Below are 72089 nucleotides of genomic sequence, written 5' to 3'. Positions count from 1 at the left end.
GCAAAAATATGTAAAAATTGTGTTACTCCACAAAAGGTAGAGTTGAGAAAAGATAATCTAAAAACCTTAAATGATATTCAAAAATTGTTAGGAGATATTAATTGGGTTAGAAGCTATTTAAAGCTACCAAATTATGAGTTGAGACCCCTTTATGCTATGTTACAAGGAGACTCCGCTTTGGATTCTCCTAGACAGTTAACCAAAGAGGCAAGAGAGACTTTACATAAGGTAGAAGAGAGATTACAAAATGCCTGCTTACAGAGAATACAGGAAGACAAGAGTATTACCCTGTGTATACTCCCTACCTTTTCTCAACCTACTGGGTTGTTGTGGCAAGAAGGCCCATTGTTTTGGATTCACCCGAAAATATCACCGGCCAAGTCCACTGAATATTACCCTACTGCTGTGGCTGGTGTTGCACTATCTGGAATTCAACAATGCTTACAGTATTTTTGAAGTGCCCCGTCTACCATTATAGTTCCTTACACCAGCCACCAAGTTCAAACCTTGTGTGCTACTATAGATGATTGGGCTATTTTACAATGTAGCTTTACTGGACAAATAGACAACCACTTTCCAAAACATCCCCTTTTGGGGTTTTTTAAGGAACACCCAATTATCTTTCCTAAGGTAACGACTTCCCAACCCATTGTAAATGCCCCTAATGTATTTACTGATGGCTCAAAAACGGGATGTGGTGTATACATGGTTGAGGCACAATGATCGGTACAACACCAGTTTCAGCCCGGTGCTCCTCAAATGGTAGAGTTAAAAATTGTTATAAAAGTTTTTGAAGCATGCCCGTTTCCTTTTAATTTAATATCTGATTCTGCTTATGTTATTAATGCCCTCAAGGTTTTAGAGGTTGCCGGACCTATTAAGAGTTCCAGTCCAGTTGGTCCATTATTTCAACAATTACAACGGTTGATTTGGCAGAGAAAATCCTGCTTTTATCCCTTGCATATTCGGGCTCATACGGGCCTGCCAGGACCCCTGAGCAAAGGAAATGACGTAGTGGATCAATGGACCCAACAAGAATGGGTATTTATTAGCTCTGTCTTAGACAGAGCCAAAACCTTTCATAAAACATTTCATGTTAATGCAAAAGCACTACAACAAAAATTTCAAATTTCTCGAGCCGATGCACGACAGGTGATTTTAGACTGCCCTCGATGTGTAATTGATCAGCATCTACCCAGTGTTGGGGCTAATCCCCGGGGTTTGCTCCCGCTAAAAGTTTGGCAGGTGGATGTGACTCACATCTCTGAGTTTGGACACCAAAAATATGTACATGTGTCTGTGGACACCTGCGCAGGTGTTATACATGCCACGCCCTTGGCTGGAGAAAAGGCATGCAATGTTATTGCCCATTGTTTGGAGGCCTGGGCAGCCTGGGGAAAACCTCATCAACTTAAGACTGACAATGGACCTGCGTACACAGGTCAACAGTTTGCCTCCTTTTGTCATCAAATGGAGGTGCAACTTATACATGGTTTGCCCTACAATCCCCAAGGCCAAGGCATTGTGGAACGTGCTCACCGCACGATAAAAGAGTGCCTACAAAAACAAAAAGGGGGAATTGGCCATGGCCATACCCCAAAGGAAAGACTTTCTCTTGCTTTATTTACTATTAATTTTTTAAATTTGGATGCTCAGGGTCAATCCACAGCAGATAGACATAATGAACCTCATGGCCCAGCAAAAGGGATGGTAAAATGGAAGGATGTCTTGACAGGGCTCTGGCGCGGGCCCGATCCCGTGCTGACATGGGCACGAGGCTCTGTTTGTGTTTTTCCTCAGGACCAACAAGATCCGGTGTGGGTGCCTGAACGCCTCACTAGAAAAGCCCAGTGTGAAGAGGCACGAGATATGGGGGGTGATGATCCTCCTGCTCATCCTTGCGATGGTGCAACCGGGAAGACCAGTACCGAGATGGGGGATCCTGTCATGTTCCCGAGACCGATGCCCGTACGACATGATGCACAACTGTTTCCTCGATTATTTAGTAGCAATAAGAGCCTTGACATTCCCTACCTTCCCATGGATACAGCGGACCATGGATACAGCGGAAGCCCCACTGGGAGAAAACAGATCCTTTGCTTTGAGCGGGAGTCTTTGTTTTCAGGTTGTTTGAAATCGCTCCAACACTTCCCCATGCATCTTATTGTATAATCAGACTGCAGGATGGTTCGATTTACCTGATGAACTTGGAACCTATGGTGATGATTGCTGGAGGGTCGCATGGAAATGGGGATGCTCTTTGGAGCACTTCTCAGCCTTGGAGCTCCTGGGATAACCCTCACACTTCATTTACAACTATGTCAGCCTCTTCGGGTTCTGGTACCGTGACTGGTGTTGTGGCAACTGCTACGGGTTGCGTCAGCCAAAGTGTTAAACCTAAATCTTCTGTTACTTACAGGCCTACCCCTGTGTGCGTGTATCCCCCATTTTTGTTTATTGTGAGTATGGAAGAACTTACCTCGTGCAGTAATGAAACCTGCTTTTATACCCAATGCTGGAATGCCTCAAAGTTTAAATATGCTTTAGTTACCCGCATGCCTCGTTGGGTGCCTGTGCCTGTGGATGCTCCTAATGCTATGACCCAATTTAGACAAGGAGTGGGCGGGTCTGGGAGCCCTGACAGGCCTCCTGGTGTTGGCCTCCTTGGTATGTCTGAGGTGCATTTGCCAAATTAGAGGTTCTCAGCGTCGCAATGCAGCCATGATTATCCAAGCCTTTACAGCCATTGAAGCAGGACAGTCCCCCCATGCCTGGCTTGCCACTCTAAAAGATTAACCCTTTTTGAGCACAGGATGCGAGGCTTGAGCACTGCACTTGAGGTCCACCGAGGTTGTGGGCCCCAAGAAGAGCATGTCTGATTGCATGTGGGTTGATGCCCTAAGTCCCACGTCTGTGAAAAAGGGTTTCGGACGGGTCTGGTAATCATCGGGTGGATAACACCTGAGTGAGGATCAGTACAATGTCCCAAATTTCTTCTACAGAGATCAGACCTCTACTCTTGCCTGTTGCAAAATAAAAAAGGGGGAACAGTAGAGAGCTGCGTGCAGCCGCACCTTAAAGATGGCGCCGGCTTCCACCCTCCACCTTCCCAATGGCGAGCGCTCTCTGTGGTAAACAACTCCTTATTTGGCTAAGGCAAAGACTCTGGCTTGCTTCCGCGTACCTGGACCTATTGGTGTTTCCCACGTGGCGTATCAGGGTTGGCTACCCAGCGGGTACTTAAGGCTGTGTGGGATTCTCCCCGGGGTCAGAAGATTGCTCAAAGGTCCTGAATAAACTGCGGAGAGAAGAGCTCGGTGTTGCGTCTTCCTTGCTGGTCGAGGTGGTCGTGTCAATGGCTCATGCCTATAATCCCAGCTACTCAAGAGGCTGGGATCTAAGGATTGTAGGTCGAAGTCAATCTGGGTAATAAAGTACATAGGACTCTTAGCTCCAATAAGCTATCCCCCCCCTCAAAAAAAGTTAGAAGTGTTGTTCAAAGTGTAGAGCACTAGCCTTAAGCAAAAAGAAGCTCAGAGACAGTGCCCAGGCCCTGAGTTCAAGCCCCAAGACACCAAAAAAGAAAGAAAGAAAGGAAGGAAGGAAGGAAGGAAGGAAGGAAGGAAGGAAGGTAGGAAGGAAGGAAGGAAGGAAGGAAGGACAGACTTTCGTATACAATATTATTATTTGCACTTACAGTTGAATTATCAGTCTGAGAAAAAGCCACTGGTTATCCATTATTACATAATGTTGAGCTTATAGATAACTATCTTATCTGAACTACAAAAAAAGTGATATAAATGATACCAGAGAAATAGATCTACTGAAATCCAGAAGTAATGATGTATTTGAACACAAATAATGGAGTCACAAATACTGTGACTCTATTATCTCAAGGAGTTATGCTGTAGGTATAAATGGAATTTGTATATCATTACTAGTTTCCAATTGTCTTTAATATCTATTTGTGTTAAAATCCATCTTTACAGAATGGAATTTTTGCATTAACTATTTACTACTTGAATGACAAAATAATTTCATCCAACAATCCTTAAAATGTGAGTTTAATTTTCTTCAAATTGCACATCATCTTATTCTTCTCCTGTGCTCTAGTTTCTAAAAGCTCAAAATTTTATTTCTTATAGAATATTCTAATATTCATGGTGAATAAACTAGCAGTACTATGAAATTATTCAAAGGGAAAGGTAGATCCTACCAGATTTATCTTGTTACCGATTGGCTGGACCGAAACAACTATAAATATCTATTAAAAATTTATAGTAGCCCCCAAACATTTATGTTACATTCTACTGGCTACTTAGTGAGTTCTCTTTTTGATAAACAACTGGCAGATATCCTGTCTTGTCAATATACTGTCTCTTCACTCTGCTAATTATTTTCTTTGGTGTACACAAGCTTTCTAACTTAACACAATTCCATTTGACAATTCTTCCTTTTGTTTCCTGTGCTTTTAGAGACCTACCCAGGAAATAATTTTCTGTAACTATGTCTTGAAGTGTTTTCCTTTAATAATCTCAGAGTTTCGATTCTTACATTAAGTTCTTTAATACATTTAAGTCGATTTTTGTCCAAAGTGAGAGAGGTGGTCAGTCTTCTACATATACATAACCCAGCTTTCCCAACCCAGTTTGTTGAACAGTCCATCCTTTTCCCCAGTGTACATTCAGAAATGATTTTAAAAATCAAGAGGAGAAAATGAGAGTTGACTAAACTCAGAGGGAATTAAAAAATTATATTCATATAAAGAGTAAAATATCATGAGGAAAACTTTCAAACTAAAGTATACTAAACAGCATTAAAGCAAAGCAAATTACCATGTGAAGAAAGTTAATGCAAATAAGGGAAACCATGGGACCTATGTTTCTTTGGGCCTGGCTTACTTCACTTAATATAATTTTTTCCAAGTCTTTCCATTTCCTAACAAATGGGGCAATGTCATTCTTTCTGATGGAGGCATAGAATTCCATTGTGTATATACACCACATTTTCTTTACAGGTGGACCCATTGCAACAATGAGATGTACAAGTCATTTTGTCGAAAACGAACTTTACAACTTTGGTGGGGGGGAAGGATTGGGTGGAGGGACTGGGGAAGGATGGGAAGGGATGGGAAGGGGAAACAAAGGAGGAGGCTACAATGCTTGATAAGAAATGTACTCATTATCTTGCCCATGTAATTGTAACCCTCTGTACAGTATTTTCACAATAAAAAAAAAAAGAAAGTTAAATACAATTTAAAAGAAAATAGGATCAGAAAGTGGAAATGACCAAAATGAAAGATATCTAGTTTATAATTGACACCACTGAAAAGAGAATATCCAAATAATGAAATGGAACCCACATTTTAAGCTACAATACAATTTTTAAAGTATCTGAAGCTATACGGTGGAAGGATCCACTGTACCACAATCAACCGTGAGACAGTCTAGTAAAATTATCTTAAAATATATAAATAAATAAATATTTTATCCAGGCACCAGCAGCTCATACCTAATAATCCCAGCTATTCAGGAGGCTGAGATCTGAGGGTTGCAATTCAATGAAATGCCTATGTGCCTCTTCATATTTATATAAAATTTATATTTATATTCATATTTATATAAAATACATACTGAAATGAACTCCAAGATAAGGAACAAAGGACTTTTTTTGCTTTTGTTTTTGACACATATGTCCTGTTTACCTTATTTATATGTTGTATTTACAGGAATGTCTTTGGGGAGGGTGAGAGGAGGGCACAGAACGTGAAGGAAAAGTATGGAAAAAAGCAGCTCACTGGACACTGTCGTAAGGGAACAAACTATTCAACTGGTGGGTGGAGACGGGAGGGAGGGGCTGGGAGAGAGTGAGGGAAGAGAAGACCCTGGATGAAAGGACGTGTCTCATTACCTGACTCATGTAACGGTAATCCCTTCCTATATCACCGCTATACTAACAATAAATTTAAAAAGATCAGCACACAAAGGCTCAAGTGGTACAACACCTGCCTAGCAAGTGCAAAGCCGTGTTCAAATCCCATCCGAAAAAACAAGTATGAAGTGATTTTTTTAAGGAACGAACCAGATAATAACACAAATTCACGTGAAAAAATTATCATTAGAAGTGATTATATACAAAAATCATAAGAGTATGAGTAAATGTTTTTCCTCTTTTTTCTGTTAACTTGTTTAAAAGAGAAGCTAGTAACTGTTACTACTACTACTACTACTACTATTATTATTATTATTATTGCCAGTCCTGGTGCTAGAACTCAGCATCTGTGAGCTGTCTCTGAGCTTCTTTTTGCTCAAGGATAGCACTCTACCACTTGAGCCACAGCAACACTTCTGGCTTTTTCTGAGAAGTTTACTGGAGATCAGAATCTCACAGATTTTTCTGCCTGAGCTGGCTTCAAACCTTGATCCTGGGATCTCAGCCTCCTGAGAACTAGGATTACAGGTGTGAGCCACCAATGCACAGATACAATTTTGATTTACTTATTTTTGTTGTTAGTGGGGAAAGATGCACTCTTACTTGATGCACTCTCTCTTGGTTTGTTTTTTTGTTTTTTTTTTTGCTGGCCTCTACCACTGGAGCCATACTTCCAGCCAGATTTTTTTTTTTGATAGTTAATTGGAAATGAAGTCTTATAGACTTTTTATAGTCACTTCTAAGAGTGTCCTCTTTTGGTCTCCCTGTATATGAGTATCTAGAATCCTGTATAGTTTGTCACATGCCAGTGCATTTTAGATCTGACTTCCACATATCAGCTTGGCTTCCCTCACTACACATGATTTGTTCTAGTCCACGTGTTGACCATTTGGTGAACAGGGTATTGCTTTCTGCCTGGGTTGGTCTGTGCTGTGATCCTCCTATGTGTGCTTCCCGGGGTCATTGGGATGACAAGTGTGATTTCCCAGATCCTGGGACGGCAGAGGTGTTCAAACACACCATTTTTCACCATCAGCTTGGCACAAATACAAAGCCTTGATAATACCTCTTGCTGACATGGTAAGGGCCTTGGTACCTCAGATGTTTCTGTGGAGCAGAAACCCCTCTTCACCAAAACCTTTCTCCCTTCTCTAGGCACACAACAGGTCTGCTTTCCCGGCACTCATGCAGGCCGGAGAGCATTAAACACTTGGTCTCCAACAGAATGCAAGGGAGGTGAGCCCTTTTCAAGGCTGAGCCTAGAAACCTCCCATAAACTCATCTACGTCTTTCCACTCCCATGGTGGAGATGCCATCAGCACCCAAGCTTTAGCCCCTGCTCCTAAGTGATGGTGTAGGGCACACCCCAACCTAACACTGCCCAGAACCTGATGTTGGCTAAACCTTCAAGGTTTTCTGGACCCTCCACTAGCAGGGCCAAAACTAACTTACTGAACTTGCTAGTTGAGTTGGATAACAGGGCAATTCGGCCTCCTTCTACAAAATGAAATGTGTGCATACTAATAACACAGCAATTTTCCTTCTGGTTACCTATCCTAAAGCAATGTTGCAAGTGAGCAAAGGCTAGATGTGCACAGAGAAAAGCACCATATTATTGCTTATAATGTCAGACACAGGTTGAAATGTATCCAAAAACATGTCCACCTACACACCATGGAACCTTGCCGAACCAGAAGAGTGGGAGAAAAAAGAAGAATAAAGATGAAGGAAATAATAGAAGAGTCTTACGTGGATCATCATGAAAGAAGTTAAGAATTAGCTTAATCTTAAAATTGATACATATAGGGCTGGGAAGGTGGCTCAGTGGTAGAGTGCTTGCTTGCCTTGCATGCATGAGGCCCTAGGTTCGATTCCTCAGCACCACATAAGCAGAAAAAGCCAGAGGTGGTGCTGTGGCTCAAGTGGTAGAGCGTTAGCCTTGAGCTGAAGAGCTGGGACAGTGCCCAGGCCCCGAGTTCAAGCCCCACGACTGGCAAAAAATAAAAAATAAAAAATATATATATATACAAGATCACACTCAGGAGCACACAAATACACAATGTGTGGCATGGACAAAATAAAAGACTATGAAATAGTTAAAAGAAAGGATACAGCTATGCACTCCTGGCATTGAAAGTGCCCTAAAATATATTGTTAAAGTATATAGAATAGGGGAAGTACTGTTGATATAATCATTTGCTGCCACCAGCTCTCCACAACTCAGGTGCTGGTCTCTGAATTTGGCAGGATACGTTCTCTGCTGATACACTGATCATCAAGGGGAGACAAGGGACCAATTAGTTCTCCATTCTTTGAGTTCAGTGCTCACTCAGTGCTCACCTTCTGGACCCATGCCCAGACTTCATGGCACAGTGACAAGTTTGGGCCACTAATTGCACTCTAAGGAGTGGAGGCAAAGAGCAAAAAGTTTGCAAAGAAGCAAATTAACGTTATCCCTTGGAGGCTCTTCAGGGCTGGCTGAGAACTTTGCGAACCTCCTTGAGATTCCCAGGAGCTCCAGATACGTCATTAAGATGACAACTAGAGACCAGGAGAGCGCATGCTCAGGAAATGCACATGTCATGGAAGGGCCAGGACTTAACAGGCAAACCTCCTTCTCTAAACATAGTACCCGCCATCCTCACCACTGCTCCTGCGAGGTCCCTAATGGCCCCTTTAAGACAGGGTTGCCATGCCAACACAGGAAAACAGAGGCCATTTCCATCCCTTACACTACTCCAGATAGAATTATGGCATCTACCATATGCAGGAGACTGTACTAAGCACTTTATCCAATGGCCTGGCCAACATGGCAGAGAAAGCTAGCACCCTCCAATGTCCATTGTCTCTTCTGCTTCCAGGTTGGACCAGTCCTTTCCATTACAGGTAGAATGTTGACAAACGCAATCTATCACCTCCAAACCTAGCCTGTCAAACCTCCATAAACCATCTTCCACTTTTTCTTCATCAGCCAGCTACATGGCACTCTAGGTGATCTTGAGAGGTTGTAGTTAAAGGCTGTAGAGCTCTATCAGCCTGAGTTCTTGAATGGCTACCAGTGCCTGAAACTATCATAAAGCCATTGAGAGCTACAGTTTGTTTGTACGAAAAGCAGTTCATTTGCTCCAACTCTCAGCCTACTCATTATCTGTAAAATACAAATTAAAAATCCCATCTTGTATGTACCTAACTAACGTTGGGTAAAGACTTCAAGTTCTTGCCTGACTCGTTAGCAAGAGATCAATGATCTTACACTATGCCTGACCCCATCTCAGTCCCAAATTGTGGATCACAGTTCAAAGCCAGCCAGGCAGGAAAGTCTGTGAAATTCGTATTTCCAAAAAGCTGCCAGAAGTGGAGCTGTGGCTCTAGTGGTAGAATATTCGCCTTGAGTAAAAGAAGCTCAGAGAGAGCTCGCAGACCCTGAGATCAAGCCTCAGGACTGGCACATACAACTCCCACCCCACACACACGCACAATTCTGGAAGCAGAGGTATGGCTCAACTGGCAGAGGAGTAACCTTGAGCAAACAAAAGCTCCCAGGCCCTGAGTTCAAACACTAGGACTGGCACAAAAACAATTGAGCACAATTCTTCATACCACCCCTTCCCTGGGGCCATCCTTCCCTCTTTCAGAGCCTTTTCTACACATTCCAGCCTCAGTGCTCCATCTCCCTGTGCCACCAAACCACCTGCCCCCTGCTCATTGACCCTCGGCTGGCAGGAGTGACAGGCAGTAACAGGAAGTAGAATCTCTGGCTAGCCAGCATGGAGTCCCAGGCAGAGAGCCCCTAATGTGAGCCCAAGTCCCCAGATTTCCATAGACACATACTAACTAGAAGTGATCAGCTCCTAATCATTACTATTTGTTTGCTTGATTAGGGGATACTGTGAGGACTGAAAGAGATGGGCTCAGTCCTTTTGGGGAGCCCAATCAAACCAGTTTTCCCCTACCTCTGCTTTCCTCCAATCAATTCAATCAACTTTAATATTTCACGTGAAGCTCAGATTCTGTTTATAAAATGTCCTGGTTGGGCTTTGGCCAACCAGAGACTGCTGAAACTCTCCTTTGAAAAGGGCACTCATGGGCTGGGAAGGTGGCTCAGTGGTAGAGTGCTTGCCTTGCATGCCTGAGGCCCTGGGTTCGATTCCTCAGCACCACATAAGCAAAAAGAAAAAAGCCAGAAGTGGCGCTGTGGCTCAAGTGGTAGGGCGCTAGCCTTGAGCTGAAGAGCTGAGGGACAGTGCCCAGGCCCAGAGTTCAGGCCTCACAACTGGACCCCAAAAAAAAAAAAAAAAAGAAAGAAAGAAAAGAAAAGAAAAGGGCACTCACAAAGGCAAGTAATTAATGGGAGGTTACCTGGAGTCGCTAAGTTCCCAAACCGCTCTTTGCTGTGTGAGCCTTTTTTTGTTTTTTTAAATCATGGTGACAAAATACCAGCTGAAACGGGTGAAAGATAGATTTGGGTTCATGGCTTCAGAGTCTCAGTCCTTCCCCCTCAGCTTGTTCCACTGCTGTGGGTCTAGGAAGGGGAAGAGCATCCTGGTAGAAGGGAAGAATGGAGCAGGGTTGTTATGGAAGCCAGTGCAGGAAGGGAGGGGAGATACCATGTTTATTTGCAGAGTGGGTTCCCAGGAGCCAGCCTCCTCCAGCTAGGCCTACCCCTTACTTTAGAACCACCTCCCCAGGATGCCATCACACTGGGAATTCATGAAGGGATCAATTGATTTCTCAGAGCACGCCTGGTCCATTTCTTTCCCAAAAGCCCACAAGCTGGCAACCAAGCTCCTCCATTCATGAACCTGTGGGAGACATTTCCAATTCAAACCGTAACACTCATCCAAAATGAAACTCAGACTCCAGCCACACAACTTCACTATAACCAGGGAGTAGAGAACGCAGGTATGTCAAAGAGAGGAGGTGAAGAGGTCCTAAGGAGGGAAATGGAACAGAAAGAATTTTGGACAGGACAAGATTAGAGTGCTCCAGAGCCTTGCCAGGGCCTCATGAGAATCCCAGACTCCCAGCTTCTTGGAGAATCCAAAAGCAGGGGAGTTGAGGCTCCAGGGAATAAAAGTCAGGTAGAGGTGACATGGTGGCCTGTGTCTAAAATCCCAGCTATACAACAAGCTGAGGTAAAAAGATCTTGAGTTCAAGACCAGCCTACCTTGAAAAGAATTCAGATGGAAACCCCAGATAAAACTGAGTTTCTGGCTGGGCACCAATGGTTCACACCTGTAATCCTAGCTACTGAGGAAGCAAGTTCTGAGGACTGTGGTTCAAAGCCAGCCCAGGCAGGAGGATCTGGGAGACTTACCTCCAATTAACCAGACTCATGTTAGAGAACAAGATATGCCTCAGATGGCCCTCACAGACAATACCACTGAGTCAGGTTGTCCAGGACACATCCACGGCCCCTGGCCTCACACCAGGCCTGTGGCTAGAGATACAAAGAACTAAATGCCTTAGGTTTCAGATGTGTGGTGTAGCTAAGTGGAAGACTGGAATGGGGCTCCAAGGAAGTGGAGCTGTGGCTCAGTGGTAGAGCACTACCCCTGAGCAAAAGAGCTCAGGGACAGCGCCCAGGCCCTGAGTTCAAGCCCCATGACCAACAAGAAAGAAAAAAAGAAGAAAATGGGGCTCCCTCTCCATGTGAAGTTTTCCAAGATTTTCTTTCTTTTTCATCTATTAAAGTCACACACACAGAAATAATAATAATAATAATAATAGTGAGGGAGATTTATTATTGTAACACTCATAGCTTACTATCATAATTATCCCATGCAACTCTGATAAGAATGCTAGAAGAGAAATTCAGTAGGATTGCATTCCAGCCTTAATTTTTACTTACTAAATTTATGTGTAGAAGAATTTACTAAGAAGAGAGGAATGGTGGAAGATCACAGTCATACTATTCCATGTATATCATGAAAGTGGAACTTGAGGGGGGGGGAGATAGGAGGGGGAGGAGAGGAAGGGGCCACACTGATCAAGAGGCACTGCACACATAAACTGACTTAGTGAGCTGGAACTCCTTTATAGGACTCGGTGGCTACGCCCAGACTTTTTTAGAAAAGGAATTAATCACAGCTGCCTGGGCCATCCAGCTTCTGTCTTAGGCCCCACAGCCTTATTTGTCACCGAGTAAAATCCGAAATCTTCTGATACCAACCAACAGAAGAGGAAATGAGAGAGGGCATGTTTATATTGAGGAATATGCTGAAGTTGTTAAAATTGTGAAGAGGGAATCAAGTGCAAGAATTAATGTTTTAAAAACTTGAGCACAGGGAAGGGATAGTGGGGGAACTAGAAGGGAAGGGGTAACAATGCAAGAAATGTCCTCATTGCCTTACTCCTATAACCGTCACCCCCGCTGTACAGCATCTTTACAGTAATTTCTTTTTAATTGAGCACCAAAGTGCTTTAGGATGTTGACAGCCAGGGTAGTGAGTAGCTGTGCCATGCTGTTCCTGGAGGGGGCGTGCTGGGGCTGCTAGAGTGTTGCTGGTATCTGCTCTCAGTCTGAATGCTGGGTACATGAGGAAGCTCATTGTATGGAAACACTTCAGACTAACAATCTATGCATGGTACATGTTTTCTGTATGCATCATGCTTCAATAGAAACCTTACTCAAAGATACATGTTAAGCTAGGCACAAGTTGGCTTGTACCTGTAATCTGAGCTACACAGAAGGGTGAGGTATGAGGATCGTGGTTCAAAGCCAGCCTGCACAGAAAAGTCCATGAGACTCTTATTTCCAATTAACTACCAAAAGGCCAGAAGTAGAGCTGTAGCTCAAGGGGTTGAGCACTAACCTTGAGCAAAAAAGGCTCAGGTACAGTGCCCAAGCTCTGAGTTCAAGCCCCAGAACTGGCGCCAAAACAAAAACTTGTGGGAGGGGACTGGAAGGAAAAACTGGGAAGAAGTGAAGGAAGACATGACACTGTCCAAAAAGAAATGCACTCATCTCACTAGCTGACTTATGTAACTGTAACCCCTCTCTATATCATTATATATACTGTTACCATGTAACAATATATGTATACATACATATTGCTACATGCATAAATGCTAATGGTTATTAAATGCACATATAAATGCTATTTATATACTTGTACTTTTATATAAGTAATGTGTGCGTACATGGTATATATGGGTATGCATATGCAAAGAGAATGAGAATGAATATGAGCATTGGAAGCTTCTGGAATTATTTAAATCACACTATTTAAATCACAGTCAACATTGGTATTGTCTGTCTGTTGTAGTTATTACTTGCTGTAGGACAAATTATTCCAAAACACAGCCACAAGAAACAGCAAACATTTACCACATCAGGCAGACAGTCAGCGTCTGTAAATCAAGGATCTTGGCCGAGTACCTCTGACTAAGCTGTAGCCCCCTGAAGGCCTAAAAGGTAGGGCAGAAGGCCTGGAAGGTGGGGTTGAAAAGCTGCTCTCGCGCTCCCTCTTGTGGTTATATCTGAGCATTGCATCCCCCATCAGGCTTGCTCTAGGACCTGTCCTCAGGCTTCCCCAAGGAGAGAGAATCCCTGAGGGTGCATATTATTGGCTCCAAGTGGCGTTTTTTTTTCCCCTTTTTGAATTTTCTATCTTTTAGCGTGAACATACCAAGTAATTCACAAAGACAAATCTACCAGCTGCCAACAAGTACACTTTCTTGGCCTGCTGTTGACGTAGGGTCTTTTATTATCCACATCCTGATTCTTTTCTCTCTCCGCCTCTTGCTTCCCCCGCCATGCAGTCCTCCTGCGCTATCTAGTGGTAGCATCCGAAACTGCTGGCAGCTCAACTTTTCGAATTATTTTATCTTTGAGGAGTTGTACCCGAAAATGTTACCATTCAACAAATTGGTTCTTGAGTACAACGCATCTTGACCAACATCACCCGTGTGCAGCTCGACTTTCAAGTCACAGCTTTCTCACCCGCCTGCAGGATTTCCTGCAAAGCCCCAGAATTTCATGTGTTCCCACAAAGATCTCCCAACATTCGGCCCCAAAGTGAGTTGTGAAAGCCCAACCAGTTCCTCCTGGTTTTGTAAAAGCAACAGTTGAGAGAGCGCCTGAATGTGTTGTTCATTCTCCGGCCTCCACACCCCAGCAGGGCCTGGCATAGCAGAAGGACCTCCACACCACCTCCTCCACCAGCAAAGTGCTGTCACTAGCAGGCCAGAACGGCTGGTCATAATCAAGTCTTCACTACCGTCTTAGGGAATCGAGGTACAAGGGAAATTTCTTTTAATCTTACAGACAAAAAATGCTTCTGTCCACAATTGCCTGCATGAAGAAACAAAACCATTTTAGTTGGGCAGTGTGGTCCGTGCCTATAACCCTAGCACTTGGGAAGCTGAGGCCGGAGGATGTGGAGTCTGAGGCATAGTTTGCTGCAAGGCACAAAGATGAAATTTAAGGACTACCCAAATGAACCTATTCTGAGATTTCCTCCAAACCCCTCAGCCACAATGCTTCCAGTACCCCAGGTGTGCACACGCGCCTGTACCAAGTCAGATCCACACCCCACACAGCCAGTGAGGTCTTCCAAGTCTTCCCTTCCTCCGGGATGTATGATGGTTGTGTCCCCCAAAGATCCCCTGGAGTCCTCCCCTCAGTGTCTCAGAGTATGACTAGATTTAGAAATGAGGTCATGGAAGGCCCCTAATCTAGGGTAAGTGAAGTTCTTGCAAGACAAGATGCAATACACACACACACACACACACACACACACACGTGCGCATGCATGCACACGCATGTGCGCACATACCCTCACATGCATACCCACACGCTGCAGAGGGAAGACTGTGGGAGGCCACAAGGAGAAAACCAGCGAAGGGGAGAGGCCTGGCTACACCTTCACACCTCACCTCCACAGGCCAGGATTTTCAGGTGTGTGTGTGTGTGTGTGTGCACGTGTGTGAACTATCCAGTCTGTAGTATGTGGGATGATTGCTCGAGAACACCCAGGAAAACCCAAAGGAAACTGTTTTTACGAAGGCTGATTTCAGTTAAGGGAGGAAAGAAAGAAAACAAGGTGGCATGTGTTGACATTTTTTTAATATTTGGTATTTGTAAGTTTAAAAAATTTTTTTCAGGCCATTGTTTTCCTTAAAAAAAAAAAAAAAGCAACAACAGCAATGCTCTGTACAAGTATCACAAACATTAGAAATATGCATCATTCCAAAATAGTTACAAGAAAATTACAGTTTCGAGTCCATGTCAACACAGCCTATTCCTATGTGCCCCCGGGAGAGAAGAAAGCGCACAGCATGTCACACACAACACTGTTACACAGTAGTCTGAAAACTCGGGACTTGGGCAGCAAACCCACCTCTTGTGGAAGCTCAGCCAGTGACGCGATCCATCATTTCAAAAGAAGCTCAGCTCTGTCCATCTCCGGTGAGAACCCAAGCACAATCGGCTGCGGCGTCCACCCCCACCCCTCCCCCTCCCTCCCCACCCAGAGCCCCGGCTCGACAAAGCACCCCCCCCCCCGCGGGGGTGGGTTTGCCAGAGTCTAGCTGGAGGTGGCAATGTGGCTGGGGGAGAGCTGAGACCAAATGCCAGTTCCTCCACCGGGGAGGGAAGGGCGCTTTTGCTCTTGAGAAGAGAGCTGGATGGCCTACATCCCTAAGCTAGCGGGCCACGGTCTTTACCTCTTGCCCTGATAGAAAACTCTCCATGGGCTGCGTACAGCTTCTGACACTGCTAGCCAGGCTTTCTACCACACCCACCACTGCCCTGCACCCTTCCAGATCCAGTTCATTCTTCCCGAGGCTGGGACGTCCCCCAGGAACATCTGTCCTCTGTCTCCAGCCCGCTCCAGCCTTAGGAGTCCCCCCTACGTACACATTCTGCGTCCCTGGCCACATCCGTGTCCCCCTCATCGCAGCCCAGACCCCCCCACGAGCGCGCGTGGGGCCGGCCTGCCTGTCCACTGGGCATTCCAGGCCTCTCCACACCAGCCTTGCTCTTGGGTTTGGAAATGCCACGGAGCTCCATGTTTCTGGACAGCTGCCCAAGCCCCGATCAGGCGGGCGGTGAGGGGGGGGGGGGGGGGGGGCCTGTGCTTTGCATTTTTTTAATTACAGTATGTATATTTTTGCTTTAATCTTTTCAAGGACTCTTTTTAGGAGCAGGTTGTTTCCTCTGATTTCTGCCTGGCAGTGGGGCTGAGGAGACCCCCGTGGGACGGAACACAGGTAGTGGTCACCGTGCTTTCTGACACTCTGGAGTGGGGGAGAGGGGAGCCGGGGGCCTCTGCACCCCGCTGTGCCCTCCCCCTGAGGTCGGCCTGCATTCACCGCAGACCCATGTGGTGAAGGTGCAGAAGCCATCGCCCACAGCCAGGGTCCTGCGCGGCTTCCCTGAGTCCCACCTGCAAAGCCAGCGACTCCCTTCCCCCATACACTCACACTCACACACACAGAAAGAGAGAGAGCGGAGGCGGGGCGCCCAGCCTGGCCACCCATCCTCATTGAAGAGCCGGGAAAACTTCTTCCTACCCAAGCATGGAAAAAAAAAAAAAAAAAAAAATCAACAAAAAAGTGCAATTTCCATTTGAGACGTAAAATTCTCCCCAACACAGGACACCACGGGACCTTTCCTCTGTATCCCTTCAGTACCTCACAGGGAAGGGGGGCACGCAGCTCTGCCTCTCCAAACCACATCCAGGGCTGTGAAAGTCCACCGTGGCTGCCCCACCCCCCTCTCCCTAAGCTAGCCAGTAACACACCCAGTCATCAAAGTGCCAGCGAGCAGCCAGGCGTCCGGAGAACGCTCCCTCCCGACTACAGTGGCGGCTGCCCCAAGCTTCCACGTCTAAGGACCCGCGCTTCCATGTCTCACAGGACAGGCCGGCAGTCCTGACGTCTCCAGAAGGATGGGTGACTGCAAGAAACGGCCACATCTCTGTCATCCCCAGGGGATTCCTTCATAAGCCCTTGGATACACTTCATTGTCCATGGGAGAAGAAACTCAAACCTTCAAAAATATAACCTGAGCCACAATATAACGAGAAACAAATCCTTTCATGTTAATGCCTTGAGAAGTTTACAGGTTATGTACCAATAAAATAAAATCCACATAAATTCTAAATGCTTGGTGACTACACCACCCAAAGCAAAAAAAAAAAAAATTGGTTTAATCTACATATTTCTTTTGTAAAAAAAAATCATAGTAATTACAGCAGCAGTATAGTGAAAAGGTTTTAAAAATAATTAATTACATCTTTGATACAAATCGAACTTTGTACACCTCAACTTATCAGAACAACTGTGGTGAGAGTTTAGTATTTCTATGTACAGTAGATGGCGGGCGGTTAAGTGTCACTGCAGAAAGAAGAAAGCCAGTGGACTTCGGAGGGGTAGGGTTAGTGTGACACTGAGCTCACCACTGGAATGTTCACAGATTGCCACGCTTTTTTAAAACACACGCACACACACACATGCACGCACACACACAGTGTACACATGACACACACACACACACAGAAAACGCCAACCTGAGTAAAACATGACTAAAAACACAGAGCATCGTGAATCACTAAGTCACATATTGCACCTTTAAATAATCCTTCTTACCAAAAACAGCAATGAGAAAAAGGGGGGAGGGCAGCAAAAAAAAAATGAGAAAGAGAAAGAGAGAGGCATAAGACTCGATGTCAACCATGAACTCCTTCTGTTCCTGTTTCTCCCTTTCCCTCCAACCCCGACCCCCTACAGAAATTCTCACCCAACCAAAGGGCTGGGGGGAACATAAGTTACAAAACAGAAGTCTTTGGAGAAAAGTAGGAGAAGGGGAAGGGAAGAAAAGTGTTATGTGGAGGTGGGAGAAGGTGGCAGAGTGGGGAGAGAGAGAGAGAAAAAGAGAGAGAGAGAGAGAGAGAGAGAGAGGCCTCCTCTAATCAAATGGGAGGCTGGAATGTGACCAGCAGGCAGACCTCTGATGCTAAACTACTGTTTAAATATCCCATATATTCCAATTACGAGATTCAATACAAAAATAGAGATATCTACTGAGTTTTGCCTGTGGAAGCATTATTCAGAAAAAGGCACATGTTCAAATAGAAAACCCGTGCAGAAGGGGCTCCGCGCGTGCCCCTCCCTACACAACAACCACCCACCCACGATGCAGTATTTTCCAGCGGTGAGATTCCAAGATACAGTAGGTAAAAATAGGCCTCTGATACTTCAAATATATCCAAAACACAACACAATCCTGGCTTTAGCGTGTGAATCATAGAAAATAGTCTTAAAAAAAAAAAAAGAAGAAGAAGAAAGGAAAAACAATTTTGAAGAAAGGGGGGGGGAAAGAAAAAGAAGGAAAATCCTAGAGCTCACTTTTCCTGGTTTTCCACAATTTTCAAGGGGAGAGGGGGAGAAGTGAATTCATCCCACTGGTGGGCAGAGTTACAGCCGATCCATCCACGCCCACACACGAACCCTGGCAGCCCCGACTCCTCCACCTCCACGGCTTAACACACTCGCTGGAAGATGGTTCTAACAGAACAGAACAAAGGACTAAGATTGGAGACAGGAGACTCGTGGGCACGGGCGTTTCCCTCGCGGTGGGGGTGACGGGCTGCCTCACTCCCGGAAGAGGCAGGACCGCTAAGCGATGTAGCCATTTGTCTTTCCAAACATGCTCACAGGCTCCAGGTTTTCATAGATTGTCATCGCTGTGGTGTTCTGGTAGATGAGATCCACCTTTGAGTCTTTCTGGGCTCTGATGATGTCCAAAACACACTGGTTGAGGAAAACATACTGGTCCTGGTAAGAAAGAGAAAAAGAGTGTATAGGCACAGGTCCCAAGCACGCGCAGGCAAAATCATTTTAAACTCGGCGCCAGTACCACCATTCAAACTCCAGGTGCCCAACCAGCAAACAGCAAAGTTCACAGAGGTGAAAAACATTCTGGTGGAATCTGGAATCCCACACAGGATTTCTATGTCAGTGAACCTCAACCTGAGGCGCACTCGCTCACTTTCCCTCTCAAGGACACGGCAGCATCTTGGGGAAGGAAGAAGAAAGGTCTGGAGGAACATAATGCACAAAATGTTCAGATGGTAAAATATCCCAGCATGATTTTCTTGACCTAGGAGGAGCAAAGAGTAAACTGTATTTTTCCTGAGAGGAGATTCAGGCAAGCACAAGAAAATCAGCAGGTAATCATTTAAAAAACAAGAAGTAGCTCACACCTAGTTACATGGGAGGCAGAGATCCAAAGGATCACAACTGGAGGCCAAGGGGCGGGGAGAGAGAGTCATGAGACCCCCCCTCCCATTTCAGCCAATAAAAAGCCAGGTATGGTGTCACACACCTGTTGTCCTAGCTATTCAGGAAGTATAAAGTGGATGGCAGTACAGACAGGCCCAGGCATATACTTGAGACCTTATTTGAAAAATAAAGAAAGCAAGAAATGCTGGGAGCATGGCTCAGGTGGTATACCACCAACCTACCTAGCAAGCATGAAATCCAGAGTTCAAACCCCAGTGCTACATACATACATACATACATACATACATACATATATATATATATATATATATATATATAATATTAGAGAGAGAGAGAGTAGGTACAAATAGGTAACCTTGTGTTGTAAGAAAAACAACTTCCTACATTCATATTATATGTGAACCAGAATCCCCTTTTTCTTTCCAAAATGTTCTGCATAAGTGCATGCATGGATGTCTGCAGATATACACAAACGTATTCCCAATGACATATGCCAACTGCCTCAGGAAGAGGAATTCAAGAAGGAAAAATAAAAGAGAAAAAAATACATTCTGTGTAGTCCTGTATCATGACAAAGGATTGCCTTCAAGGTATCAAGAGATGAGAAAAACATTGCAGGCTGTTTCTCTGAGAGCAGAAAAGATGGCGAGCCTGCTATTCTGGGCAGTCACAGCAGAGAAATGAGCCTCTCTCCTCTAACCATCCCTCTGTATCAAACCAACAGTTTACCCCCTCCCACAACACACAGTGTACCCAAACCTCAACCACACTCCCTGACAATAAAACAACACAGCACCTACTCATAAGCTATTAACTGGCCAGGGCAACTGCCTGATACAAAATCAGCATTCTGCCTTCATCCTGGTACGGAAGCTACTGCTCAGCATATTTGGAAAATACTTCCAGGAAGACAAATCCATCAGTCTCATACATATCACACTGTACCACACAGGCATCTTCTCCATCTACCAGCCATCAACAGGCTGGATAAATGATTGAAGCAGCATGATGCTATTGGCTAATGTCTATTTCATGAGCTTCTTTAAAGATGGTCGAACCAGAGCCCCGTATGGTGGCTTACACCTGTAATCCCAAATCCCTCCAGAGGTAGAGATGAGGAGGACTGCAATTTGAGGTCCATTCAAGCATAAAGATAGTGAGATTCCCATAGCCCAACAAACAAGATGGGTGTGGAGGCTCCCATCTGTAATCCTATTTTTGTGATAGACCAGAAGGAAAAGATGATCGCCTGAGGCCAGCGACAGGCAAAAAGTGCAAGATCCTAATTTAAAAAAAGAATAACTAAAGGGTGTGGACAGGACTCTGTGAGTGGCTGAAATCCTGGGCCTGCCTAGCACGCAGCAGGCCCTAAGCTCAAACTCGCCAAAAACTTTTAAAAAAAAAGTAGAGGAATAAAGATGGTGAGACCTTCACAAAAATCCAAGAGGTGAAAAACACCAATTTTATGAGCTTATAACCTGGAAACCAAAGTTCAGACATGTTTAGCTGACTGGGCAAGTCTGAGACAGCCAGGTACATCAGCTCCGGTGCTGCAGCCTCTGCCCGCCAGGCCACTGCACTCCAACTCCATCCAGGATCTGTGAAGATCCAGTGTTACCTCACAGCCACGGCCAGAGCAACCTGGACAGGTGGAATGTTTAACCCAGGGATGCCACCACCCCATGCAAGCTTTCAGAAGCAGGCACAAACCCAACGCTCCCCCCCCCCACCCCCGGCAGGCTCACCTCTGTCTGCACCATCAGAGGTCTGTGCATGCGGAGATCATACACAATCCCGTACACATCCACCGTGTTCTCATTCTCTATCTGATAGATGAGGCGATCGATGGCCATGAAAGTGCCCGTCCTTCCCACTCCGGCACTGGAAGAAAGAGAAACAAGCCTATCACCACGGTGGCCTCCACCCTGGACCTCTCAGACTCCCCCACTGGTCCCTACACCTGCACTTCTCCACCAGCTCCAACAGCCAGCATCTGCAGACACCTACTTGCCTCAAATTTCAGTAAGCACAGCTGCGCTGGCGTGGAGCCAGCGCTTCTTTTTTTTTTTTCTTTTTTTTTTTTTTTTTAAATTTTATTTTATTTTATTTGAGAACATACTGTACAGAGGGGTTACAATTACATGGTCAGGATAATGCATACATTTCTTACCAAGCATTGCAGCCTCCTCCTTTGTTTACCCTTCACCTCCCTTCCCAGCCTCCCCCCTCCCCCCCACCCAATCATACCCCCCCTCCCCCCCCTCCGACATTGTAAAGCTGGTTTTGACATGACATTTTGTACTTCTCATTGTTGCAACAGGTCCACCTGAATCCTTAAACGACTTGTTTGTCCCCATCTCCTCCACATGTTATACTGACATCAAATATAGTGAAAGCAGGGGTTACACTGTGGGGGAGGGACATACAAAGCAACCAAGAAATAATCTTATAAATGCATTAGAAACACATGCACGAAAGAAACAAAAACATTAAAATACATATTTGAGGGTTCGTTTTCCTAACATCACCTTCTCTGACTTTTTCCGCTTGACTCATACCTATACTAGATATTGCAAATAAGGGAAACCATGGGACCTATGTTTCTTTGGGCCTGGCTTACTTCACTTAATATAATTTTTTCCAAGCCTTTCCATTTCCTAACAAATGGGGCAATGTCATTCTTTCTGATGGAGGCATAGAATTCCATTGTGTATATATACCACATTTTCTTGATCCATTCATCTATTGAGGGGCATCTGGGTTGGTTCCATATCTTAGCTATGGTAAATAATGCTGCAATAAACATAGTTGTGCTGGTAGCTTTAGTGTGGTCTTTTTTGTAAACATTAGGATAAATGCCCAAAAGTGGGATTGCTGGGTCATAGGGGAGCTCTATGTGGAGTCTTTTGAGGAACCTCCATACTGCTTTCCAAAGTGGTTGAACAAGTTTACATTCCCACCAACAATGAAGTAAGGTTCCTTTCTGTCCACATCCCCTCCAGCATCTGTTGTTGTTAGAGTTCTTGATTTTTGCTGTTCTTACTGGAGTGAGGTGATATCTCAATGTTGTTTTGATTTGCATTTCTTTTATGGCTAGGGATGTTGAACATTTCTTCATGTGTCTATTGGCCATCCTTCTTTCTTCTTCAGAGAAGCTTCTCTTTAAGTCTTTCGCCCACTTACTTATTGGGCAGTTGTTTCTTTGAGGATTTGTTGTTGGGGGGTTTAATTTTTTGAGTTCCAAGTATATTTTAGATATGAGACCCTTGTCCGTTGTATGGCTAGTAAAGATCTTCTCCCAGTCCGTGGGCTTTCTATTGATCTTGCTAGCTATGTCATTTGCCCTGCAGAAGCTCTGCAACCTTATACAATCCCATTTGTCCAACCTTTCTTTGATTTGTTGTGTTTCCGAGCCAGCGCTTCTTACACTGAAGGGCTTCCAGGTCTGGTGTCATCATTTCCTTCCTCGTAGCAACTACGCCTCTCCTGTATTCTGCACAAAACCAGTTTCCTCCACTTTCAGACTAACATCTTAACAGTTCTAGAATAAGGACTACACACAGGCTTTGTGTCCAGCTTGGCTGACCAGACCCCTGCAGCATAAAGGCAGCAGCAATGGGTTTAGGAGCCATTCTTCCAATGGCTACTGAGGGTTAACTCTGTGTAGTAGCCATGAGGAGAGGAGATGACACAACATAATGTTGGTGACACAAATGTATCAGCAGACAATATTTTATGCCTATTAATAGCGTATAAAAATGCTGGGTGAGGTGGTGCACACCTGTAATCCTAGCTATTCAGGAGGCTGAGTTCTGAGGATCAAGTTCAAAACTAGCCCAGGCAGAAAAGCCCATGAGATTCTTTTCCTTTTTTTGTATATATTTTTTATTGTTAAAAATACTGTACAGAAGCCAGGCACTGGTGGCTCACGCCTGTAATCCTAGCTACTCAGGAGGCTGAGATCTGAGGATCGCGGTTCAAAGCCAGCCCGGGCAGGAGAGACTGTGAGACTCCTATCTCCAATAAACCACCAGAAAACCGGAAGTGGCACTGTAGCTCAAGTGGTAGAGCGCTCACCTTGAGCTGAAGAGCTGAGGGACAGCGCCCAGGACCAGAGTTCAAGCCCCACGACCGACAAAAAAAAAAATACTGTACAGAAAACAGGGGTTATACTGTGGGGGAGGGACATACAAAGCAACAAAGAAATATCTTATAAATATGTTAGAAACAATCGCAAGAAAGAAAAAACATTTGAGTCCTTATCTTGGGGTTCATTTCGCCTAACATCAACTTATCTGACCGTTTTTGCTTGTCTCAGACATATTCCTGTTTTCACTGTATTTGATGTTGGTGTAATTTGTAGAGGGGAAGGAAAAAAACCAAATTGTTTAAATAGATATACAGGTGGACCTACTGCAACAATGAGATGTACAGACGTTATGTTGAAAAACAAACTTTACATCTTTGTTGTGGGGGTGGGGGGGGCGCGGTAATAGGAAGAGATGGTAAGGGGAAACAAAGGAGGAGGCAATAATGCTTGATAAGAAATGTACTCATTACCTTGCTCATGTAATTGTAACCCTTCTGTACAGTATTTTCACAATAAAAAAAAAGTACTGTACAGAGGACTTACAATTACATGAGTAATTAATGAGTCCATTTCCTATCAAGTATTGTTACCTCCTCCTTGTTTTTCCCCTACCATTCCTTCCCTCCCCACCTCCCCAACTCCTCCCTCCCCCCCAAGTTGTAAAGTTCGTTTTCAACATACTGTATTGTACATCTCATTGTTACAATAGGTCAACTTGGATCCCTATTTCAGCTTTCTGTTATTTCCTTTCCCCTCCCCAAATTAGAAAAATGTATATACAAGATGCAGGGCACCGACATCAAATACAATGAAAACAGGGTATGTTATACCATGGGGGAAGAACATACAAAAGAAACAAAAAAAAAAAAAATCACATGGTACATTATAGATACATTAAAAACAACAGCAAGAAAGATAAAAACACTTGTGTCCCTATCTTGGGGATCATTTCACTTAGAATCATCTTATATGGTCATATGTACATAGTTTTTTTACCTTTTCTGCTTGTCCTATCCATATACTAGTTATTGCAAATAAAGGAAACTATAGGACCTATGTTTCTTTGGGTCTGGCTTACTTCACTTAATGTAATTTTTTCCAAGTCTTTCAATTTCCTAACAAATGGGGCAATGTCATTCTTTCTGATGGAGGCATAGAATTCCATTGTGTACATATATCACATTTTCTTGATCCAGTCATCTACTGAGGGGCATCTAGGTTGGTTCCATTTCTTAGCTATCATAAATAACGCTGCAATAAACATAGTAGTGCTGTTAGCTTTAGTATGGTTTTGTTTGTGATCATTTGGGTTAATGCCCAAAAGTGGGATTGCTGGGTCATAGGGGAGCTCTATGTGGAGTCTTTTGAGGAACCTCCCTATTGCTTTCCAAAGCAGTTGAACAAGTTTACATTCCCACCAACAATGCAGTAGGGTTCCCTTTTGGCCACATCCCCTCCAGCATCTGTCATTATTAGATTTCTTGATTATAGCCATTCTAACTGGGGAGAGGTAGAATCTCAATGTTTTTTTGTTTGTTGCTGTTGGTGGTGTTTTTGTCAGTCATGGGGCTTGAACTCTGGGCCTGGGTACTGTCCCTCAGCTCTTCAGCTCAAGGCTAGCACCCTACCACTTGAGCCACAGCGCCACTTCTGGTTTTCTGAGAGGTTTATTCGAGATAAGAGTCTCAACAGGGCTAGGCGCTGTGGCTCACACCTGTAATCCTAGTACTCAGGAGGCTGAGAGCTGAGGATCACAGTACAAAGCCAGCCCGGGCAGCAAAGTCAGCAAAGTCCCAAAGTCCGTGAGACTCTTATCTCCAATACCCTACCAGAAAACAGAAAGTGGCGCTGTGGCTCAACTGGTAAAGCACTAGCCTTGAGTTGAAGAGCTGAGGGACAGCTCCCAGGCCCAGAGTTCAAGTCCCAGGACCAACCAAAAAAAAAAAAGTCTCACAGACTTTTCCTGCCCAGGCTAGCTTTGAACCATGATCCTCAGATCTCAGCCTCCTGAGTAGCTAGGATTATAGGCATGAGCCACCAGCACCCAGCTTCAATGTTGTTTTGATTTGCATTTCATTTATGGCTAGAGAAGTTGAGCATTTCTTCATGTATCTATTGGCCATTCTTATTTCCTCTTCAGAGAAATCTCTCTTTAAATCTTTAGCCCATTTATTAATCAGGCAATTGTTTGAGGATCTGTTGTTGAAGATTTAATTTTTTGAGTTCTAAGTATATTTTAGATATGAGACCCTTGTCCATTGTATGGCTAGTGAAGATCTTCTCCCAATGCATGGGCTTTTCTATCGATTTTGCTAGCTATGTCTTTTGCCATGCAAAAGCTCTGCAGTTTCATGCAATCCCATTTGTCCAACCTTTCTTTGATTTGTTGTGTTTCAGGGTCTTTATTAAGAAAATTTCTGCCTGTGCCAAACAGCCCTAAAGTTTCTCCTAGTCTTTCCTGTAATGTTTTCAGGGTGTCTGCTTTGACTTCGAGGTCTTTGATCCATTTGGAGCTGATTCTGGTTCAGGGTGCTATATAAGGATCTAGCTTTAGTTTTGTTCAGGTGTTTAACCAATTTTGCCAGCACCATTTACTGAAGAGGCTCTCTTTGTTACATTTTATTTTTTTGGCTCCCTTATTGAAGATTAGGTAGCTATAGGTCTGTAGGTTCATTTCTGGGTCTTCAGTTTCTATTCCATTGGTCCTCAGGTCTGTTCTTGTGCCAATACCAAGCTGTTCTGATGACTCAGGTCTGTTCTTGTGCCAGTACCAAGCTGTTCTGATTACTATGGAAGCCCATGAGATTCTTATCTCCAACGAACCACCAAAAAGCTGAAAGTGGAGCTGTGGCTCACGTGATAGAGCATGAGTCATAAACAAAAAAAGTGAAGGGGAAGTCCCAGGCTCTGAATTCAAACCCGACTACTAACATCAAAAAAAGGCAATAGCACACAGTATAAATAATAAACACAAGTGGGTGTGGCTAAGTTTGAAGGAGAGTCTATCTACAAAAACAAGCAGCTGACCCAATTTGGTCCACAGGCTCTAGTTTGCCAACTCCTGCTGTAGAATCTTGGGGCATAGGGCTTGGCGTGTGATCTCCTATGCAAACCTTTCTTGATGCTCCAAAGGGCTACTGCATTGCCTTTGATGACATGTCAATAATCAACATATCCAAAGTTGTTACACGCGCACTCACACAGGCAACTTGCCAACCACATACCTGCAGTGCACCAGAATGGGGGACTCCGGGGGACTCTGCTTCATGTAGTCTCGGACCAGGTAGCGGAAGGTGATGAGCAGGTCAGTGGTATCTGGAACGCCATGGTCCGGCCAGGAGGTGAAATGGAACTGGCGCAGAAGGTGGGTCTCACTTGTCTGGATCTAGAAGCCAAGGGAGGGGTGAGATTAGAGACACGGGCATCTCAGCACCCCAAAGGTGAGGGAAATGGAGCACTGGGGTGGGGAGGAGACAGGCAAAGACATAGAAAACTCCTCACTGCCAGTATTAGCATATGTCAGCGGTACAAAGGGGTTTCGTTGTGATGTTCCCACACATGCGCATCATGTACCCTGCCCAAATTCACCCCCTCCAGCACTCTTTCTCATTCCCTGCTCCCCACCTTCTAAAGACCACACCGTTTTGTACATATTCCGTCATTCAGTTTCCCCATCATCATCTCCTTTCACCCTCTTCTCTTCCACTGGTTCCCATGGCCAAACAGTTCCGCACCCCTTCTTTTACACTCATCTCATTCGGGTTTTTAGGTCTAGGCTCTAAGGGCAAGAGGATATGAGTCATGTGTCTTCCTCAGCCTAGCTTATATTGCTTCACATGCGTTTCGACCATGGTCCAGCAAACAGCGTCATTTCTTTCTTCTTCATGGCTGAGTAAGACTGCATGGTGAATAAGCCACATTTTCTCCACCCACTCATCAGCCGATGGACACCCAGGTAGCTCCACCGTCCGGCTATTGTGACCAGTGCAGACATGAGCTGGAGCACAGGTTGACTGACATTCCTCCAGATGTACACCCACCATGGGATCAGGTGGTTCTACTGTTCATTTTTTTGAGTACCCCCACACTGGTTTGCACAGCGGCTGTACCAGGGCACTTGTCTACAGCTAGAAATCAGAACACTTTACAGGTGCACAGAAGCTCTGCAGTGTTTGCACACACCCCACCTTGTTCACAAATCCTCATTACCAGTCTGGGAAAGAGGGTTTGACATCCCCTTCAAGGACACAGGAGTGGAGGTTCAGAGACATACGGGATGACTTCCCCGATACTCCAGATGTATGCCGAGGCTTGGATTTTGAGTTCAGATCCCTTTCCTTCCCAAGTTCCAACCCAGTAATGGTCTTGAGCCCTCAACCCTGAACCTCCTGAATGCTTCATAGACCCAGCTAAACCAAACCAAAATAGCTTAACAGAAGCATCAAGACCACTGGATCTATTTCCAGGCTTTATTTTTTTTTATGGACTATTTTTTGTTTGTTTGAAGTCAGGTCCTCACATTTGCCCAGTTTGCTTGCTCAGCTGATGCTCTACCACTTGAGCCACACATCTATCCCAGCTTTTTCTGGTTATTTTGGAGACAGACTTTTCTGCCCTGGCTAGATTCAAACCTGGCTGATGACTTCCAGATAATAACAGCCTCCTAAGTAGCTAGGATGATGGGGTAAATGACTTCACCCAGCTCTTTTATGCACTATTAATAAATGTGCGTAAGGCATTGTCTCCCAGTAAGTTTGTTTGACTCACCAAGGTTATACCCTAACATTTCCTCATGGCTACTACATACAGTCACCCCTCACTGCCTATGAAGAATAGCTCCAGCACCCACCAGATATACAAATCTGTGGATGTCCAGGTCCCCTGAGTAAATTGGTATTTGCCACAGGATGTGGCAGTCAGTGACAGGCACATATATGCCAGCATATACTAGAAAGCCGGGGGGGGGGGGGGGGGGGGAGGGGGACTGCTCCTAAGCCTGTGTAAGAACTCCACATTGCTCACAGGACATTCTTGTATGTCCCCATCACTAATCATCTCATGCCTACACTTTAAACCACATCTAAGTTACTCACAACAGCTAATAGAATGTCCAATCTATGAGAGCAGCTGCTGTGCTCTATCACTAAGGAAACCATGACCAGAAAAAGAAGCTGGACCGTGTTCAATACCAACACAGTATTTGTTTGGAATATTTTCAATCTCAGGGTGACTGAGTCCACAGACATGGGACCCAGGGAGGAGAGGCTGCACACATGGTCTACATGCCAGCTGAAGCAATGATACGGGGCGCAAATAAGTCACGGTTTAGTTACACTCCAGAAGCTAGATATGGGCATGGCTTCCGAGCTTCGCCTCTGTTAAAAACAAAGCTGAGCCAGGCACCAGTGGCTCACACCTGTAATCCTAGCTACTCAGGAGGCTGAAATGAGAGGATCACAGTTCAAAGCAAGACAAGGCAGGTAAGTCCAAGAGACTCTAACTACCAAAACAAAAAGCTAGAAGTGGTTCCAGTGGTAGAGTGCCAGCCTTGTGCAAAAGCAGCTCAGTGCCTGGGCCCTGAGTTCAAGCCCGAGGACCCACACCGGGGGGGGGGGGGGGGGGGGGGGGGGGAACAAACCACCCCGATACATGAACTGGACTTCCCATCTCAGAATGCCTTCACAGTGTAAGGCAGACTTTGGAGGGGACTGGAGACGCCCTGAAATCAGGTTATGCAGCTCTCTCCCATTCCCTTAGTCCAACAGCCTCAGATGGTGACAAAACTCTACAAGCAAGTCACCTGCAAGTAGAAGGAAAGGAAAAGGGCACTGCTGCCAAGCCCTGCTCTTCAGATGCATCTTATTCAGGAATGTCTTAGAACAGTTCCCTCAAGGGAGTCAAGCTAAGAGGCCACTTTAGTGTCTCTGCACATACTGAATTGTTAACTCCATAAAGCATGCTTTGGGTGCATGGAAGATTATTAGTTACTCTCCACCTAGACATGTCACTCCCGACAGCCAGTCCTTGCCTAAGATCCGCCTTCTTCGTGCTCTTCACTTACGTTTTTCACAGTGAAATCTCTGATGGTCCATTCTGGAAGAACAACTTCTGTGGTCATCGTCACAGTGATGTCCCCATAGTCCTGGGCCTGCTTGGACGGCCAGTACTCCTCACACTTGGTCTGCAATACAAGTGCGTGTTTATGAAACACTCGGATCTCACACCCACCTCCACAATGGACTCGAAAGGAAGACCAGGCAATGAAAACCAGCAGCAAGGCCCCAGCAGGCCCTCCTCTGGGTTCTGTTTACCCTTAGAATCATTTGTCTGTTTCTTACAGTTCTAGCAATTCTACAATTCTTTTCAAATTGGGAGCTTTCCCGTGGAAACTCAAGATTCTCTTAAAAAGTCAGAAAATATACAGGAGGCAGTGCCTCACGTTTGTAATCCTGGCTACTTGCAAGACAGATATTGGGAGGATCCCAGTTCAAGGCCAGTCTGGACAAGAAGTTAAGAACAGGGCAGATGTGATGGGTCACGCCTATAATCTCGACAGCCCCTCAGTAGCTGTGCCAAAACCATACATAGGAAAGAATGTCTCCAGTCTACCAAGAACGCCATACACCTAGAAGAAATGAACAGATCTCCAAGTACCTTCAGATATGAACTAATCGTAGAAGGTACACATGCGTGCACATGCATGCGCACACACACACACACACACAGTCACAAGTCCACACATGAAATGATCAAATTAAATCACTTGAGGATCCCAAACTTTGATAAAGCTGATGAGCAAATCTGAGAACAACTGCTAAGAACATCTGAATACCCTTCCTGCAGAAGACACACAGACAACATTTCCCAGGGCAGGTGTTCCCTGAAGACAGTCTCAAACTTTGACTGATTAACTGGCTTGAGAGACATGTTTGTGTTAAACATAGAAGTCTGGATCTCCTCCACCAGAAATGGCTGTGGCTGGAAATCAGTTTTCTTTGGTTTTTGTGTTTACGACCAAGGTGTCTAGACCACAGCTCCCAAGAACCTGGGACACACTCAGACGGTTGGAGTTTAGCAACCACTTTGTGAGCAAGTTCTCTGAGCTCTCTGAACCTGTTTCTCTCTCTATGAAGTACTGATACTACCTCCCTGGAGTAACATAGGAAAGGAGTAACAAATATGGGGTATCACACATAGAAAATGCTCTGGCAGGAAGTGGTGCTGTGGCTCAAGCGGTAGAGCGCTCGCCTTGAGCTGAAGAACTGAGGGATATTGCCCAAGCCCAGAGTTCAAGCCCCACGACCAACCAAAAAACAAAAACAAAAAACAACTAAAGTTTGCCGGGCGCTGGTGGCTCACGCCTGTAATCCTAGCTACTCAGGAGGCTGAGATCTGAGAATCACAGTTCAAAGCCAACCCAGGCAAGAAAGTCTGTGAGTCTCTTATCTCCAATAATCCACTAGAAAACTGGAAGTGGCACTGTGGCTCAAGCAGTAGAGCGCTCACCTTGAGCTGAAGAGCGCAAGGACAGCGCACAAGCCCAAAGTTCAAGCCCCACGACCAACAAAAAAAAAAAATCCTTGACAGCCTTCTAAGTTCTCCCTGGAACCCAGAATAAAAGATGAGCAAGGGTGTTTGTGCACACAGCCAACCACCACATTTTCATTTGTCTGGCCGACAGTTGTGAGAAAGAAGTTCCCAAGTACAAGGCCCTGGCACGAGGGCAGAGCCCACCCTCCAGGTCCTGACATCGATGACTGCTCCACTGGACTCCTCTGCCATCCCCGCCCTCGCCCAGGACCCCGTCACACTTGGGGCTGGATGAACGTCCACTCAGTTGATGAAAATAACAAACATTAAAGGAAGTGAAGTTGCCAGGTTCCACAAGAGTGATCAGATCACCTGTAAACTGAGAAAGGCACTTCTCAGCCAGATGCCAGTGGCTCGTGCCTGTAATCCCAGCTCCTCAGAAAGCTTACATCTGAGGACCATGGTTTGAAGGCGATTCAGACAGCGAAGTCTGAGAGACTCTTATCCTCCAATTAGCCAGCAAAAGCCAGAGTAGAAGCATGGCTCAAGTAAGTAGTAGAGCACAGGCCTTAAGCAAAAGTGAAAGTGAGAGACCTGAGCTCCAGCCCCACTATCAGCAACCAAAACAAAACAAAAAAAGAACTTGCAGTGAGGCGGAATCATCCTCCAGGTGATTCTGATAGACAAGTGTGAGAGCCACTGGCTTAAGAAATCAATGAGGTCGCTCAAGAAACAAATCTACATTTTTTTAAACTTCATGTGAGATGTAGCTCACTGTGCTTAGCATGTGCAAGGCCCTGGGCTCAATCCTCTGTGATTATACTATGTCGTATCATATATAATGAGCATTATTATTCTATGCATAATATATTATGGAGTAACATTAGGTCCTGTAACTATTATACTGTTACTGTTGTTGTTCATATGCATGGAGCAACATTAAGTCACGCTCCTCAGGCACAGATTTTTTTTTTCTTTCAGCTGTGGGACTTGGGGCCAGGGCTCTATCCTTGAGCTTCTTTGTGCTCAAGGCTAGCACTCTACCACTTGAGCCATTGAACTACTTCCAGTTTTTGAGTGGTTAATTAGAGATAAGAGTCTCACAAGGACTTTTCTTCCCAGGCTGGCTTCGAACAATAATCTTCAGATCTCAGCCTTCTGAGTAGCTAGGATTACAGGCATGAGCCACCAGCGCCCTGCTGTCTTTCTCTGTTCTCTTCACACCTATTAGTAGGGTTTTATTACTGGACAGAAGGTTGTCTTTGGTGGAAATGGCAGAGAGAAGCCAGGCCACGCATGGGAGAGGGACTGCTGAGAGTTATGCAGGAGTTAAGTCTGGATTTTACTTGAAGAAAAGGGTTGGTTTCTAAAAACTAAGTATGAAAGTCACCAAGTGGCAGAACCTGCCCAGTTGGAGATTTCCAAGCCAGAGCTGAGGACGCACAAGGCTAGCTGGCCAGCAGCACCTTGCTCTGATCTACCCCAGCTCCTGCTACATACCACTCCACCACAGAGAGGAACAGAAGACACTGATATTCGTCCTCAAAGGATCATAATAACAGAATAATTTTCTTAAGATTTCTTTTTTTTTAATGTTTATGGGAGGAAAAAGAAAGTAAACTTCTCAGAAGATACTAACACTCTGGAGGAGTGTTTTCTAAAATGGCAAATAGAGACCATCACCTATAATCCTAGCTGTTCAGGAGGTTAAGATCCAGAGGATTATAGTTTGAGGCCAGCTCATAGTTTGGTGACTCTATCTCCAAACCAGCAAAAGGAAGAGCTGGAGGCCTGGCTCAAATGGTACAGGACCTGTTTAAGAAGTGCAAGTTTGAGTTCAAACTCCAGGACCATCAAAAATTTTAAAAAAGGCAAATAGATGAACACTCAGGAGACTGAGGTAGGAAAGTCACAAATTCTAGGTCAGCCTCAACTACATAATAATACTCTAAGCTCAAAAAATAAATAGCAGGGCACCAGTGGCTCACACGTGTGATCCTTAACTATTCAGGAAGATGAGATGTGAGGAACACTACCAGCAGGAAAATCTAAGAGTCCAATTAACCACCAAAAAGCTGGAAGTGGAGCCATGACTCAAGTCGTAGAGCACCACCCTTGAGCAAAAAGCTAAGGGACAGCACCCAGACCCTGAGTTCAAGCCCAATAACCAGTATAAAAATAAGTAAACAAATAAGACAGGTATTAAGATACTCCTTCAAACCACAATTTAAAAAACTAATTAATTAAATTTATATTTTGAAAGGTACTTACCCTCCCTTGTTCAACACATTTGGTCAACATAACAATGGCATATACATTTTTCTCCCAAACCATTCGCCAAAAATCTTTCAAAGTGTTGGGCAAAGGTCCTTGCGTGGCAATAAAATCTTTCTTGGAATGGTAGCCCTGAAAACAAAACACAGTGGACACATGAACATCAGGAGACAGCCCCCCAAACAGCTGCACCCCACCCATGGGTACCTGCCGCAGGCCAGCGCCCACTCACCGGCATGTAGTTGGCATTGATGTAGTCATCGGTTGAATGGGTCTGGACTGAAAGCTTGACTCGAGAAATGTCATCTGTGATATCAAAAGAACAAAGGTCCTCATTAGAAGGGGAAATCTTAGAAACACAGAAGCAGAAAGCACAGAAGAAGGAAGAAAAGAAGAAGGAAGAGGAGGAGGAGGAGGAGGAGGAGGAGGAAGAGGAGGAGGAGGAAGAGGAGGAAGAGGAGAAGGAGGAGGCAGCAGCGGTGGTGGCTTAGTGTAAAAATCAATCACAAAGCCTTCCAAGTTCTACCAAATCAGCACATGGCTATTTATGAACAATGACACCCCTCACAGTACCCTACTTCCACCCCAGAAATGAGACCACAACGGGCTTTGTCACGGAAGAGAGCTCACATGTCCTGTAATGGGGGATGTAATACTAGATTCTCCCTTTAAACTGTTTGCTGTCATCTCCGTAGGTTGGGTGACAGACACTGGGAATTCTCAAAAATAGAAAGTATCCAAGAATAACTCATATTTATCTATAGAACGCACTCCATCAAAAAACGTGTCTGCACAGAAAAAGTAGCCTTCCAACCTGTTCCCCTTCTATTCATTTTCATCAAACTATACAAACTAAAATAGAGGGGCAGGGGGTCGGGGAGAGCATTCAGACATTAGCCTTTTCTCTGAATCAGATACATGCACCAGACCCAAAACCTGGTTTGGCCATTATTAACCTGTGTGACCTTGAACAAGCCACCCATCATTCTGTGCCTTTTTTCTCATCTGCAGAACAGACATTCTGCAAGTCTATGGCCTGCTTGCTGAGGTTGCTGGGAGGATTACATGCAGCGCAATGCCCCTAAGCCCGGAGCTCAGCAATAACAGGAGAAGGCAGAGTGGCTGTGGATTCAATTTCTGGGTATGAAGAAGCCCCGCCCCAGAGATGTGACAGCAGGTGACAGAACAAAGCACAGGTGGTATGGACAAAGTCACTTACAGGGCAGGACGTTATTATAGCGGTTCTTTCCTCTATTCTCAGCCAGTTCTGCTGCATATTTAGGTAGACTGATCCCAACCAGCTTCAGGTCCTACAAACAAAATACATGAGTTGTTTCTTTCATCTTCACACAGGCTTTACATTGAGTATAGACTGTGATGGATAAAGTAGAAATGCAGATGGATCTGCTCTTCTCCCCTGAAATACAGGCTGACCTCTAAGCCCCAGGATCTAAGAGTTTGACCCTTCAGGAAATTCAGTCTCTGCAGAGGCCATTAAGTTCGAATGAGGTCATGCTGGGGTAGGGTGGGCCTTTAACTTAATATGCATAGGGCCCTTAGAAGAGTAAATGGAACAAAGAGACCAGGACACACTTGTGTCACACACGTGTGGCAAAGACCAGAGTGATGCTGCCACAAAACCAAGAAAGGACTGGGGCTTCCAGAAGCTGGAACAGAAACCCGGCACTAGAGGCCATGGGAGAGGCAGGATTACCAACACCTTGACTGGGACTTCTAGCCTCTAAGACAACACGCAAGGCAGGACATTTCTACTGTTTCAAGTCCAGCTTACACACTTACATACAGTACTTTGGGATGGTGGCCCTAGGAAACTGATACAGAGGTTAAAATAAAAGGAAAGGACCAGGAGCTGGTAGGTCACCTGAGGATTATAGTTCAAAACCAGCCTGACGGGGAGGGGGAAAGGAGGAAGAGGGAGAGGAGTTGAAAGAGGAGGAAGAAAGAAGGAGAAGAGGAGGAAGAGGAGGAAGGAGGGGGGGGAGGAGAAAAGGGAAGAAGAAGATGAACAGAAGCAGAAGAAGAAGAAGCAGAACACTAGCCACAAGCAAAGAAGCTTACAGACAACACCCAGGCCCTGAGTTCAAGCCCCAGGACCAGCACAAAGAATGGAGAAAAAAAGGATAGGCCTTGCCTTCCAGGGTTTACAGCCTAGAAGGGAGGAGGGGGAAAGACAAGGAGGGAGGCCCCAATGTGACAAGGAGGAATTAAACAAATGCCAAATAGTGGAGCAAGCCACATGTCTCAGGTGAAACGAGACAGTCTGAGCAGAGACACTTCAAAAGACAGAGCAGGTCATGCTGAGGGAATATGGGGATAGGAACACGGAGGAGGTGGTGTCGGCACTGTGCTCACAGCGGAGAGCAGGATCTCAGGGGTGGGAGACAGGGGCAGCACACAGATACCCATGGATATTATGAGCGGGGGTGCTCCTGGGCTAGTTTGGGGGAAAAAAGGGGGTACCGAGAAACTGGTCAGGAAACTCCTTTTGCTATGTTAAAATGAACTGTACAACTTACAGGGAGGGAGGTGGGAAGGAGAAAAGGAGGGAGAGGGAGACACTGTTCGAAAAGAAAAGCACTCATTACCTGACTTACATCATTGTGACCCCGCTGTATGTCACCTTTTTTTAAAAAAAGAGAAAGAAAAATTCCTGCAGGGCTCCCCTAACCCCCCCCACACACAGCTGCCTTACCCCAGACCTCTGACTGTCCCATCGGGTCTCGTTCTATCTCAGTTTTCTAATTATCCTCGTGAGCAGTCCCCCAACTTGAAAGCACAGTTCCCAATCCTCTGTGGAAAATCTTCAGGTATCAATATGTTACAGATAAAATCCACTAGAAGGAAGGGTTGAGCAGAGCTTCATAGCTAACCATTGGGGTTCCCAGGGCCCAGACACAAGCTACTACTCTCCCTCTGAAACGGTCACTTCTTACCCTACAGCTTCACTCTAAGAGACAAAAACAGACCGTTTGCCAGCATTCAGAACAAATGGGAAGCAAAGTATCACAAATACATACTTCATACTCCTCAGCGAACCCACAGTTGGAGTCAGCTTGCTGTTTCTTGAAGTAGGCCTCAAAATTCTCCACCCTGATTAACTTGGATCTAAGGAAACAAAACAACTTACTAGAATGTCTTTTCTTACTAAAGAACAGGCAAATATAACTTTAAAAAAAAGAAGGAAGTTACTCACTTTTTAGGTCTTCATCACCAAAAGGAAAAGAAGGGGAAAAAAAGCAATTAGAATTATTTGTTCATTTGGTAAGTAAGCATTTTTTCAAAATAACAAAAACCAAATATAGTTTACAGGAGGTGGGACAGAGATTAGAATATTATTTATACGACACTGAAATCTAAACAGAGAAACTAATTCTGTTGCATAACTAATCCTATCTGTGTCTTTAAATAAATTCTTCTCATCCCTAGATTCTGATAACCCACTTTTTTTAATCACAAAATACATATTTATTGGTGAAATTTCAGGCAATGGCTAGGAAATCACTTGCTTTGGCGCCAATGATTCCTTGTAGAAAAGAACTCATATCCAAGTGCGTCAATCAAGAAAACTGACATCAAGTTCCATCAAAAATTCTATAGATAGTCACTGAACAGATTGGAGGACTTGATGTCTTAAAAATAAAGCTCAGAACTTTTAAAGACTTACTTAATTTGAGAAAAGGATACATCATTATTCTTTGCGTCTTTCCTGTTTTGAAAGAGAAAAAATACCCATTAGACACTACTTTTTGTGTGTATGTACCAGTTGTAGAGCTTGAACTCAAGAACCTGGGCGGTATCCCTGAGCTTTTTGTTCAAAGATACCACTTGAGTCATAGCTCCACTTCCAAATTTTTGGGTGGTTAACTGAAGATGAGTCTCACAGAATTTCCTGCCTGGACTGGCTTTTATTCCACAGCTGTCAGATCTCAGACTCCTAAATAGCTAGGATTACAGGCGTGAGCCAACAGTACCCTGCTTACTAGATACTTTTTACAACTCTACCAAATGCCTTCTCTCACTGGGCAGTGGTGGTTCAGTTCAGACACTAAATCCCATTTAGGCTTAATGGTCCAAAGCAGAAAATTACAATTACAAAATTACAATTACAAATCTGTACATTTATTTTCCTTTATTTTTTATATGGGAAAATCTTACTCAAGCAACTTCTTGGCAGAATTATCATAGCAAAACTAGTTATTTCATGCTCTTGTTTTGGGGAAGCCTTTCCAACATGTTAACCCAATACTTGAAACCACATGGACTCAGTGCTGCCACCTGGTGGCAGTCTGCACTCGTGTATTGCAGTCACCCGCAGGCTGACAGGCAGAAGCACCCAAAACGAGGCTATTGTCAAAGTGGATTCACCTCAGGGGTTGACTGTACAGAGAAAGGACTGCTAATAATTAACTGTTAGTTAATTAATTTTTAAAGGGCAGAGTGTGAAGCGCTCCTCAGTTTCCCCAGATGGAGAAAGCTACAACCCCATACCTCCAATGAGGACATTAAAAAGCTAAGCTTAGCAATGGCTAGTGGGAAATGGAGCACGTGTCCAGTGAGGCCAACGCCGCATGCTAGAGCTCTCCTTAACATGAGTGTTAACACTGACTTGTATTTGGACGAAGCATCCTACAGTGTAGGCCCGGAGGCAGCTAGCACTGGCTTCAGGATTGCAAGATAGTAACCACTCCAGATGATAAAAGCGTGGGAGTTCTTTATTCCATCCAGTTTTGGAAATGTATGAAATTCCCCACAATAAAAATTTTTCTTTTAAAAAAAAAAGTGTCTTAGAATTAACATTTGCAGCATCACCTTTTTTTCCTCCAGAAGATGAATCCTCCCACTGCCACGATGACCAGGGCACCGAAGATGCATCCAAACACGGCTCCACAGATAACGCCTAGGGAGAGTCCAAGGGGAAGCATTCTGAGGTGTTCGTGCAGGACCACATACTATGCCAGCAAGCAGCCTGGGGCCCTCTCCCCACAAATACAGGAGAGTTAAATATCTCTCTTCAGGCTTACACCTAGACATTCAAGGGCTGGGTTCTTTGTCCCCAGTCCACCACTAGCTGAACATCAGAAAGCTACTCTTCCTGTCCAAGTCTCAGGTCCTAAGTCAACTCCATAATCCTTGGAGGCACATGTCACAAGGAAGCCAATGCCAGGGTTCCAGACCTGCCTCTAAGCCACTGTGTAACCCTGAGCAAGCTACTTCTACTTCCCCTCTCTGGGCCTTAGCAGTGGCTACAAGGGGGGCTGGACAAGGCTATTCCTTAGCTCCTTCTGATGCAGACACAGTCGCCCTGTGTACCTGGCACATGGGCTGACCACAGCTGTAGTACAATTCAAAGAGTGAACAGTCTGAAAATTAGAAGTGTGTCTAGCCATTAGAGAAGGGACTCTGGAGACAGGAGACCTTAAAGGTAGAAGTTGAGCTGAGCTCAAGGGCCAAGGGTCATCTCAGGTGGTGAGAGGAGAAAGCCAGGAACTCTAACCCCCTTGGGGCCACGGAGGTACACAGGTGGTATGGATTGGTAGCAGGGCTATTGTTTCTGCTCTACCTGGATCCTGAGGCAGGAAAACGGCCTCTGAGTAGCGACTGAAGGACACATAGCTCTCAGCGCCATTGATGAGTCCATCATTTTGATGGTGATAAGTAATATTGGTGAAGCCAGCCACACAAGCCCTGTGGTCAGGTGACAAAGAGCAAAATCAGTCTGTGAAGATATTGTCTAGTGCCACAGGCACCTAGAGGTTGTTTGTTTGTTTTGGCACCAGACTCGGCCCCAAACCTTTAGAAATGAAGACTTACCGATAGGATCCCAGAGGTTCCAGCTTCCCATTATAGTAGCCGAGGGTGGTGGACTCATTCCCCACATCGATTTCATATTTCAAGACTTGAGACAAGCCCTGAGAGCGTCCTCTTTCCTCCATTCTTATAAGGTATGTCACATAAGTATCAGAGGCCCCCTTTTTGAAATCCTCATATGTGTATTTCAAAACATCTGCAGAAGGATGGCCCGCTAAGAAAGGCACACAGAAGACAGGGGGTAAGTGCAGGCAGGGGAGGATGTCTGTCTCCCACATATAAATACTGACACCAGCGCCAGGGGACCATGTCACTAGCTTCCATCTCCTATGTACCTCTGAAGAGCCAGGCTTTGCTTACATCAAATTCTGAGCACTTCTTACAGTATCTCATTTCATCACCACAAATCTCAGCCCCCAGGATTATCACCCCCATTCTAAAACAAACAAGACCTGGTTCAAGGTCACATTGCCCACATGGTACGGCTGGATTCCTAACGAAAACATCTGGCTCACGCCTGCGGTCTTGCTCATCACAGGCCAGAAGTGGTCAGCCTGGCTGCATGCAACATCACCAAATCATTCAGATCATTCAAGTTTGCGATTCGTTGAAAACCAACAATAACCCAAAAAAAAAGACAACTTGGAATAGACCAAAGCAAAAAGAAACAGGGACAGACAGAGAGAGGAGAGAGAGAGACACAGAGGTCACTAATCTTTTTTGGGAAGTGGGGAGCAGGGGCGGGGGGAGTAGTCCTGGGGCTTGAACTCAGGGCCTGGGCACTGTCCCTGAGCTTCTGTGCTCAACTAATTGTTCTACCACTTGAGCCACAGCTCTACTTCTGGCTTTTGCTTAGTTAGAGATAAAGAGTCCCACAGACTTTCCTGCCCAGGCAGGCTTCAAAGCACAGTCATCAGTTCTCAGGCTCCAAGTGGCTAGAATTACAGGCCTGAGCAGCAGGTGCCTGGCAGTCAATCATGTTGGAGATTCTGGAACAAGTTATGATACCAACACATTTCTATCCTCTGGGTCCCCATATCCCTGAAAGTAAGTTTGGTTCATAGCTTCTTCTAGTATGCTGTGACAGAGGAAGTCCTATCTTGCTCACATTTAGCTAAAAGAACCACAGAAAATAACAAAACTTGGCCTATGCCAGGTACTCAAGTCATTCCCTTCATTACTACCAAGGAGTGAACAGCAGCATTTAAGGGGGGATGTGGGGGGGGAAAGGCCTTAACTCATCCTCCTCTCTGAGCAGCAGCATGCTCTTTGCCAAGGCCCCACCAACAAACACAAATGTTTCTTTATTAAGAGAAAGTTGGCCTCTTAAGGATGAATTGAAGGAAAGGGTAGACAAAGTTGGTAAAGAGAAAAGAAATCTAGATCCAAGGTAGGCCAAGTTATAGTCTAAGGGCCAAATCTAGCCACCACCTGTTTTGGCAAGTAACAATTTGCAGGAAGAAGCATACCCATTCTTTATGTATCTTCTATAATTGTTTTCATTCCACAATGGTAGAACTAAATAGCTGCCAGAGAGGCACCTGCTCCTGAGAGCTTCAGAGAAACTTTCACGACCCTTGAACTTTTATCAGGATGGGCCTAACCCTCCCCCTCTGAAAGCCAAAGCACAGGCTGCAGCCAGTCCTTACCTTCCCCAGTGGTGAGAATGACAGCATAGGCTTTGATGGGTCCATGGCTGGCTTCAAACCCACTAAACTTGACTTTTACTGAATTGTGGCTGATGGAAGTAATATTGGGGGATCCATCTGGAGGAGGGGGATCTGAAACAAAACCAACACTTAAGATCAAACAAGGAACAAAAGCATTAAGGAAGAGTCTGTGCTTACATGCCCTCCTCAGAATCTGCCCTGAAACCTTAGTATACTGAGCTCATGCAAAGCAAAGTCAGCAAGCAAGAAGCAGGGATGAGGGGCTGGGAAGGTGGCTCAGTGGTAGAGCGCTTGCCTTGCATGCATGAGGCCCTGGGTTCGATTCCTTAGCACCATATAAGCAAAAAAGAAAAAAAGCCGGAAGTGGCGCTGTGGCTCAAGTGGTAGAGCGCCAGCCTTGAGCTGAAGAGGGACAGCACCCAGGCCCAGAGTTCAAGTCCTGCAACCAGACCCCCCCAAAAAAAAGAAGCAGGGACGAAAATCAGGGACATAGAGAGACCGTGGCTATGGGGAAAGCCTGGATCACAACAACCCTTTCAGTATGTCTTGCCATATCCCACAGAGTACAGACTGCTAATTGCCTGGTATGGTTTCATTATTGTCATTTCTACCAATACATGCTTTCATTTCTTTTAACACATCTATGGAGGCATAATTAAAATAAAACAAGAAGGTGAAAGACTTGTGTGCTAAAAACCAAATGGTCATAAAAGATGCAAATAAATGGAAAGATATTCCATGTTCAAGGATTAGGACAAAATTAATACTATTAAAAATATACATATTGGGCTGGGAAGGTGGCTCAGTGGTAAAGCGCTTGCCTTGCATGCATGAGATCCTAGGTTCGATTCCTCAGCACTACATAAGCAAAAAGAAAAAAGCCAGAAGTGGTGCTGTGGCTCAAGTGGTAGAGCCCTAGCCTTAAGCTGAAGAGCTGAGGACAGTGCCCAGGCCCAGAGTTCAGGCCCCATGACCGGACCCAAAAAAAATAAAAAGTGCTTTTTATCATGCAGTGAGGTACTCTCTACATAAAGATATGGTGATGAGCTATTCTGTAAACAACCAACTTCTAAGAATGTACAAAAACAAGTCCCTCTGACTCTGGTTTTGCACACAGGATTTCTACAGAATGGGATACTTGTCTGCCAACAAAGGCTCTATGGCAAATAAGCCAAAAAAAAAAAAAAAAAGGATTTCTGGCCACGCTTGCAGACCTGCTCCCCCACCCCACCCCGAGGCCCACCTGTGATGCTGGTGGTGCAGGTGCCTTGGGCGGGCGGAGCCATCTTCTCACAGGACAAGGTGGAGATGCTGATGTTGTAGGAGGTAGAAAAATTCAAATACGTGACTTTTGTGCTGCACTCGGTGCCGTTCTCGGAGGCACAGCTCTCCACGAGGGTGGTATTCTCCCAGACCGCGCTGCTGACCCCCACCCCGAAGCCTGCATTGGTGCCCGGAGGGCAGGCCCACCTCAGAACCAAGGCTGGCTCTTTGGGGACCACCTCACAGTGGAAGGAGGTCACTGGAGCAGGATCTGAAAGACAAGCGCGGTACAGGGTCAGTCGCATGGGATGCAGGACCCTAGCCCAGATACAAAGAAGAGGTTCCTGCAGACTCTGAATGGATTGGAACAGTCATTTGAAAGCTCAAGGCGCAGCAGGCCTGCTGGAGGGTTAAATGAAAACACCAGGCATCAGTTATCAAACAAGATGTCCAGGCGAGACAGAATCTGGGCTCCACAAGACACATCACTCCATTTAGGGCTCTCATGGCAATCCTTTTTGGGGGGCCAGGCAAGGCTCATACGGTCCTATTTCACACATACATCAACTGAGGCTCAGTGAGGGTTTAAGTAGTTTGCAGAAGATAATGGCTGAAGAGGACAAGGTCAGAACCAGAACGCAGGTTTTTCTAAATCTACATTTACAGACACAATGTGTTGACTACTCTACTGTCACTGGAGGCAGTGTCCTTATCATTAAGATGAGGATCACAAATGTTACTAAGCGCCAACCTCAATGGGGAGCTGAGTTAATCACAGGGGAGAATATCTACAGTTCTGCAGGATTCTAGCACAAGCAAAGCATTCACAAGTCACTGCTGCAGTCCCCAGGTCTCTTCCCTGAGACCTGGATTCTATGAATTTTTCATTCCACTGCAGGTTGCAATTATTAAAGCTAGGATAGGTGTCAGCAATAGCAAAGACCCAAACACAAAGACCAGCTCCTAGCTGGGGACATGGTTCAAATGGCAGAGCACCTGTCTAGCAAGTACAAGTCCCTGAGTTCAAACCCTAGCACTGCAAAAACAGCAAAACAAACAAAATGAAGATCAAGTAAGATGGAGCCTGAGTGTAGACAGGGTGATTCAAGACCACAGGGATTTTTTTTTTGGGGGGGGGGGGTTCCGGTCGTGGGGCCTGAACTCTGGGCCTGGGCACTGTCCCTCAGCTCTTCAGCTCAAGGCTAGGGGTCTACCACTTGAGCCACAGTGCCACTTCTGGCTTTTTTCTTTTTGCTTATGTGGTGCTGAGGAATCGAACCCAGGGCCTCAGGCATGCAAGGCAAGCACTCTACCACTGAGCCACCTTCCCAGCCCCCACAGGGATTTTTTAATCACCCCTGTGAATGGTCAGAGGGCAAGGGCCCAGCTCAAGTACCATCAGGGAGACTGAAGGTACTCAGACCCCCCCACTTCCAATCAGCCTGACCTCACCTGAGTGGGGCACTCTAGAGAAGGGGACAGAATGAGGTAGTCCAGGGTACAGAGGCTACAAAGGAACCTCTGAGCTGGGAGCCAAAGACTCTCCTGAATCTACAGAGCCTCCCCAGGGGTCCCCCAGAACACAGCGCTCATCTGGGCTCTGCTCTTCATCACAACTTTCTGAATTATGAGACAGGTACTTGTCAGGAGGGGCAAAAAGGCTGAGTGTTCTTGTCATTGCCTGTCCATATAAAGGGAAAAGTCAGGAACTACATGGCCAGACATCTTTCATACCCTGGCCCCCTACTTCTCCAGCTTCATGTCCTGCTCCCATGGATCCACTCCTAATACTTAACTTCCTATTCTTCTTCCAACACACAGGGTCTCCAACCTCAGGGCCTTTGCCCCACAGGCTGGGAAGAAGTACCTGCAAGTGGCCACCAGACAGGAAGGAGGCCAAGGACCAGAGACCACTCACCTGTACAGAACAACTCCAAGCCAGGCCCTGACTCAAGACCATCCCCCACTTGTGCAAAGATCTCCACTGTGTAGGACGAGCCAGGTGTTAACTCCGTGACTACCACAGAAGTGACTCCCATGTCTTTGATCACTTTGGTTATGCTGCTGTTTTCAGCCTGTGTGATAACAAGGCGGTAGGAGTATGTTGCTGAGGCTGCGTCTGTGTTATCCCAGTGGAAGGCTGCTGCTGTGGTATTGGGCTCCACTACAATGTAGGACACGTTGCTGGGCCCTGGGTTTAAAAAGAAAAAATTAGCCAAGCACTGATGGCTCACACCTATGATCTTGGCTACTCAGGAAGCTGAGATCTGAGGATGGAGGTCTGAAGCCAGCCCAGGCAGGAAAGTCTGTGACTCTTTTTGTTTTGTTTGTTTTGTGCTGGTACTGAGACTTGACCTCACAGCCTAGGCACAGTCCCTGAGCATTTTTGCTCAAGGACAGTGCTCTAACACTTGCATCACAACTCCATTTCAGGCTTTTTGGTGATTAATTGGAAATAAGAGTATTACAGGGCTGGAGGCAGTGGCTCACACAGGTAATCCTAGCTTCTCAGGAGGCCGAGATCTGAGGTTCAACGCCAGCTCCGGCAAGAAAGTCCATGAGACTCTTATCTCCAATAACCTACTCAGAAAAAGCCAGAACTGTGGCTCAGGTGATAGAATGCTAGCCTTGAGCAAAAGAAGCTCAGGGACAACACCCAGGCCCAGAGTTCAAGCCCCAAGCAAAGCTCATCAGAGCTGGATCTTCCAGTGCCACAAGATCTGGTCACTCTAATTGGGTGGGGGGAAGGGGGGATGGGAAAGGGAAACAAAGGAGGAGGCTACAATGCTTGATAAGAAATGTACTCATTATCTTGCCCATGTAATTGTAACCCCTCAGTACAGTATTTTCACAATTAAAAAAAAAAAAAAAGATCTGGTCACTCTAATCTGTGTTCCCAAGGGATGAGTAGATCGCCAATGTCCTCTGCTTTCATGGGATAAGTCAGTCACTTTCTGCCTCTCAAAACAATTCCATGTTCACATGGCTTTAACCACAATGGACCAAGGGAACAGGTGAGCCTTTGGCTAGGCAGCTATGTCCATGTGAAGCAGCTAAATATCAAATGGAAACCCAGAGATATAACGGGCCTTCCCCATCCTTTAGCAAGCTCCCTCCAAGCAAAAGGCCCAGAGACTTACGTGTGTAGTGTGCGATGGAGCCCGAATCCCCCTGGACTTGATCTATTTCCGGGGTGATTGTGACATTGTACAATGTCCCAGGAATGAGGTCCTCCAGAATGATGTTCTTCTCAGAACTGTTGGTTTTGTTGGAGCCATACTGAGACTGTATAACTAAATGGTAGATGTATCCAGAAACATTGTCTCTGTTCTGCCATTCCAGTTGCATTTCGGTGGTGGTGACACTAACCACACGGATGTCACACACGGCACTGGAGTCTGCTCAGAAGGAAAGAAGGGGTAAAAAAATTGTTCATGACCACAGTGATACTCAGCTTCATTTCAAAGTGTCTGTCAAAATAAATGGTTTATTTCGTTACTCATCTCTCCAATGAGTCTACAAAGGGTAAAGTGTGAAACCTAACCTCATTTGTGGATTGACTACACACAGTTCTCACCATGCACTGATTAATAATATTCATATTAATAATAATCAATTTTTAAAATCTGAACAAGTTTCAAAAACAAACATTCTTAATTCCAACATGTGCATCAGAGCTCAGTTGATGTGGAAAAGCCCTCATTCAGTCCCGATATATCATCAGTCATACTGAAATAACTGTGAGAGCCAGGCACCATGGCTCATACCCATAATCCTAACTTCTGAGGATGCTGTGATCGAGAGGATCATGATTCAAGACTATCCAGGATATGGCCTGGGAAGGTGGCTCAGAGGTAGAGCGCTTGCCTTGTATGCGTGAGGCCCTCGGTTTGATTCCTCAGCACCACATAACCAAAAAGAAAAAAAGCCGGAAGTGGCACTGTGGTTCAAGTGGTAGAGCACTAGCCTTGAGCTGAAGAGCTGAGGGACAGTGCCCAGGCCCAGAGTTCAGGCCCCACGACCAGACCCAAAAAAAAAGAAAAGAAAAGAAAAGACTATCCAGGATAGAAAAGTCCAAGATTTCATCTAAATGGAAGAAGCTAGCTATGATGTACATTACCTGCCGGATTCCATCTCAGCTACTATGAGAAATTTAAAAATAGGAAGATCATGGTCCAGATGTGTACCAGGGCAAAAGGTGAGATCCTAATAACCAGTGCAAAAAAGGGCTGATGTGCTTCAACAGTAGAGTTCCTGTATAGCCAGGGCAAATCCAATCCCTGAGTTCAAATCCCAGTATCAGTTTTTAAAGCCCACACTGGGTACTTCTGGCTCATGCCTCTAGCTACTTAAGAGACTGAGATCTGAGGATCATGGTTCAAAGCCACTCTTCTAAGTGGAACTGTGGCTCAAGTGGCAGAATGCTAGCCTTGAGCACAAAAAGGTCAGTGCCCAGGCCCTGAGTTCAAGCCCCAGGACTGGCACCAAAAAAAAAAAAACCCTAGATGAGCTCTATGGAGGGTCATCTGTATCTGACAGGCAGACAATGGAATACAAGACACGTGTTAAAATTACCCTGTAAGTTCTATCATTTTCAGGGAACTGAATGAACCTGGAAAAATCTTAGGGTGTCAAGAAAGCCATCCTCAGAGAGTCAAAGAGCACATATTTTCTCTCACATGAGGGAGTTAGACCTGAAATATGGACATATCTGAAAACACATGGAGGTCCATGCACATGCATATACACAATCAAATGGATCACAGGGTGGTATGGGTAGGAGTGAGATTGCCACAGTATAACCCCTCTGAACAATTAACAGTTTAACAAAATGAATGGCAGGAAACTAAAAGATGCTTTATCTGAGAGGAGTGAGGACTAATTGGAAGAGAGCAAACAAGTGAGTAAAGAGGAACATGATTGGTGAATACAACCATAATATTCCAATGTACCTGCGTGAAAATGAAACTAGGAAACTCGCAGAAAGCGGTAAAGGTGGGATGGTTGGAGGATAGTTTGGGGACAAGTGAGGAATGAAAGACTCTAATCAAGATACACTGTAAACATAAGTCAGTATGCTAAATCGAAACCCCTTTATATAACTATTTGGAAAAAAAACATTTTTTAAATTACTCTATAGAAAAAAAATATGTATGTACATATTTTATCAGTAATTAACTCTGGTTGATGATTTACCTTAGGGGAATTTTATTGTTGTTCATCAGTACACTTTGTATCATCATATAAAGTTATGAAATATTCTTAAGGGGTTTTTTTCCTTACTATGAGGGCAATACTTGAAACACGTGACATCTATAAATCACTCCTCTCTCCTTTAAGCAACATCCCTATTTAACAGAAGCACAGCCCACTTGCTTACCAGTTCTACTTGTAACTTGTTGAGATGGCCCTTCAGTCCCATTGGGTCCTTGTGGAAATATTTCAAAACGATAACTGGTTCCAGGCTTTAAGTTATCGATGATAATTGTTTGGTTGATGGTCGTCACATTATCTTGATGGTTTCCAGTTTCTTCCTGCGTGGTAACAATCCTAAAGAAATCTGAGTCACTGCTGTTCCAAGCTAAGCCAATTTCCCTTAAGCGGACAAGTGTCACTTGAAAGTGGGAGACAGGACCAGGAGCTGAGGGAAAAGATAGTAAGATAGTGCATGATGAGATTAAAAATGTCTTGTCTCTGTGAAGGAAGGGAAGACACTGAACAAAAGGAAATGTACTCATTACCTGAATCATGTAATGGTAATCCCTCTGTACTTCACCTGTATAATAACAATAAATTGAAAAAAAAAAAAAAAAAAACCTCTAGTTCTGGGCTAAGTGTCATGATTCACACTGTGGCCAGCTTGGACTACATAGCAAGACCAGACAGAAGAAGGGAAGAAGGGAGGGAGAGAGGAAGGAGAGAGGAGGGAGAGAGGAAGCGAGGGAAGGGAGGGAGATATGACAGATAGACAGAAAAAAAGAGAGATACCTAAAACATAGGCATAACTAACCTTCAAAAAATAGTAACACTGAGAGTTAAAAAAGCACATTTAGGACCCCTTTTTAAAAAATTTGTATCATCAACTGCAACACAAGCTGGTGTTTGTCCCATGGAGAGAACACCTGGCCACCAGAATACAGACACTGTGCATTTAACTGTACAAAGTCATTCATAGATGAGCAGAGGCAAAGACTCCCCTTGCTCACGGCTAAGGGCTCAAGTTCTAGAATAGAAACTTATGGCTCCTGGCTACTTTATCTTCAATGCATCATTAAGTCTCCTACGGGCCTAATGTCATATCTGTCACTTAGCAGAGAGGTGATGTGACACTACATTACCTCTCTCAGCCTTGGCTTCCTCATCCATAAAATCAGATTAGCCGTGTGACAGGGCCGTTGCGAGCATTCAGTGCTCCAGCGGAAAGAGAGCACATTACAAGGTGCTCAGTGTTGGCTGTGGTCACTATTGTAGGAGTCCCTGTGGGCCCCTGTACAGTTCTGTACATTCCTTCAGGAAAGGAACAAAGCATCCTCTCCTCAAATCTAGGCCTGGCACATGATAGACCACAAGAAAGGTTAGCCAGAGCACCAAAGGAACTCACGCGTGTACACCTGGAGAAAGCCCGGCACGCCCTCCACGTCTCCCAGGAAAGGACACACCGTGACATTGTACAAGGTGCTTGAGTGGAGTCCCAGGATGACGAGACTTTTCTCGGGGACAGTGAAGTTGAGGAAATGAGTGCCTCCAGCCACATGGACCTTGTACGTATAGGCAGCAGACGACCCATTATATTTGTCTTTCCAGGTGAGGGTCATGCTTGTAGCATTGATGACCACAACTTGGATGTCAAAAACCTGAGCAGAATCTGTAAAAACAAAAAAGAAGTAAAAAAAAAAAAAAAAAATGACCACACCAGATAATGAGTTGTTGCGGAGCCTCACGCCTGTAATTCTAGCTACTCAAGCAGTTGAGATCTAAAGATCTCAAGCCAGCCTCAACAGGCAAGTTCATGAGACTCTTATCTCCAATTAAATGCACACACATACACACAAAACAGAAATGGAGCTGTGGCTCAAGTGGTAGAGCACTTAGCCTTGACCACAAAAGCTCAATCTCACACATTCTCTCTCTCTCTCTCTCTCTCTCTCTCTCTCTCTCTCTCTCTCTCTCTCTCACACACACACACACACACACACACACACACACACACACACACACACACGAGTTATAAAGGGGTTTTATCAGCCTGGCAATTGCTCCCCATCTTCACCATATAACCATGTCTAGAGTGTACAAGAGTCCCAAAAGAGTCGGGTGTCCCTGCTCAGTGAGTCTGTCCCTCCAGGAACTTCAAAGGAACTTCCTGAGTGTGTCACTGGATGTAGGATTACTCACACCCACTCCACCCACCCACCCACATCCCCCAGAGTCTCCTGGGTACCTGCTGGTTTCCTATCTCTACCACTCCAATTTCAACCTTCATTCCCTCAGTTCTGTGAGCCCATGAGTCCTTTAAAATTGGGTAAGACAACCAAGTCCATTCATGCCCCCTGCCACCAAGCCCTTAAGGGCTTGTGGTAATGCAATGCAGCGTTGGATCCTGAGCGCAGGGCTCCAACTGCATGCAGTTTCCCATGTCCGTATGTCTCAACTCCCTTATGTTACAAACTCTCTGAGAGCCAAAACCCTGGACACAGGGCTGAGAATGAGACTTAGTGGTAGAGAATGCTTGGGTAGCACGCATGAAGCTCTGCGTTCGATTCTTCAGTACCACATAAACAGAAAAGCCCAGATGTTGCACTGTGGTTCAAGTGCTAGCCTTAAGCAAAAGAAACTTAGGGACAGTGCCCAGAACCTGAATTCAAGCCCCAGGACTGGTGAAAGGAAAGAGAGAACGAGAGAAAAAGAGAGAGAGAGAAAAAGAGAGAGGAAGGGAGGGAGGGAGGGAGGGAAGGAAGGAAGGAAGGAAGGAAGGAAGGAGGGAGGGAGGCAGGGAGGCAGGGAGGGAGGGAGGGTAGAGGGAGGGAGGGAGGGAGGGAGGGGGGAGGGAGGGAGGGAGGGAGGGAGGGAGGGAGGGAGGGAGGGAGGGAGGAATCTGGGCATATTTCTAGCAAATTGACAGTGGGCCAAGGAAGAACTCAGAACCAGCAATTGGCATGTCAATAAGTGTTTCAACAGAAAGGTCCGTGTGCATTCGAAGGGCAAGTTAAAAACAGAAATTCATTTTCTTATCCCAGGTGTGGAAAAGCTCCACCCAATGGCTGCAGAAGATAACAACGTTCTAAAGCAGTATGTCTCCATGGCTAATATGCAGAAACAGGAAAGACGTAAGGCAGTGCCCAGCATCTTTACCGAATATACACTGTTCAATAACGTCTTAGTGAGCTTTGTGACCACAGAGGTTTGAAGAAATTCAACCATCTGCTCTACTCCAAAGTTCACCCCGAAAACGCTCTGACAACAGAAATGACTCAGATCCAAAAGCAAAACTATAAGCAAGGAATCTCAAAGATAAAACTGTTTCACAAAATTCCACATACTTGTGAGGAAAGAGATGTTCTGGGGCTGTCCTTCTGTGCAATTTGCTGCTTGAGAATAAACACTGGGAGAGATGTTCTGGGGCCGTCCTTCTGTGCAATCCGCTGCTTGAGAATAAACAGTGGCTGTATACTGAGTGTCAGACTCTAACCCGACGAGCTGAACTTCTATGCCTCGGGACTCCTTGCCAGGAGCCACGGAGCTGTTGTGTGGTAGGAGTCTCACCTCTGGGCTTCTCTCTGTGTTGTTGGTATCTGGTTTAAACACAAAAGCAAAGGTATCAACCACAAAAGGGACACAACCTCCATCTTCCAGCACACCATCCATATGATGATTCATCCAACAGTACCCACTGTTGGCACTTCATAAATATCTCTGTCTGGATATATCACTTCATACTATTGTCCCAGGAATGCCACAGAGACCTTGCATTCTCTCTCAACTATGATCTTGGGACCATTCTCCTTATATTCTCCCAGCATGATTTCCCATGGACAGCTACCCAGAGCCCATTCAAGGAATGCGTTCGCTGAACCAAAAGTATGAAAATGGAAAGGCCTAATGAATGGCCTTTTCTCCTTGACCTGTATGGAAGGAGCCACTCTGAAAAACAAAGCTGCTACACATAATGATGCAAAAAGAAGGGATGAGAAGCATCTTGTTCCTTTAATACCTTGCTGCCTATAGTGGGGAAAATATACATGGACCACAAATTGCTCTTTCCATTCTAGTTTCCATCTGTCACTTGAAATCAAAAGCCTAACTCCATACATACATGAGAACAATATTTTTTTTTTCAAACTAAAAAGTGATTGAAAGTCAACACCAGAGCTTACTCTTGTGTAACTCACCCAAGCCACCTTCTGTGGTATCACTTGGTGTCTTATGTAATTTTGGAAGAAACTGGACCACATGTCGAAACCCTGGCTTCAGGTCTGAAACGGTGACTGCTAAATCATCAACCATCTTGCTATGGTTGCTAGTGCTCTGAAGAACTATCCGGTAAGATTCAGTGCCATTGTCCTTGCTCCAGGTAAGAACAACCTGCGTCACACCCATGAAGGCAACACAAAGGTCCGACACTGGAAGAGGCTCTGTTTGAAAAACACAAAATGGACATTCGTGAAACGGAGTATCTTAAGTCAACTGTCATCAAAACACTCAGCACAGCTAAGTACCCTGTGGCTCATCCCCTGTAATCCACCCTAACTACTCAGGAAGCTGACATCTGAGGATCAAGGTTGGGAGCCTGCCGGGTAAGACAGTTTATGAGACTCTAATCTCCAGCTGACCACCAAAAAGCAAGAAATGGAGCTGTGACGCAAATGATAGAGAGCCAGCCTTGAGTAGAAAGCCAAAGGACAACTCCCAGGCTTTGAGTTCAAGCCCCAGTATGGGCACAAAAATAAAATAAAATAAAATAGGGACTGGGAAGGTGGCTCAGTGGTAGAGCACTTGCCTTGCATGCATGAGGCCCTGGGTTTGATTCCTCAGCACCACATAAGCAAAAAAAAAAAGCCAGAAGTGGCGCTGTGGCTCATAGTGGTAGAGCACTAGCTTTGAGCTGAAGAGCTGAGGGACAGTGCCCAGGCCCAGAGTTCAATCCCCACAACCGGACCCAAAAATAAATAAATAATAAAATAAATAAATAATAAAATAAAATAAAATAATTAATTGGCTAAACTTTGAAAATGCTTTTAGAAAAAAAGCCACTAGAAGCCATTAATTTAGTGCTTGTCTATTCCATGGCCAAAAGGAGATGTTATATGAACCTGACTCACTTCATGTTATATATAAACAACAAGGTTTTTTCAATCAATCTATCTATCTTATCTATCTACTTACCTACCAACCTACCTACCTATCAAACCCTCTCCCTACTGTCCTCTCCTTTTCCCCCTTCCTTCTCCTACTTTTCTTTTATACACACACACACACACACAAAAATGAAGGGCTGCTTTTTCTCTTACCGTAGAAAGAGATCCTCGTCTATTGGTTACATTTAAATTGCTTTTCTCTTTGTGTGTGTGTGTGGGGGGGGGGGGGGGGGGAAGTACTGTGGTTTGAACTGAAGTCCTCACGTTTGCTAACATATGAGGCATTCTATCACTTCTCTGAACCCATACCTCTAGTTATATAACCCATGCCCTGGTTATTTCTGCAATAGGGTTCCATCTCCCTCCCAGGCACATACCAGGACTATAGCACACCTATTTTAGACTTCCTACTGTAGTCAGGATGACAGGTGAATGAATGCCACTATACCCAGCTTCTTCTGCTGAGATAATCTTGAGGATCTTTTTCCGAGAAGTCTGGCCTGAAACTGCCATCCTCTCCAATTCTCAGCCTCCCACAGAGCTGTAATAACAGACATGTGACACTCTGCCCAGCCGTGGATTAGGAAGAGGTCTTATGACCTGTGATCCTCCCATTCTGTCTCCCAAGAAGCCAGGATTATAGGCACGAGCAAGCATCCAGCTGTAAATTTCTTTGTATTCTTTTCATCTTAAAAAAAATAGCTGCTGAATTTACAGCTGTAACAACTTGTAAAGGTACTGATGCCTAAGCTAAACCTCAATCTAAAGTTGTTAACCCTTAATTAAAATCTAAATGTCATGTCACTTTCATTTCATTTGAAACACCAAATTTTCTATAAAGTATACCAAACTTTCCTGCCCAACAGAAACTACTGGGAATTTATAAATTCCACATCAATGTCCAAAGGAGTTTAAAAGGTGAGAAATGACTGGTCATCAAATCCTATTTCTAATGAGATCACTTCCACTCCAGGGTCTTACTGAAAAATAGGTCTGAACCAATAAAATAATAGAATTTTTGGTTTTGTTTGTTTATAACGAAATGGATGAGACAAAGTTAAGACTTCCAAAAACACACAGAACCCTAATCCTGACAGATCTGGCTACCTGAACTCCTGGCTTGACATAGCACAATACCCTTTCTCCTCTTCTACAGTATGAAAACAAAGCTCTTTCTAACAGACAGTTTGAATAGACAAGGTCCAAAGGTTCAGAAAAGGGTTTGTGATTATACTGTATGCCTGTCACCTTACTTGTTGTAACAGTTTTGCTGGGATATCCCCAATTATGACTGGATCTTTCCGGGACAATGAAGAATGTGTAGGAAGTCCCTGGACGCAAGCCTGTGAGGTTACACCGGTTCTGATCATTAGCAGTGAGCGGCCATGGCTTATCCATCTCATTCTTTATTCTGCAAGTGTAGTTTGAAGCAACTGTGTCATTGTTTTCCCAGGTGAGGCCCACACTGGTTGGACTGACGAAAACAATTTTAATGTCAAACACAGGACTGGGTGCTATGTAGAGGTTTTCAAGGAACACAGGGGAAAAAAAAGGAGAAGAAGAAAAAGAAGATTGTGATTAAAACACACATGCAAGAGTAACATCTGCTCTGTAGGTCTACTTTCCAAAGCTACACTTGCAGAACTGCCCCATAGGTAGTTGAATGATCTGAAATGAGCCCCTCAGATTTGCTCAAGGCTCAGGTTCCCCTGACACAGACCATACCAAAAATAAAGGTTACATACTGTGCTACCATGGGATAATAATAATATTTTTTAAAACTGGGTCTTAGTTCTAGTCCTGTTTATTCCTAGACTTGTAATTGTACTCACCATCATTGGACCTCTTAACTTACAAAAGCTCTAGATCAAAGTTCATAAAGCTTTAAGAAAAAAATCGACACTTTTGTCTTCTTAATAACCATTAAGGATCCCAGAGTAATTTTGTTTATATAGGTTATGTTTATACTCTATTATAAATAACAATTTTTTTGCCAGTTCTAAACTCAGCGCCTCGTGTTTACTTGGCCAGTTCACTTGGCTGGTACTCTACCACTTGAGCTATGTCTCAAACCCAGATTTTGGGTTATTTTGGAGGTGGAGTCTCACAAACTTTTCTGGACAGGCTAGCTTTAAACCATGATCTTCTAGCTCTCAAGCCATTTGAGTAGCTAGGATTATAGGCATTAGCCACTAACACCCAACTAGTTGATTTTTATATATGATAATAACATTAACCATTACTGTGACAATGTCATCATCCTATATCATGTAACGTCTGTAAAATACCACCATACACTCATGAGAGAATGAAAAGGCCAAATAACAATTTAGCATTCCTTATAATAACATCTCAGAGAGCTTTTGAGATTTCCTCAAAAGGGACCCCATACAGAGTCTAAGACCATACTTTAAGAACCAATAATCAAATCTACAGGTCAAAATATTTTTTTCTGTAAAAGCTAGAGAACAAGTATTTTAGGCTTTACAAGAAAGAAATTGTTGTTATTACTTAATTCTAACATGAATGCAGCCAGAGGCAGGTCACAAATACATGAGCATAGCGGTGGTTTCAGTACAACCCTGTAGTGAACCCTGTAGTGGGCCAGTATTGGATTATTATTATTATTATTATTATTATTATTATTATTATTATTATTATTATTATATGCCTATTATAATTTGGACAACTGAGTGCAAGGCAGATCATAAATTAATGCTGTAGAGATATTTCTGTTTACAGAGAAAACTAATCATCATAAACAAGTAATGGGGAAAAAGAAGACCCAAAATGTGGAAAATGGCCTGAAGGTGTGTAAAACAATCTATACATATATCTTAGAATTGTAAAGATAACATACACCCAACTTTACCCATGAATGTTTCTAGTTGAAAGCTTACATGTGGACTGTGTTGTTTTTGCTGGTATTCTGCTATTATAAACTATTTAAAATTTTCATGATACTTAAATGAAAAACAAAATTTAGAAAAAATGACATCTATAAATCACCCTGGTCTCCTGTAAGCAACATCCCTACTTGGCAGGAAGCACAGCCCACTTGCCTACCAGTTCTATTTGTAACTTCCCAGGATGGCCCTCCGGTCCCATTGGATCCTTATAGAAATGTTTCAAAATGATAACTGGTTCCAGGGTATAAACCATCAATGACAATACCTGGTTTGGTGGGAGTTTCAAACTTCTCAGTTCCATTCAGTATGGTAGCCATTGTTAAGGACTCCGTGGCATTGATATTCCCATCAGAGGCTAGGGGAAGACAGTGAATTAGGTTAGATTTATGATCTAGAAGAGAGTAGTGACCAACCCCCAACAAAAGACACAGAGCATAGAGGCATATTCAGAACTCCTTTGCTGGTCTCTCCTTTGCTCTTTTTTGATCACCAACTACAACATAAGTCCTCAGAAACTAATTTTTCCGCCAGGGAGAAAGCACTTGGCCAAGAAAATATAATCAATCTGATTGCCATTCACAGGAAAATGAGAAGGGCTGCAAGAACAGGCTCTGGAAGAGAAACTTAGCCATTGCTGAGTGCTTTGTCTTGGATATACTACAAAACCTTTGTTTACAGAGGCCGTTTACAGAGGCTTCTAGGAAAGGAAGCCTCAAAGGGTAGAGCTCTACATTCTGCCCTGCATCCTTCCTCTAACTAGAAGGTGGATGGGATGACTGGAGCTCAAGATGACTAACTGTGATGGTGGTTGCTGCTGCTTCCAGATCATAAAATGAAAGCTCAGAACACACTCAACTGGATGGGATAATGACAGCAGAAACTTCCTGTGACAAAGGGGTGACTCTCCACCATTAGTTTTACAGCCTGTCTTTGAGTCAATTCTGGAAGTTAGGCCTACATCCCACTCCCCCGGAGTTATGGACTCTATTTTATCCACCCCCAAAACTCTATGTTGAAATCATAGCCTCTAGTATCTAGAAGGGGACTGACTGCGTTTACAATCTTTCAAGAGGTATTTAGATTAAAATGAGGCTGTAAGGGTAAGACCTCTCCGGGAAGACTGTGTTCTTATAAAAAGAGGAGCAACCCTGGGACACACATAAGACTAAAAGATAATCACATGAAAACACAGGAAGGAAGAAGACAGCCACCCTCAAGCCTAGAAGAAAGGCCTCAATGGGAAAAAAAAAAATCAAACCTATTGAACACTTGATCTATGACTCCTTGTCTCCTGAACTAGGAGAAAACAAACTCCCAGGCACTCATTACAGCCCCCTGGCAAACTAAGATCACATCTTTCCAATGATTCTGTAAACCTTCATCCCCAGGAAAAAAAAATTCCCTGGCTTAAAATAACTCATGGCTTCTGTTTCCTGCAACTGAGTTCTGGCCAGCGCTCCACCAGAGAGTAAAGAAGTGAAATTCCACTGCCCCAGTGACTCCAGGCTGCACAAACTACCTTCCAGCTTATGAAAAAAAAAATTGTTCACAGGAGAGACACACAGCCCTCTCCATTGGTAGCACAGACTGTACACACTGCTGTTATTAACGAAGATGTGCTTTATTAGAAGTGTTTAGCAAGATCTGCCCTTCTATAAGGCAGTGTAAGAACAATCTAATTATTATATCTGTATTGATTCATAGTCTCTGGTATTTTTCACCCATTAGGGAAATAAAGAAAACATATTCCAAAGACCAAGTTATATTTCTCCCAAAAGATACATTTTATAAAGTGCTAAATATTAGCCTATAATCCTAGCTACTCAGGAGGCTGAGATCTAAGCATCATGGTTGGAAGTCAGCCTACGCAGAGAAGTCTGGGAGACTCTTATCTCCAATTAATCACCAAGTTGGAAGTGCAGCTGTGGCTCAAGTGGTAGAGCACTAGCTAGCGGTTCAGGGATAGCACCCAGGTCCTGAGTTCAAGCCTAGCACCAGCACAAAAAAAAAAAAAAAAAAAAAAAACCACGATTACTGTCTTACTTACAGAAATATCTCAGAGGCTAGGAAGGTGGCTTCATGGCAGAGTGCTTGCCTAGCATGCATGAAGTCCTGGGTTCAATTCCTCAGTACCACATAAACAGAAAAAGCTGGAAGTGGCACTGTGGCTCAAGTGATAGAGTGCTAGACTTAGCAAAAGAAGCTCAGGGACAGTACTCAGACCCTGATTTCCAGCCCCAGGATTGAGAAGGAAGGGAGAAAGGAAGAAGGAAAGAAGGAAAGAAGTGAGGAAGAGAGGAAGGGAAAAAGGGAAGGCAAGAGGGAAGAAGGAAGGAATGGAGGGAGGGAGAGAGGGAGGGAGGGAAGGAGGGAGGGAGGGAGGGAGGGAAGGTGAGGGAGGGGAAGAGAGGGAAAGAGAGAGAGGGGAAGGGAGGGAGGGAGAGAAGGAGGGAGGGAGAGAGGGAGGGAGGGAGGTTCTTATGACCCCAAAACTAAGTAAGGTCAGTATCCTAGAATAGACAGAAATATGTTGTGCTTCATTAAAAACTATCCAGAAGATACTGGTGGTTCTTACTTGTAATCCTAGCTACTCAGGAGTCTGAGATCTAAGGACAAAGATTAGAAGCCAGCCCAACATAAAAGACAATAGAAAATAATAGTTTCTCAGACTCCCATCTTGTAAGTCTGGCTAATAGAAGTTAAGAATCTCACAAAGCCCCAAGGTGGAACTGTGGCTTAAGTGGAGCACTAGCCTTGAGCAAAAGAGATAAAGGACAGCATTCAGTCCTTGAGTTCAAACCATTGTACTGGCATGCTCAGAAACGTGTGCTTGAATGCATACACATGCCTACACATAAACATACAAACTCCTACCTTACTATCAACCAGCCACAAGTATCTCCCACCTGAAATCTTAGCTACTGTGGAAGCTGAGACCTGGAGAATCAAGGATCAAAGCCCAAACAAAACAAGCAAAAGTCCATGACACCTAATGCTGAACTTGAGTGTTAGAGTGCCAGCTATGAGCAAGAAAACCAAGTGAGAACACAAACCCCAGAATTTAAGTCCTGGTGCTCACACAAAATAATAATAATAATAATAGACCCACAACCAGTTGCCAGTGGCTCACACCTATGATCCTAGCTATTCAAGGGGCCGAGAGGGGAAGATCAAGGTTCAAAGCCAGTCAGGACAGAAATGTCCATGAGATTCTTTTTGTTTGTTTTTTTGGCCAGTCCTGGGACTTGAACTCAGGTCCTGGGCACTGTCCTCGAACTTCTTTTGCTCTACAACTTTTTCTTTTTTTGGTCGGTCATGGGGATTGAACTCTGGGCCTGAGCACTGTCGCTTGAGCTCTTCAGCTCAAGGCTAGTGCTCTGGCACTTGAGCCACGGGGCCACTTCTGGCTTTTTCTGTTTATGTAGTACTGAGGAATTGAACCCAGGGCTTCATGCCTGCTAGGCAAGCACTCTACCACTAAGCTGTGGTTCAAATGGTAGATTGCTAATGTTGAACAACAAAGACAGGAACAGGGCCTAAGCTCTCAGTTCAAGCCCAAGAACTGGCAAAAAAAAAAAAAAGGTCAAAAATACTAATGCATCCTTATTTTTCTGTTTTCAATACAGATCTGATCTTAGAAAGAACCAGCAGCAGTAATCAGCAACTAGAACTCAGACCTCCACAAGACACTGATTTTTGTTGTTGTTGTTTGGGGGGGGAGGGGTTGGTTTTAGACGCCAGAACTAGAACCACATGTAGGTAAGCACCCTACTACTGAGCTACACCCCCATCCCAGTCTTCCATGAAAAAGCAAAATATACATGAAACCACTTTTCATTTTCCAGAGATTTATATATAATCACAGTAGACTTTTTTATAAATGTAGCAAAGCAGCAACACAAATATTTGCAGGATAATAGTACACAAGATACTTCAATTGAGTTCAACTGCCCATTAGTGTACGCTGGCAAAAAAAAAAAAAAATCAACAACAGAAAATACATTTTTCTTTGTGCCAATCCTAGTTCTTAAACTGTGCTTAGACACTGTTTCTGAGGGTTGTTTTGTTTTGTTTTGGTTTTTCTCAAGGCCAGTGCTCTACCACTAGGGCCACAGCTCCACTTCCATCTTTTTTGGTGGTTAATTGGAGATAAGAGTCTCACAGTTTCCAGCCTGGGCTGGCTTTCAACCACAGCCCTGGGTTCTTAGCCTCCTGAGGAGCAAGGACATGCCACCAGCATCCAGCAAAAATAAAAATTTTTAAGAGGCCCTCACCATGTTGCCAGGTTGCCCCCAAATTTCTGAGCTCGACTAAACTCAACCTCAGCCTCCCAAGTAACTGGGACTACAGGCACACACCAGGTCTAGTGGCTTAGAAAACATAATTTGTATAAATCAGAGCTGTGTGCTTCATTGAATTTTTTCCTTTCACTTGTTTCCACCACCAACCCCAACTTCTAAAGAAACCAGTTTTATCCAAGTTATATTTTCTGTGATTTTCCACATTCGCTGTTAATGATGTACTATGTCCACTAGGAGGCAGAAGTGAGCAACACAAGAATGAAGAGAAATTTTGGTACTCACCGGCACCTGCGCATACAATCTGTAACAGAAAAAGAAAACGGAAGTCAGCAGATTCATTCAGCCACGGAAAATGCAAATCAGAAATAGAGCGGTTGAGGATTTAACAATGAGGAAGCAAAAAGGCCAGCTGGCCAGGATTAGGGTTTCTTGGGACATGAAATACAGAGTCCACGGTGAAACATGAGTTAATTACCAAGGACTGACTGCAGTTTAGGGAGGCTGTGGGGGCTGATGACTACCAATGCTCTTCCCCAAAGGCACAGGCAGCACTAGAGCAAATCCCTGGGCAAATCCCCCCTCCTGCCCAGCATGATGAACGGAAGCTGAAGGACACACTCTGACAAAAACTGCAGGGGCCAGAAAATATGAAGACACCAGGACCGGCATGCGCCACCCCTCCCTCCTCCCCTGAGCCACAACCAGCTCCCAATTGTGCACGCGTGCAGCCAGGTGTGCCACACTGGGAGAAAGCCACGGGCTTGGGGTGTTCATTGTATAACAGCTCATCTTTCCCTTCCTGTCAGTAGGTGGCAGTAATTTTTTTTTTAATCAGCTTTGGGAAGAATAAATGTTTGACACAGAAGAGGTAAGGATTTAGCTGACAGTGTAAATTGTAATCTTTAGACTGGCGTGGGAAATGCCCTTGAGAATATTCATGGTGATCTCTAAATTATTTCCTCATACTTTAAAAAACTCAAAGGAATTCAAAGTCGCTGTTCCATTGTTCAGTACGCACGCGCTGTCAGTGAACTGGATTTTTCAAAGTGTGGTTTTTCATGAGGAAGACAATAAGGGGTGTGGAGGAGGGGGGAGTTCTCCACATTTAGAATAAAGTTCCAACCTCCTAACTGGAGCTCACACAGCCCCTCTGGTCTCAGTGTCCCTCATGCTCTTGAAGCTGATTTCTCCTTAGAGTCTTTATCCATGTATTTCCTGCTCCCGAAGCATTGTGCTGAGGTCCTTCCTTCCCATAGTCTGCCCAAAATGCTACCTCTTCAGCAAGACCTCTAGTCCGCCATCACCATCTCCTCCAACTACATGAAAGCATCGCCATCTCCTCTGCTACATGAAAGCAGAAACTTGGTCTGGGCCTAGAATAGTGCCTAAAGTAGGTACTCTATGTATGGATGCCACTGAAAGGTAAGAATGAGGCCGGGCACCAGTGGCTTATTCCTGTAATCCTAGCTACTCAAGAAGCTGAGATCTGAGGATCGCAGTTCAAAGCCAGCCCAGGCAGGAAAGTCTATGAGACTCCATCCTCGAATAACCAGCAAAATGCCAAAATAGAGATGAGGATCAAGTTGTAGAGCTCCAGTCATGAGCAAGAAAGCTCAGCAAGGGCACTAAATCTTAAGTTTATGTCCTGCTGCCAGGAAAAAAAAAGAAAAGAAAAGAAAATATCTAGGTTTGGCCTCAAGTTGTACACAGACAAATAAGGGAAATAAGACATGTCTGGAGGTTAGTAACTCAAGGTAGAAAGCATTGATAACTGGTTTAACAAGCAATTCCTGAACATCTGTATGGGCCAAGCACTCTGCTAACACACTATGTTCTCAGGAAGAATGACAGGTGGACCACACTCCAGGACAGGTAACTGATGCCCAGCATCTTCCCAATCTGTGTGTCCGTGTCCTTTGTTTGAGTCACGCACTCAACGAACACTCACGTCTGGGGACTACCATGTGGGCCAGCAAGTCAAAGAGCACTGAGCTCCAGAGATGAAAGCTCCAGGATTGCATCTTGGAGGAAAAGGCAAATTTCTGGGAGATTAAAATGACAACCTTGAGCTGTATCATTGATGTGTTTAATCAAATGCATGCAGAGCGCTGACTGCTGGCACTGTTCTCCATGTTTTCAAATACTAACTCTTCCAAACTCTCCAGAGGCGTCATGAAGGACAAGGGACAAGTCAGCTACAGAGCCTGGGTCTGAACCAAGGGCTAAGACGGCAGGGTCCCTGTGCTTCCCCATGACTACACTGCCTCCTAAGACAAAAACCTAGGACTCAAGGAGAGCCAAATATTAACTTCCAAAAATACTATATATTATATATATTATTCCTTTCTCATATCCACGCTCAAAGCTCTACGACAGATGAGACTGAGTTCCCCCGCCGGACCTTTCCAAGGCCGCTCTTGTGCCAAGCAAACATGCCTGCCTGAGTTCTCAACTCCCTGGGCCTCGTTTTCCAAATATGTCAGCACTATCCTCTGAACTTAAGTCCTAACAGTCCACAAGGTAGCTTTTTATTCCTCACGATCCAAAAGAGATCCATGGGGAAAAAAAACACCACCTACTCTCTGTGTGGAGCCTGCCTATGATGCCTGGAGCTACTGCAGTCAATGAGGAGAGAATGCCCACTGTGAGACCAGAGGCGAAAAGACCATACCTGGATTCTTGAGCTCTTATCAACCAACATTAAACCTTTCTACCTCCCAACTTCCTGTCTAGGGAGACAAAACACTCCCTAGTATTTAACTGTTGTCCTGGCTCATCTATTACTCTTACCAAGAGTACACTACTGGCATGACAATAACAAAGCAAGGTAACTAATTTTCACATTAACCCTCACTGTTACTGATGAAGTGACTGAAAGGTTGGTGACTCCTTGTTCAGGATCAGAGAGCTGCTCAGTGACAGAAAGAGCAAGGAAGTCCAGAAGCCAGACACCTAGTCTCTCCCAACTACCACAGACAAAGAAAAGCCACTCATATGTAACACCTGCAAGACCCCTGACCAGGTGGGCATTTCACAAAGACTTTAAAGGAATACAGTCAACATCAAGCTCATCTTTCCAAACTGAAGTCAGAGACTAATCATGTCTGCAAGTGTGCTGAAGAGGAGACTACCTGTTAGAATTCCTACTCCACGTGGAGAGGAAGTCCTTAGGGACCCCTTCCTAGCACTTGACAGCTAGACATGGCACAAGAGGAGCCTCAGTTCCTCTTCCTCCTAGAGGAGGACTCCATAGAAACAGTCCATTTTAAGAACAATCTTCCACAATTGGTCTCTACCACTTCCTGGTTCCCAGCAAGGAAACAAGCCATCATTTCACAAGTTCCTGGCTTAGACCAACCTGGTGTAACACAATCCCCATTCTACAGATAAGGACCCAAGATCACACACCTACCAGCTACTTTGCTCCAGGGACAAGGGGAGAGATGAAAAGAATGGGAAAGTGATGCTTCATTCAGGCTGGAGATGAGCCCTTCCTCCTCCACTCTCAACTTCCCTCCTGCTGGAAAGGAAACCCGACAAAGCATACAAAGAAAGAGAGAAGCTCACATCAGGCTTCAAGATTGGTCTCCTCCTTCTGATTCAAGATTAGGAATTCTCCCCTCTGATTTGAAAGACCTATCCCCTGGCTAGGGCTCAAGGGACACTGAATGTTACAGCCCTGATTTTTTTTTTTTTTGGGGGGGGGGGGGGTGCGGGGGGAGAGTGGGAGAATAGGGAAACAGGTGTCACAGCAACACTGTTCACAATAACCAAGAGTGAGAAAGGACCCCATGTCAATTAACAGATGAAAGGGTAGACTGACTAACTGTGGCATATCTATACAACCCATATGGCCAAGGATTATTTGACCTAAAGAATAAAGCACTGATTCAGCCTACAACAAAGACAAGTCTCCAAAAGATGATGTTAAATGAAAGAAGCCAGACACAGAAGCCCACACTGTGTGAGTTCATTTACATGAAATGTGCAGATCAGGGAACTCCACAGAAAACAATACAGACCAGCATGACTAGGGCTAGCAGGAGGGGAGGGAGGGCTGGCTGCTAATGAATTCAGGGCTTCAGGGTTTGCTGGTTGGTAATCTAAAGAGTGTGGAAGTAGATAAAGGTGATGGCTGCAATGCACTACAAGGTCCTCAGTGTCACTGAACTGCACACTTGGAAATGGCCCATCATCTCACGAATTAGCACGAGCATACTAATAAGCGCCCTCCGCATCTATTGTCTCACCAGCCCTAGAGTGTATAAAAAGTATCAATCTTACTGGAGTCAGGCAGAATAAAAGAGCATATGATCTTGAATCAGATCACCTGAGGGCATCGTTCAACACTACCACTTCTAGCTGTGTGTCTTGGGCAGGTGGCTAGCTTACACTGTCCCTAAGTAGCTATACACAAGAAAATGAGTCTTGAGTGAACGTGAAAGCAAATGATCCCTTTTTAACTGCTACTGTTACCATCATTCTTAAATCTTCATAGCAGCCCTATAAGGGATTTTTATTCCCATTTCACAGATAACAACACCAAGACTCACATCCTACTAAAAAAAAAAAAAAAGAATGGACAATCTAAAAATCATACTCTCCTGGGCATTTTTATTACAAGTCATTAAAGAGTATAACTCACCTACAGAGACTGTCACTAAGATTCAGAGAGAATAAGTAGATTGTCCTAGTCACACAGCTAGGGAGGAAACACCCAAGCCAGCCTCTAAGCCTCTACTGTCTCGGCCTCTCTCACCAGCTTCCCCAGCCCTTTCTCCCGTGGACTGCAGACCTGAATTGGATACTTGTGGTTCACCTCCAAGAATCCCCCTCATAGAGGCCCAAGGCTTCTGCTGGTCCCCATAGCTGGCTGAATGAAAGGAACAAACACTGAGGAGAGATCATTCGGCTGTGCTCGATGTCACCAATGCCATACAGCCTGGAGAAGCTGCACCCTCCCTCCAAAGGAGCTACCATTTCACAACCTCTTTAGGTTGTGCTGATGAGCCAGACCAGTCTGAAACTGGTTCCAGCCACAAGGATCATCCTCCAGGTCTTAGAGAGGTGTGAACTGAGGGCCCCACTTTCTGTGCCATCCCAATCCAGCCAAAGCTACCACCTTAACTTCATGCTCCAGAACTCAACAACCAAGTCCTTCTCTGACAGGCTCCGCTAAGCCTGTCTCCAAGTGGGTGAACCTCTACAACGTCAGACACACGTTCTCCTCAGTCACCTAAAAGTGTTTCCTTACCCAGTGTTTCCCTCTTCCTCATTTTGGTGCCGAGGCCAAGTCCTCCAAACCCCTGACCCTCAAGGACAGGAAGAGCTTCCATCCTGAGCTTGAGAAAAACCTAGGCTTTTCTTGGGAATATAAAACACCAAAGCCCATAGCTTTGTGAACATGAAAGGTAAGAGACAGGCCCTGGTCAGTCACCCAGGGTACCTGGCTTTCTCTCTTCTCATCTCTTCCATCTACAGGGTAAATCAAAGGACCCACTGCACTATCATCTAATGCATGTAATATTAGTGAGGATCCTAGAAGGCCCAACCAGGGTAAGTGAGGAAAATTGCATGGGACTGTTTGCAAGGGCATGGGTGAAGTTATGGGAAAGTGATAAGAGATGTAAAAGAATCTTGAGGGAGCCACGGCAAGAACAGAACAGAGAGACACGCTGACGCTGAGGAAGGCTGCCTCTCCTCCTCTCTGTCTGGGGCTGCCCACTAGACTGACCCAGTGGAAAGCTGTAAGTCAAGGGTACTTCTGGTGTACCACTTAAAGGTCAGATTACTCCTGAGGGGCAGAGCAGGGTGGAGACTGATGAGCAAGGGTCCACCAGAGCACACAGCAGCACGCAGAGCTCAAGTCACCTCAACCAACAACCTGTGAGTCTAGTGGGTGATGGGCAATATGGCCAAGAAGCTGAGGTCCTGCCTGGCACCAGTGCCTGACCCTTGTAATCCTAGCTTCTAAGGAGGCTGAGATCTGGGGATTGAGGTTTGAAGCCAACTCAGGCAGGAAATTCCATGAGACTCTTATGTCCAATTAACCACCAAAAGTCTGGAAATGGAACTGTGGCTCAAGTGATAAGAGTGCCATCCTTCAGAAGAAGAAAAAAAAAAAAGTAAGGGACAGTACCCAAGACCCCAATCCCAAATTCAAGCCCGAGAACCCGCACAAAAATAGTTCAGGTCAGCTTTCCCTGGCCCTAGTGCTCTGGGATTTGAAGGTTACCTGAGACATCCATTTCATCAACTGCCAAATAAAGGAAGGATCTCTGCAATGCAGATCCCACATCTGCCTCCTCCTTTGAGCCTAACACCCTTCCTCTTGCCTTACCAAACCCTTCAGCTCATTTGATGACCTTTGAGTCTCGTTAATCCATACCCTCCTCCCCCACCACACATCACACACACACACACACACACACACACACACACACACACAATGCCTCTTCCTCAGACCCTGCACTGCACTCAAGGGGCTTGAGCTGAGTGTTGGTTCAAACGTAAAACAAGTATGGAAAGAAAATGACAGAGCAACATGGTCAATGCAGCCAAAGTTCTGTAAGGAAAGAGCAGCAGGCAACTCCACCTGAAGAGTAACCCCCATAGATTCTATTTGTTTCTACTTATTTCAACACTGAGTCTTTCCCTCCCAGCGAGTCACTGTGCTGAAGTGACTATACTTATCATCTCCTTTAAACCTTACATCATTTCCAGGAAGCAAGGAGCTGTTAGCCCCATTTTACAGAGGTAAACACTGAGTCTTAAAAAAAAAAGAAGTTCCTGATCTGAGCATCTTACAGCTAGTAAGTCTAAGATTCTAGCCCAGGTCAGCCTGACCCTGAAGCCCTTGACCTTAACCTCTTTTAGGGAGTACTAACCTGGGTCACCCCTGAGTTCAGGGAATCTAAGGCTAAAGGTATCCAAAGCCCTGCCTGTCCTGAACCTTAAAGACACATTCTATGAAGACATTAGAACTGAGTGAATAAAGAAGCTTTTGCGCCGCTTTCATCAGAAGCAAGCTTTGAGTGTAAATTCAAAGCAGGCTGGGTTTGAGCAAATGACAAAGCTTCAGGTTTTCCATTATCCATGTTCAGTGTTCAAGGGTGGGAAATAAGTGACTGAACAGCACAATGGGTAACAATAGACTCTTTATCCTCCTAAAAACCAAGCCCCCACACACCATATGACAATAGTTATTTTTACTCACTGACGTAATTAACCAAAATGTGAACTGCTTCAAGCAATGTTTAAAATCAAATACCATTTTATGGGATTTGGAGCATGCACAGATTGTGATTCTGAAAGCCACTATTCTTCCTTGTTCTCCGTTATCTCCCTTGTAAACATTACCCAACCGCTCCTAAAAAACCCGGTCTCTGGAAGGTGAATCATGGCTCCGGAAAATGGCACACAAGATGGGGTCCATCCACCAACCCCAGAAGCCAGGCACAAACACCACAACCAAATTTCTCAGGGGCAAGTGTGACACTGTGGGGTGGCCGAAGCGCCCAGCATCTGATTCTACCCTAGAACCCAAAAGGCAGGGAATGTAAGGACAGGCAGCTGCGTGCTAAGCGGCACCCAGAAAACAGGCAAAGCAAGATTTGGACCAGTTTAGTCTGGCTCTGAAGGATTGAGGAGGGTCAGTACAATCCACAGTTCTATGACCCAAAATGCCAGGTGAGGCTTTGATGGGAAGGACAGTCACCGACCACTGTAAAGGCCAGCTGGCTCGTCTCCCTCCTCAGGCAGTCAGAGGCATGACAAACTCTTCCCAAGACACACAATGCTGATGAACCCCTGAAATTCCAGCTACTCAGAAAGTAGCAAGTTTGAAAAGACTGAGACTGGGTGCTGATAGCTCACAAGTATAATCGTGGCTAATTCAAGAGGATCTAAGGATCATGGTTCAAAACCAGCCGAAGCAGGAAAGTCCATGAGACTCCTATCTCCAATTAACTACCAAAACGCTGGAAACAGAGCTGTGGCTCAAGTAGTAGAGCACTAACCTCAAGCAAAAAAAAAAAAAAGCTAAGGAACAGGGGGGGTCAGGCCCTGAGTTCAAGCCCCAGTACCAGCACCAGGTATTGGGGGAGAGATGGAACTAGAGGTATAGCTCAAGTGGTAGAGGGCTTGCTTGGTAAGTGTGAAGTCCTGAGTTCAATCCTTAATGTTAATAGCAGGCAAAGACACATGGAAAATAGCAACGAAAGACCCTACTTTGGAAAACTGGGAGATGCAAGACTCAAGAAATCCCAGACCAGAAGTTTTTGTAGTTTTCATGGGTATTTTCTGAAGAACTATTTTTTCAAAAAGAATCTTTTCAAGAATTCTATACAAGAATAGAGTTCCACGTTTCGTACTTATCTATGTATATTTGAATATGTGTGCATGTGTATGTATAAAAGCAGCTTTTTCCAAGTTCAAATGACTTTGTTCCAATTTTTACTGTAATCAATATGCAACTAAGTTAGGAGCTGATGGTCTCCACTGTATTAAGATCTAAGGTATCAGGAAATGTGTCGCTCAAGTTGCAGCTTTGAGCCAGCTTTGAGCAAAAAAGACAAGCAAGAGTGAGAGGCCCTGGGTTCAAGTCCCAGTAATGGCACACATTTGAAACAACAACAACAATCTGAAGTATCAGCCTCTTGAAGGCTAAGGCACAAAGATCCCAAGTTCAAGGCCACCGTGGACTACATGTAAGACCAGTTTCTAAAAAGATTTGGCATTATAGTTATGTCAGTGTGTGATTTCATTATAATTCCAAATACACTAAAATGATGAAAATGGTTTCCTTTTTTTTTTTTGAAGTGGAACTTGTCATTTATGGAATCCCTAATGGCCTTCAAAGAATATCAATTGAGGGCTGGGAAGGTGGCTCATTGGTAGAGCGCTTGCCTTGCATGCCTGAGGCCCTGGGTTCGATTCCTCAGCACCACATAAGCAAAAAAAAAAAGCCGGAAGTGGCGCTGTGGCTCAAGTGGTAAAGCACTAGCCTTGAGCTGAAGAGCTGGGGGCCAGTGCCCAGGCCCAGAGTTCAGGCCCCATGACTGGTCCCCCCCCCCAAAAAAAAGAGTATCAATTGAGCCAGGCATTCACCTGTAACTCCAGCACTCAAGAAAGTTGAGGCCAGCCTGGGCTGCATACTCAGTAACAGCCTGTCCAAAAAATAAAGGCACAAGTTGAAAAAGCATGATACACCTACTCTTTGAAAGGAAGGAAGGAAGGCAGAAAGTTCTATCATAGCCAGGCACCAATGGCTAACATCTATAATCCTAGCTATTCAGAGGATCACCAGCAAAAATAGCAAGGCTGGAGGTATGACTCAACTGGTGCAGCACCAAGCAAGTCAAGCAAACAAAACCCTAAGTTCAAACCCTGGAACAGAAGAAAGAGGAAGAGGAGGAGGAGGAGGAGGAGGACCACTAGGAGGAGGAGGAGGAAGGGAGGGGGGGAGGGAGAGAGGAGGGGGGAGGAGAGAAGAGAGAGGGGAGAGGAGGGAGGAGGAGGGAGAAAAGAAGAAGGTAGGAGAAAGGATGAAGGGGGGGAGAGGGAGAGGGGAAGAAGAGGAGGGGAAAGGGGAGGAGGAGGAGGGGGGAGGAGGAGGAGGGGGGAGGGGGAGGGGGGGAGGAGGAGGAGGAGGAGGAGGAGGAGGAGGAGGAGGAGGAGGAGGAGGAGGAGGAGGAGGAGGAGGAGGAGGAGGAGGAGGAGGAGGAGGAGGAGGAGGAGGAGGAGGAGGAGGAGGAGGAGGAGGAGGAGGAGGAGGAGGAGGAGGAGGAGGAGGAGGAGGAGGAGGAGGAGGAGGAGGAGGAGGAGGAGGAGGAGGAGGAGGAGGAGGAGGAGGAGGAGGTCGTCTCCTAATAGACCTAGACCATCCCACTGAACGCACAGATATCCAGTCTGCTCAGGCAGGCTCATCTCCTACCTGCAGAGAGGGCCGAGGCTCCAAACCCTTTCTCCACATCAGACAACAACCTGGGCATGCAAAGCTGGGCTCCATTGTCTGAACTGGTTCATAGTGGGCTCTTGCTTTGTTTTCTAAATCAGTGTCTTGCTCTATAGTCCAGGTTGGCCTAGAACTGTCAGTCTTGGGGCCTCAGCCTCTGAGTGTTATAGATTTACTGGTGTGGACTAACACACCTTTTTTCCCATGGTGTTTCTTTACATCTTAAATATGTAAAGAACTATGCTTTTTTAATTTTTGGCTTCGCTAAACAACAAAAATACGCACGCACACAATCTTCTCTCGCCACCATTATGCCATTCACAGGATCAGGGTGTCAGCCCCCCTTTTCCGTGGAGTAAGTGCTTGATGTTCACAGCCACTGGGGCACTGTCGCCCCAACAGTGAGGACAATAGCAGTTGCCAAGCAACCCAGCAGCCGCACTGGCTGCTTTCCTCCATCAACAGTGAGCATGCATGCGGGCCACTGAGAGGCAGCCTGACTCCTCATGATTCAACCCACACCATGCACGTTCCCACTGCCCCCCAAAGACATCTGAACGCGTGACTTTTGGTCAAAGCGTACCTTTTGCAACCGAAGCACACACGCTACCTTCATTCACGAGCTACTGACTTTCAAACATTCTCTCTTGGGAAGAGATTTCTAGCTGTCAGATGTGAATAAAGCACACAAGGTGAATATAAAATCTACCATGCTGCCGGCTTCTAAAGGCTCTCCTCAGCCCCTCACTCCCTCCTGCCACCAGCCCTACTGCCCAGCAAAGTAGAGAGCAGAGTTCCAATTCTTCCACTAAAGGCTTTCATTTCGTTGCCTTGAACCTGAACAATAGAAGCACTCTGCACGCCCTACCAGCTCCGCCTTGCACAGCCCATCCCCCTCCACACGTGGATCAACAGCCAATGGCTACCGTCCACCGAGGCCTGAGATGACCAGGTCCAACCAACTCCTGATGGAATCCCCCCCCTCCCCACCTTCCCTGCTGCCTGGTGGGGCGAGTCCACCACCTGTGCCTTCCTGCCTCCCCATCCTCCCCTTCCTCCCAAATGGAGACAAAACATCAGGCTCCCAAAGTCCATCAATTCGGCCTTCGACAGACTATAAAACAAGAAAGGGAGCTCACAAGGCTGTGCTCTGTTCAAAACGCCCAGGGAAGGTCACGGCAGGGGCCATCACAGGCATCAGCCACATCAACGGACTCTACCTTCACAGAACAACCCTGAAATCACTCTGTCCTCCCAAGAGTCACAGAGGTTTTGCACAGAGGGAGGACAGAGACAAGGTGGGACAGAAAATAAATAGGACTTGGAGTCAGGTCTGGATTTGAATCCTGGCATGGCCTCTTTAATTAGCAGGGGCCACAGCCATTAGCCTAACTTCCTGAGTTCTGCTCTGCAGGCTATGGTTGGAGTATGGTATGTCCCCACGAAACTCCAGTACAGGCCTTGGAAGGAAAAGCCTAGTGAGAGGAGTTTGAGGAAGGGGGCAGAGCCTCACAAATGAACTGGCATCCTTCTCTGGCTAGTGAGTTGTCCATCTCTGAGTAAGAAAGAACCAAAAGCCAAAATAAACCTCTTTCCTTTAGAAATTACCCAGACTCTGGTATTCTGTTAAAAGCAACAAAAAACACACTAAACAGCTAAGCATAGATTTAGTTATCTGCTCTGCAGCTGTAGTGCCAGACATGGTATGGCATGTCTGTAATTCCAGCAACTCAGGAGTCCTCACAAATTCAAGGCAATCCTGGGCTACATAGGAGATGCTATCTCAAAAGAGGAAGGAGAAATCAAGCAGGGAGAGAAGGAAGGAAGAGGGAGGGAGGGAGGGAAGACTTATTGCCATGAAGACTTTATGTATAGATTATGCGGCAGTAAATGATAGAGGCTCCATGAATGACAGCAAACACCGTGGAGTGAGCCTGGTGCTGTCATACTCTGGATTCTATTTAACCTTTTTTAGCAACGAACAACAATGGTATCTAGATAAAGCAAGAGCAAAGTGTAACAGTGGTAAATAAGTAAGTATTGAACCTGAGAGATGAGTATTTGGGAGTTCATTGTTTTGCATTTGCTAATTTTCATAACCCTTAAGAAAATAGCAGGGCTGGGTACCAGTGGCTCATGCCTGAAATCTTAGCTGCTTAGGAGGCTGAGATCTGAAGATCTGCAGTTCAAAGCCAGCCCAGGCAGGAAAGTCTGTGAGACTCTTATCTCCAATTAACCACCAGAAAACCAGAGTGGAGCTATGAACCAAAGTGGTAGAGTACTAGCCTTGAGCAGAAAAGCTCAGGGACAGTGCCCAGGCCCTGAGTTCAAGTCCCATGACTGCCCAGAAAAAGAAAAAGAAAAAAGGCAGGGATATATAAACAGATATATCTGTTTAACTTCTCACTTTCACTGCAAGCCTAAAATATTTTTAATTTTATTGTAAAGGTGATATACAGGGGGGTTACAGTTGCATAAGTCAGGTGATGTGTACATTTCTTTCAAACAGTGTTACCCCCTCCCTCGTTTCCCCTGCTTTCCCTCCCTCCCCCCACTCCCCTTCCTCCTAAAACTTTTTTTTTTAACTGCATTTTTTTGGGGATTGAACTGAGGACGTTGCTCTGCCACTGAGCTATGTCCCAGCCCCCTGAAACTGTTTTAAAAGTTATTTTTAATAGTACAAGCAGTATTTACCTCATAGGATTGTTGTGACAAGTATTAAATGATGTGA

At 45.0% G+C, this 72089-nt stretch overlaps 1 protein-coding gene across 2 annotated transcripts; it reads right to left on the bottom strand.

Moving 5' to 3' along the window:
- Positions 1-16027: 16027 nt before the first annotated feature.
- On the bottom strand, positions 16028-59701 carry Ptprj (protein tyrosine phosphatase receptor type J). 2 transcript variants are annotated; one of them, XM_042675592.1, is made up of 25 exons: positions 59686-59701; positions 55368-55457; positions 53447-53707; positions 51228-51470; positions 50498-50630; positions 50379-50440; positions 48440-48703; positions 47219-47479; positions 44979-45236; positions 43757-44029; positions 41819-42109; positions 40555-40686; positions 38909-39119; positions 38658-38782; positions 37907-37994; positions 36762-36803; positions 36291-36299; positions 36115-36202; positions 34296-34386; positions 33309-33382; positions 33074-33208; positions 29334-29453; positions 26497-26657; positions 20928-21063; positions 16028-18714 (listed from the first exon to the last, which is right to left on the bottom strand). In XM_042675592.1, exons 2-25 carry the CDS (start codon positions 55417-55419, stop codon positions 18556-18558), a joined length of 3669 nt encoding a protein of 1222 aa, XP_042531526.1. In that variant the 5' UTR covers positions 55420-55457; positions 59686-59701; the 3' UTR covers positions 16028-18555. The 2 variants fall into 2 exon arrangements, with proteins under 2 accessions (XP_042531526.1, XP_042531525.1); XM_042675591.1 differs by having other exon boundaries at positions 50379-50630.
- Positions 59702-72089: the final 12388 nt, after the last annotated feature.

This window comes from Dipodomys spectabilis, unplaced genomic scaffold, assembly GCF_019054845.1.
Source record: "Dipodomys spectabilis isolate Male_0828 unplaced genomic scaffold, ASM1905484v1 ptg000030l, whole genome shotgun sequence".
NCBI lineage: Eukaryota > Metazoa > Chordata > Mammalia > Rodentia > Heteromyidae > Dipodomys > Dipodomys spectabilis.
Note: the sequence above shows the minus strand (reverse complement) of the source record. Positions and strands in the feature narration are given on the sequence as shown.

Bases quoted from the DNA above. Each gene is read 5' to 3' on its own strand.
- Ptprj (XM_042675591.1), bottom strand. From the start codon at position 55,419: ATGGCTACCATACTGAATGGAACTGAGAAGTTTGAAACTCCCACCAAA. The intron at 42,110-43,756 runs GTGAGTGGTCTC...CTTGTCTTTCAG, and splicing joins CTTGGAGTTGTTCTGTACAG to ATCCTGCTCCAGTGACCTCC. The intron at 38,783-38,908 runs GTAAGTCTTCAT...ACCTGACCACAG, and splicing joins GAACCTCTGGGATCCTATCG to GGCTTGTGTGGCTGGCTTCA.